The sequence below is a fragment of the Marmota flaviventris genome, chromosome 1, assembly GCF_047511675.1.
Source record: "Marmota flaviventris isolate mMarFla1 chromosome 1, mMarFla1.hap1, whole genome shotgun sequence".
Taxonomy (NCBI): Eukaryota; Metazoa; Chordata; class Mammalia; order Rodentia; family Sciuridae; genus Marmota; species Marmota flaviventris.
Genome location: NC_092498.1, coordinates 140,203,036 through 140,271,482, shown reverse-complemented (window position 1 = coordinate 140,271,482; position 68,447 = coordinate 140,203,036). Strand labels below are relative to the sequence as shown.

Genomic DNA, 68,447 nt, shown 5'->3' with positions numbered 1-68,447 from the left:
TGGTCCTGGTCACATACCCTTCTCCAGGCCTGGCCTTGCTGGGCCCTTCCCTCAAAGTATCTATTCTGCTTCCTTCCTCACTTCCCTTGGGTCAAATGTCCCCATATCGGAAAGGCCCTCTGGGGCTAGGGAGGGTGGTGCATACCTGTAATTCAGTAATGCAATGATAAAGCATTCCAGGTTTAATCCCCAATATCAAAAAAAGAGAGAGAAAAAAAAAAAAACACTAAAGTCACCTGACATGGCATACATTTGGTGGTCTGTATTTTTCCCTGTCCTCACCCATTAGAATGTGAGCCCCCTAAGGGCAGGATTTTGGGTGTTGGTTTCTCTCTCTCTCTTTTTGTATGGTCCCTCCAATATCCCTAGGGCCTAGAACATGGTCAGTGTTTAACAGATATTTGTCAAAAAAAGGAATAAAAGAGTAATACTACGTAGTAAGCCCCAACCAGGGATTGGCACAAAGCAAGTGTCCATAAGTGTCAGCTATTCACATCTACATCACCTCGGACAACAGGGCTCCAAGGGTCACTCTAACCTGTCCAGAAAAATCAGTCTTGAAGTGATTGGCCCAGCAGCCCAGAGGGGCCTGGGGTGGGTAGGGGCATCCAGGCCACAGAGGAGGGAGTTTCCCAGGTTGCTGTGTGGGAATCTGAGGAGTCAGGCTGCATCTTCAACGGCACAAAGGGCCAGGGCTGGCCAGGCCAAAATCCTGGTCAAATCCTAGCCTGAGCATCTCTAGCCAGCTCTGAGCTCCTCCTCAGCAAACTGGCCAGCACTGGGGATTAAATTTTGTATAATAATCCGATTTTCCCCTCTAAATTTGAAAGTAATGCATGCCCTATTAAATATTCAAACATCAAAGAAATGTGTAATTGAGAAAATGAAACATCTCTTTCCCCAACCTAGATAACTCCTTGTTAGCCATCTGGCACCCTGGATATTCAGCTAGGTGTTTTTTTTTTCCCCTAAGTGTACTTTAGCATATATCATTACTATTATTATTTACAAAAATGGTCATATACTTTATAAATCTTTTGTATGTCACTGTTTTTCCTTATTGGGGTATAATTTACATATAGTAAAATCTTCCATTTTTAGGTTGAGTTCTATAACTTTTGAAAAAATATCTATGGTTATATCAGAATTATAACTGATATAACCAACTGAGGTCCACAACAATTCCATTCAGCATCATCTTGACCCTCAAACATCCCTCCTTGCCCCTCTTGTAATCAATTCCTTCTTCCACCCCAGCTCCTATCAATGACTAATCTATTCTCTGTTTCTATAATTTGACTTTTCCATAATGTCATACCAATGGAATCATAAGGTACATATCCATTTGAATCTAGTTTCTTTCACTTAGCATAATGCATTTGAGGTTCATTCACATTGTTGCCATGAATCAGTGCTTTGATCCTTTTTAGAGCTCTATAGTATTCCATTGGTAGACATACCACAGTTTGTTTATCCATTCACCAGTTGAAGAACATTAGGGTTGTTTCCACTTTGGAGGCAATTACAGATAAACATTCACATACAGGTTTCGGTGTAAATAAAAGTTTTCAATTCTCCTGGGTAATTAGCCAAGATTGGAATGCTGGGTAAAGATGATAAGTGTATATTTTTTAGAAACTGCCCAAAGTGGATTTTCCATGCACCTTGCTTTTTTTTTCTTTACAACCTAAGAAATCTGTTATTACCCAATAATATGTGCTTATTCGTGAAATACTTTCCTAAGAGAAGGACAGAATGTATGGAACCCACCTCTTGTTCCCCAGTGGATCCTCTGTGTGCTCAGGAGGTGTGTTGGATGATTGAGCCCACATAGCCCTCCCCATGGATGGGCATGTAGATCCATGTTGTTAGCCTGCAAGTGACAGTGTTGGGTGAGCTACAGCTGGGATGTGTTCTGCTTTACCTCCCCTGTATTGGTGGGTCCTTGGTGCTCCACAGTTTTTCACTACTACAGTTGTGGCTTACTGAAGTGCTTGCATATTTATTTGCACACTTGTGTGAGTTTGTCATTAAAACAAATTCCCACCAATAGAACAACAGAGTCAAAAGATATGAAATATTTTTTTGGGGGGCGGTGCTGGGGATTGAATTCAGGGGCATTCAACCACTAGTCACATCTCCAGCCCTATTCTGTGTTTTATTTAGAGACAGGGACTCACTGAGTTGCTTAGCACCTCACTTTTGCCGAGGCTGGCTTTGAACTCGCAATCCTCCTGCCTCAGCCTCCCCATCCGCTAGGATTATAGGTGTGCAGTATTGCACTAGGCTAAAAGATTGCACTTTTTTAATTTTTATTTTTTAGTTGTTGGTAGACCTTTATTTATTTATTTTTAATTTATATGTGGTGCTGAGAATCGAACCCAGTGCCTCACACATGCCAGGCAAGTGCACTACCGCTGAGCCACAGCCCCAGCCCGGAAAGATTGCAATTTCAATAGATTTTTGCAAAAGGTGATGCCGATTTATACTTCCACTGAGAGTGGAGGAGATTCTTGCTTCACAAGATCCCTGCTTCCCCACAGCCCTGCCCATGCTGAGCATTGCCCATGGGGAGAACTATCAACTCTACATGCTGCGGGTCTTAGGGTCTGTGAGATTAGCCCTTCGGGATCTTTAGAGGTCATCCCCGGGGGCCATCTCCAGAGACTGGCCCAGGATCACCAATTTCTTGTTTTGCTTTTTTCCATCGTGAGCTGGGGGGAAGGGTGTAGGGGGTCTTGTGGACAGATTTGGATGGGAGCCTGGTTACTACCAGTAGACCTGCCTAGGTGACCCTGTGAGGGCTGTAAATGAGAACAAAAGGTAGTTGGGGCGGGGGGGGGGGGATGAAACTGAACAGGGGGAAGAAATGGAAGTGTTACAATTAGCTAATTGGGCCCAGTTCTTCTAGATGTAGCTCTGGCTCCCCCACTGCGCTCCCAGCGCTTCTCTACATCAAAGACCCCTGCACGCCTGGAGAATTGGAACCACTGTTTACGGAGTGCTTTGAAGATGTAAAGTACTGTTTAAATGCTAAGTATTATTATTATTACTTTAAATTTTAAATACCTTTTTTTTTTTTGGTGGGAATTTTTAATGGGTTTGCAATTCGCGTTTCATGTGGAAGCGAGCCTGCTGCCAGTCGTACTTGGATGAAGCCAGAAACCCAATGTACCTTTGGAACATGGAACCCGGCTCACCACCTTGTCCTTGTAAATTGTGTTTTCCAGGAAGATGAACACTGTCAATCAGAGGCTGTCAGTTTATGTAAGAACATGTCTCAGGATCTAATTGAAATACAGGATCTTTCCAGGCAGAGTTGATAGAGTTATCACATTACAGATTTTATTTGACTCTGCATCTCAATTCATTCCTTTGTATAGTTTCCAGATTTCTTCATAAAACAGAAATTAGACACAGTCTTGACATTAGAATTTCACGAAGAAGCAATCAAATCCAAATTACTTCGAAGAAGGAAAGGACCTATAAAAGTGACTAAACAAAATGAAAGGAATAAACTTTCTAGAAGGCCCTAGTTCATGAATTAATTTTGTTATTTGGTCCTTGGGACAAATCCAACTTAATTTAAGAGGTTGCCAGACACAGAATGCAAGGGAAAAAACTTTTGCATTTGTGGCTTAGAGAGAAATATTGTAAAGTCTGAAAGTTTTGTTTATTTTCTTTCTTTCTTTCTTTCTTTCTTTCTTTCTTTCTTTCTTTCTTTCTTTCTTTCTTTCTTTCTTTTCTTTTCTTTTCTTTTCTTTTCTTTTCTTTTCTCACAGAACTCAGACGCATAACCGGTCCTTGTCCCTTGTCTTATAACTGACTCGGTTGGTCAGTGTCCTTTTTCACATGTTCACCGTGTGCTAACAGATGCCTTTTGCAAGCATTGGTGGGGAATTTTTTAAATTAAAAAATCATCAAAGCCTAAATGAATTGCCTGACATAAAACTCCAATCCAAAATGGAACAGAGTCATTAGGCCTTTTCAATTTCCTATGGTAACCAAAGACCAAACTGTGTTTTAAAAACTGTTCTAGTAATGAGACTCACAAGAGGTATCAAGTTACTAAATGGCTTTTAGCCTCTTGAAACTGAAGTAAAGGAAAATCTCATTAATTTGAACTGTGCTAATAATGGAATTTGTTATAATTCAGCCTGGCCTAAGCTACAGTTTACCTTTGGATTACCTGGGAAGTCAAGTTTACCAGAGTATCCGTGTCAGAAGATCGTGCAGGGCACGTTTCGTGTCTTTCAGAGAATAAATTGCCTGAAAGCTTTTACACCTCACTCTTACCTAAATAAATTCCTGCCCAATCCAAATGAGTTTTAAATGTTGATTAGAGCAGAAGGGAAATAAATACTACTACTTGGAAATCCTTCCTTTGTCAAGTTCTCCTGCGTACTCCAAAGAAATAAAAGTTGGTTTTGTTGAAGGATTCTAAACAGCGCCTTTAATGCAGGCAGACCTCTCAACCCGCCCTTCATACCAATTGTTATGAATGAATGAGGTTTTATTGAAGCAGAAGCAAAGATTCTGTAATTACAACCACTAACAAAGGAATGAACTCCAAATAATGTTTTTCCCTCCACTTGCGTGTGGCAGGCGTCTGTTAAGCAATGTTCTGATTCCTTTTCACTGTGCTGGTAATCAGTAGGTTCTTGGGAGATGGTCATTTTTGCTTTAGGAAGACATGGCCTCATTGGCATCAATGGGCAAGTTAAAGATGGTCAAAGGAAAGGGGGAAATATGTGTAAATAAATGGATGACAGATGGATAAATGGGTGGATGGGTGAATAGATAATAAAGATGGATGGATGAATGGATGGATGGATGGATGGATAAATGGATGGATAGATGTATGGATGGATGGAAAATAGAGATGGGTGGATGAATGGATGGATGGATGCATAGATGGATGGAGAAATGGATGGATGGATGATTGAGAAATGGATGGATGGATGGACGGATGGATAAATGGATGGATGGATGGATGGATGGAGAAATGGATGAATGGATGGATGGAGAAATGGATAGATGGAGGATGGCTGAATAAATGAAAATAAACATGGAGGATGGATGGGCAGATAGAAGTATCCAAAGCAAAGAAACTGTGGACATGTTATGCAGGTGTCTGTAAGTGATTTTTTCTCCATTTCTGAAGTTCCATCCAATCATGGATAGTGGCAGGGCATCTTGAAAGACAGCTCTGAGGAAGCAGTGGCAGCAATGCTCTGTGGGGTGCTTCTCTTGGGAGCTCTCTAGGCTGTGGGGGCCTAAAGGGAGGAGCTCAAGCTGTATCCAATCCATTGGGGCTGGAGGGAGGAGCCCATGCAGACTCCGCCCAGTTGGTCTAATGCACTCAGCCTGGATGCTGGGAAAATGGCCGGCAGCTAGGCTGCCTGGAAAACACAGCTGACTTCATAGATTGGTTTGACTCTGTGATGCTTGAGCTTGGTTCTCCCACCACAGGGTCATTGAATGAATGTGATCTTATGGGTGCCCCAAGTCCCCAAATCTCTCCTCCCTACCAGGAGGAAATGCTTCAAATTCCTATCATTCTGTTTACTTTTTTTTTTAATTTATAAAGCTTTTTATTTTGCCAGATGATAAAAGTAATACCAAAAGTTAAGTCAAGAAGCCAAAATGAGACAGAAACATAAATTCTCCATAAAAGTTCACACAATATAGAAGACCATTAAAATGAAAATGACTGACAATCCCAGCATGCATCAGTGTCCACTGCTACCACATTAGTAAATATCTCAACAAGCAATAAAGGGCCAGGCCTGTCATCCCAGAGGCTTGGGACACTGAAGCAGGAGGATCTCGAGTTCAGTGCCAGCCTCAGCAACTTAGCTTAGGCCCTAAGCAATTCAGTGAGACCCTGTCTCTAAATAAAATACAAAATAGGGCTGGGGATGTGGCTCAGTGGTTGAGTGTCCCTGAGTTCAATCCCTGGTACAAAAAAAAAAAAAAAAAAAAAAGCAATAAGAGGGAGGTACCTACAGTGTATCAGGCTCATCCTCTGTCCTGAGGGAATTTGTAATCTACTGGAGGAAACAAATTAAATGGGTTATTACACGTGCAGTGAGTGCTTTGTGACTTGGTCTTTGCAAGTCACAAAGTGTGTGTGTGTGTGTGTGTGTGTGTGTGCGCGCGCGCTTGCGCTTGCGCTTGCCCTTGTACATCCCAGGGATAAAAATATCAGTAAATACTCCTCATTCTCTGTCTTTGCCTAACGCCTGGGCGGGCGCGGGACTCTTCCAAGACTGGAGAAAGCCAGGAGTGACAGCCCTGATTTGCATCCGGAAGGGCCTGCAGGCATCTGGGTGCAGCAGAGTGGGTTAAAAAGGGGTGGAAGGATCAAGGAGTGGCTGAGGAGGGGAAAGTAGCCCAGGCCAAGGTGGGGAGGAAGTGGGAAGCCGTGCTGGAGACTCCAGGGAACACAGCAGCTTCCTTTTTTCCAGGGTTCTGTGGTTTCAGGACTGGTGATTCTCTAGAAGGTGACACTCTGGGACGCCCCGGCCATAATTTGGCCAGTTACAGACTGATAACCAGGTAGAACTACTGCATTCTCTTTGGGTGGCTTTACAATGTACCGCTGTGTGGGTTTCCAAACTCAGTCCCTTGCCTTTAGATGTCGGTTGTTAGAAGTGCCTTTACTAAAATGTGAATGTTAAGGTGAACCTCCTTACCCAGAGGTCTTCTCCTCCTCCTCCTCCTCCTCCTTCTTCATCAGGGATTAAACCAGAGGCATTTTACCACTGAACTAAATCCCAAGCCTTTTAAAATTTTTATTTATTTATTTATTTAGATACTGGGCATTGAACTCAGGGGCACTCAATCACTGAGCCACATCCCCAGCCCTATTTTGTATTTTATTCAGAGACAGAGTCTCACTGAGTTGCTTAGGGCCTCGCTAAATTGCTGAGGCCAGCTTTGAACTTGCAATCCTCTTGTCTCAGCCTCTGGAGCTGCTGGAATTACAGGCATATGCTATCTCACCCAGTTTATTTCTTATTTTGAGACAGGGTCTTGCTGAGTTGCTTAGGGTCTCACTAAGTTGCTGAGGCTGCCTTTAACTCATGATCCTCCTGCCTCAGCCTCCAGAGCTGCTGGGATTGCAGGTATGCACCACCCCACCAGACTCAACAGCTTCCAGCTTCTCTTCTTCTTCTTCTTTTTTTAAGTCAATCATTCATTTATATATATATAAAACATCTCTATTGTTCTTTTAATATATACATGACAGTAGATGTATTTTGACTTATTATACATACAAGAAGTATGAGTTATTCTAATTAGGATCCCATTCTTGTGGTTGTTCATAATGTGGAATTATCCTGGTCATGTATTCATATATGAACATAGGAAAGTTATACCCAATTCACGCTACTGTCTTTCCTATTCCCATTTGCCCTCAACAGGTTCTCTTCTAAAGGAAATGAGTAGATAGGTAGAAGAATGAAAGATAGATGGAAAGAAGAAAGGACAGATAGATAGATAGATGGATACATTGTGTTATATCTACATATATGTTCTATAGAATAGAACACTACTCAGTATTCTAATAGAATACTACTCAGCAATGAAAAGGAAAGAAACATCAATATACATAACATGGATTGATAGAAGATTCATGACGCTGAGTGAGCTTGACTGAAGTAATTAAGAAGAGGATAGCCTTAAACTCATATCTCAGCTCTGATCCTTTTTAACACTGGCCTCAAGTAAGCAAATTCCTCTTTCTGTGACTCAGTTTTCTCACCCATAAAAATGGGGATAATAAGTATCACCTACAATAGTGTTTGCGAGGATTCGTGAAATAAAGGCACCAAGTACTTAACCCACTCGGAGGTACACACTGGGTGCTGAACAAAGTTTATTTTTTTGCACAGTAGTTAGAGGTTAAGAACTTGGGCTCTGGAGGCAGACCAACCCAGATTCAAATCCCAGGCAGTTAACCCTGAGCAAGTTCACGATTTCTAGGAGCTTCTACAATCTGGAGAGGATGCAAGTGCATTGGTGGGAAGCCAGGCAGGAGGCGGGGCCTACCCAAAGCAGATGATCCAGAGAGTTTGGTGCAGAGATGATTTGTCCAGGTTTGGGGAGGACCGAGGGAGATGGGTGGGGGCCAGCAAAGGGTGGGGCTGCAGGGGCTGGAAGGGTCGGGTGGATTCTAATCATCTAGAAGCAGGGAGTAAGGAGACAGTGAGCAGCAGGAGCTGTGGGGCTGAGGAGCAGCACGGCCCGCCAGGGCCATGCAGTAAAGATGAGCCCAGGGACAAACGTCCCAGCTCCTTCTCTTCCTCTGTGGCCCTTCTCTTCTTGGACAAACCTGCAGGAAGTCAGAGGACAGGAGAGTCACTGCTACAGTCCACCCAGGTGAGCCTCCTGGCCCAGGGCAGGGGAACAGGGTCAGGGCTGGGACCTGGCAGGGGACAGAGGACCACAAGGGGCAAAGAGACGAACTCCACTACCTACAGGCCCAACCTCCTGGGTTCAGTAGTGACCGAGCAACTGCTGAGCCGCGTGGATCAGCATTTAGCACACAGCAAGGCTGCTCTAAGCAGCAGCCCGTGGTTACCCAGGAACCCACCCCAGACTGGTTCTCAGGGTTGGTACCAGGCCAGCCTCGCCCCGCCTCTCAGTGCTGGGAACAGAACAGAGCTGATCTCCTCCATTCTGTGTTTACTTAGAGAAAACTTGGCTGCTGAGAGCAAGAAGAGGTTGACTGTGGTTTCCTACAACAGCTGGGGGTGGGGGGGAGGCGGGGAGAAAGGAGCTGGAACATATTAGGACTCCTGAAAGCCAAGAGACCCCAGAGCCCAGGAATCTGAGACGAGCAGGCACAGAGGACAGCGTTTGCCTGCCTGCTCTGCCAAGGGATTGTGGATGTGCAGGGCTGAGCACCACGTCCCGGGACCTCATCCCCAGGAGGCAGGGCCCTGGGGCAGCACCCAGCGCCCGCTGGGTGGAATGTGCCACTCTTGGAATCCACAGAGGCTCTCACTTTTTTCAAATTGGCCTGTAAATCTCCGTATAGTTTTCAGGGTTTAGGAATTTTATTTTATCTGGATTAAAGTCATGTTCTGCTTTGGCATCGGAAGGCGTTTATGACTGTTAAAACAAGAAATGAAAAATATAGACCTGGAATCAGTGTGGCTGTCTCTTGCCAGATACACAGGGGTTTGTCCCCCTGGGGGCCAGGCTGAATTTTTCTGTCCCTGTTCCCCTGACTGCTGGGGTAGCTCTTGATAAAGCCTGGGAGGGCCAAGTGTGAGCAGCAGGCGTAAGAGCCAGGGAGGGCCGGGCAGGAAGGAAACCTTTATCTCTGTTAGGTGAGCTTTTCCACTCCCCTGAGCCCTGTTAGCACACCCTCCTGAGCATTGTCTACAGGGCTTTCTCCTGGCACGTCACTTGGCTGCACGTGGTGTAGGGGGCAGAAGACTTAAGGCTTTTGATTCAGCAGGCCTGGGATGACTTTGAACTCCCCAAATGCAATTTTGGGCAAGGTTTAAATAACTGGGATTCCAATTGCGTTTGGCCTTGTTTACCAGATTCTCTATTCCCACTGTCTTTTAGAGCACACAGCCTCACACACTAACAGACACAACACACACACCACGTACATGTCACATACAAAACACACACCCACAACTGACACAACACACAATACCTACCACGCACAACACGCGTGCATACACAACACGGGTGCCACAAATACACCACACATACATATGCTCGCTTCTTTCTTAATAGCAAAAGGTACACAAGCTTCATGACAAACACTTGGAAGGCAAGAGAGAGCATTTGGAAAAGGAGCAGAGAGTGAAAAATCACCCAATCTCTGGGCAAAGATGGTTCTGGTATTTTCCTCCCTTCTCTCTATCATCAATATATATTTCTAAAATGTAGCACAGACTACATGCAGTTTTGTTTTCTGAATTTATACTTAAAGATGACAGCATTTTTACTTTTTTTGCAGATGTTACATTGTACTTACGATAATAACAATATGGACTCCCACTTAGTAAATGTGGAGGTTTTGGCCTTTGCACTCAGAGGGACCATTCAAAACTTACTTTAGCCCATTTTTAGCTGTTATTTAATCTTGTGAGAACCTGAGTCTCCTCATCTGTAAAATGAGGAAGATGAAGGTGTTGCTATGAGAATACGTTCTGTCAAACTGAGAGCAGCCTGGGAAACAGTGTGGTCCATAGTACATGCTCAATAAATTCCTGCTCACGGCTGGTGGCTTTCTTTCCAGGAGGGTGCCATATGCAGCATTTGCTCTAAATCAGAACTTTGGGCCCCACAGCATTTGTTTCATGGTAAGCAGCTAGATGATTTTTAAACTTCTTTCTTTCCCCAAGAACATTCGACAGAGTTGGCAGTCTGTAATATGCAAAAATCCACCCAGAAATGGAAGAGAGGGACATTTGCACAAGCTGGGTTGTGTCTACAGAATTAGAAGGCACAGTTGGACTAATTTTGGTGCCTAAAAATGGGAAACATTGGAAGCATGCTGCATGAGAAACGCAGGTTCTTGAAAGTGGCAAAAGGAACCCGCGGGACTGGTTGGATCTGGGACCCTCCAAGCTACAGACTGCGCAGCTAGAAGCCACCAGATCCGGGGGGGAAAGAGTTAAATGTCCCTGCAGACCTCAGGTTAGAAATGATCTGCTCACAGGGCCTCTCCATTGTCTGGTCCCCGCTCTTTCCTCTGTCTTGCCATAGATAATTTGGATCCTGTGGCCAGCGCTCTGGTATTTGGTCCTTTGGGATTTCTGAGAGGCCCGGCCCCTGTGACCGACCTCACGTGGGCAGGCTGCACACAACTCACTTTGTATCTGGGGAGCCGAGCGGGGGCCTGGCTCGCTTTCCCCGACGCCAATCAAGCCGGGCCTGAGAATTTACGAGATGAAGGGGAACCACTTTGAAGAAAAGCGCCCTTGTCTGGGGCCGCGCCATGGCTCTGTGGCGCGTGGGGAGGTGGGGAGGGGCGGGCACGCGAGAGGGGCCAGTGCCCTGGGGACGCAGGCGGGGAGAAAAGAATCCAAGAAGAGAAGTCGGGGTCAAAAGCCTTTCTGTGAACAGGAAAGAAAGCTGAGAAGGCTGCTCCCTGCCTGCAGGTGGATGATCACAATGGCCCTTCCCCAGGGTTGCCCACCACAGCCCCTGCCTGCAGTGCCCCCAGCCTCCTCCTCCAAGAGAGAAGATCCAGAGAGAGCCAGGAGGCTCAGGTCACTTCTAGAGCCTGGCACGGTGGTGCAAGCCAGTAATCCCAGCAGCTCCGGAGGCTGAGGCAGGAGGATCGGGAGTTCAAGGCCAGCCTCAGCAATTTAGCCAGGCCCTAAGCAACTCAGCTAGACCCTGTCTCTAAATAAAACATATAAATGGGATGAGGGTGTGGCTCAGTGGTTAAGCACCCTGAGTTCAATCCCTGGTATGCGTGTGAGGCACTGGGTTCGATTTTCAGCACCACATATAAATAAATAAAATAAAGATCCATCAACAATTTTAAAAAATGTATTTAAAAAAATCATTGCTAGAAGAATAAACACAGCCACTCATGACCTAAAAGCAATAATGACAATTATTAATAATCATAATAAATGGAAACATTTCCATTACTATTTCCATAATAATAACACCTCCACTGAAGCTGCACAGCTTCTCCCTGCACAATGGCTTCATGTCTCTGAGCCTCAGTTTCTCATCTGTGAAAGGGGGCTTGAGAATAGTAAGCCCTTGGGTGCCTCCCTGGGAAGAGGTGTACACCACACTGGGAGCAGCACCTGGTACCCAGTAAGTGCTGAGTAAGTGGGAGCTAGTGTTAATAGCAATCATATTTGGTTTCAAAAGAAGTATTCTGCTTTCACTAGAGCCAAGAATAAAGTCCGTGCCGCCAATCATTCTTTCATTCATTTGCTCAGGCAACAGCAAACATTTAACAGGGCCTACTGTGCGCTGGCTGCTTTCCAAGGGCAGGCAGATGACAGAAACCAACTCCTGTATGGTGCTCACTGTGTGTTACCCTTGCTTCTCTGAAGCCCTTTGTATGCATTAACTTACATGGCCCTCAAGACCCCACGGAGTGAGACAGGCACAGAGAAGTTGAACGTGGCTAAGTCACACAGCTTGTAAGATCAGTAGCTGGGATTCGAACTGGGATCCGCCCGCTTCTCAAGACTGTCTCTTCAGCCCCCTGCGAGTCCCAAACTAAGAAAGGACATGCTTCCGCCCTGCTAGGGCAGCCCTGTCCCATAGAAGGTTCTGTAATGACAAATAGCACAGATCTGTGCTGCCCACCATGATACCCACTGGTGGCTACTGAGGACTCAAAGTGTGGCGAGCATGTGTCACATCTGCATTAATTTCAGTACAGATTCAAATTGCCACACAGGACTAGTGCTACTGCACTGAACATCAGCCCTAGGAACTCGGGTGTTGTGCTGTGACTCTGCCCAGGGCCCAGGAACACAAGGAGAAGAACACAGTCTTAGGGTGGGCTGTGGCCTGGACGGGGTGGTGAGAGGCTTTCCAGAGAAAGTCATCTCGGAGCAGAGTCTTGGGGAAAGAGGGGTTGGCAGGAGGAGAGGTATTTTTAAATATGTACAAATATGCTGGATTTCACAACAGGCCCTGTACTTTGGTGGAGACTGAAACCTTTAATCAAGACCCACAGTCCTCTTTGAGCTCACCCCCGAAGGATTAAATAGTGCTGGATTCAGGAATGTGCCCACTGTTCATTTTGGCTGCAGGCAGCTTGGGTTTGGCTTTTCCCCATCACCTCTCTAAGGATGTGAAAATACCTGGAGAACAAATTTGGAAAATTCACTGGCTCATTGGAATGCTTTGTCAACATCACAGGAAGCCATATGTCTAAGAACTGTGAACCAGCTTCAGGCAGACAAAAGAGTGGTAATAATAATAAGGATAATGAGAATAATAATGAAAAGCAGTAACCACTTATTAAGATACTTACTTTGTGCCGGCCTCAGTGTTAAGTGCTTTTGTGTATTGATCGTCTCACACAATTCTACAATCCATTCTCTGCACGGCAGCCAGAGTGGCCTTTTTAAGACATAAACTCTAAATCAGATCATGCTAGTCTGTAGCTGAAACCCCTTAAGTGGTTTTGCACTATAGTTAGAATGAAATCAAAGAGTCTTGCCCTGACATGCAAGGCCTGGCCCTGCCTGGCCCTCCTGACCTGCTTCCACTCTCCACCTACTCACTGGGTTCCAGCCCCATAAGACCCCTTTCCTGTGTACATGCCTCGCTTTTGTCTGCCCCAGGGCCTTTGCACTTGTTCTTCCACTGAACAACCAACTCCAAATCTTAACCCTTCTACCAGAGTGAAAAGCTCCAGAGAACAAGGATCTTGTTTCTTGATCACTATTGCATCCCCAGCCCCTAGAACAGTAGATACTATCACCTGATTGAAAGAATTTCTACTCTATATAGTAGGCATTATCATCCTCATGTAACAGATGAAGAAACTGAAGGTCAGAGTGGTTAATTTTGCTCAAAGCCTATGAGTTTCTCAGTATAACTCCAAAGGACCTGTCCATTTGCTCCTTGTCAACTATACTGATGCTGTTCAGCCACCCAGGCAGGAGGAGGTGGAGTTTCCACCCTTTCGCTTTGCAAACAGCACAAATTTGCATCACTTAGTCCTTTAATGCCAGAATCTGTCTTTTTAATAAGAAATCTTGGTGGGCTAGGGTGGTGGCTCAGTGGTAGAGCACTTGCCTAGCATGTGTGAGGCCCTGGGTTCGATTCTCAGCACCATATATAAATAAATGAATAAAATAAAGGTCCATCAATGTCTAAAAACAAAACAAAACCCTGGCTTGCAAAAACTATTCTTCAACAAATGTCAGTGGTGTAGCCTACTATGTGGCTAATGGACTCTATGGCTTGCAACATTCCCCAATTTCTCCCTGGCTTTTATCTTGTGTTTTGCTTTGATTATAAAAATGAGTATTGTAGAAAGCCCAAAAAGTATAGGGGGGGGGGACCCCTTCTGACCTCACTATCCAGAGGCAACAACACAGCATTTTGGTGTCTTACTGCCAATCTTTCTTCCCATCGTCTCTAAGCACAGTGTTGGAATGATCTTTGTATATAATCATCCATTCTCCTTTTATCCCTTGGCATTATTTCTAAGAGTGTTCTCATGGTACTAAAAATTCTTCATAAGCGTTGAAGCTAATGGTTGCTTAATATTTTCTCCCTTGAATACACCCAGTTTACTCAACCAAATTTCTTTAGTTTGGGAATCCCCTTTTCTCATCTTGCAAGTCAGGAAGGCCAAAAAAAAAAAAAAAAAAAAAAAAAAGGCATTAAATGCAGAGACACCCATACAACCATGACTTAAATATCAAGAGATTTGTGGGCAGTTAAGTTTCTCTTTCATCAGAATGAAAGGCACATCTGTATTTCATCAGAATAATTATTGCTATTATTTTATCCTTCTCGAGATTTCATGTCACTTAATGACGGGTATATGTTCTGAGAAACGTATGGTTAAGTGACAGTCACTGTGTGGACGCCAAACACTGTTCTTCAACAAACGTCGATGGTATAGCCTACTACGTGGCTGCTGGACTCTATGGACTAGAGTGTCATCTGGTCCCTGGTGGACCCAGCCTCAAGGCGGAGTACACGACTATATGTGAAAATTGTGGATATTCCAATGCAAATCGTGAACGTGCCTAGATGTTTTCATCCATAGCACAGGTTCGAAGGCTTTGGGTGTTTACTCTGGGCAGCATCTTCGTGGATGTCCTTTCACCTCCACCTTCTGGGCCACCGACTCTTCCCAGGGTGCAGCTGCAGCCACTGTAGCTTCCAATGCAACCAGGAGGTGGGTGGAGGTCAGACTTCGAGGTTCAGGGGCTCCACTATGTGCCCTTGGACCAGCCGCTTCTGGTCTCAGCAACTGTGAAAGTCCAGTGAAGGCCGGAAGTGCTGTAAGGATGTCCTCACCATCCAAGGACCCTCACGAGGTTGACTGAGAGGCCAGCAGGGCCCAGGTGCTCCAGCCTGAGGCTTCGCGACTTGCTCTCATTATAAGATGACCCAGACTCTGGATTAGCAGACCTGCCTGTGACGAATTCAGGAGCACCTGACACAGTGGGCACGACCCGCCTCGCAAATGCGAGTCCCAGCTTCCCTTCCAACAGAACCCGCGTGTGGGCAGCCATTTTGCTCAGTCCTGATTCACTCCGGGACTCCAGGCAACCAGCTCGCTCAGCCCCAGCGGTGGGTCTCTATTGGTCCATGGGTGACCCCACCCCTTCTTGTGATTGGTTAATCAGAGGTCATGTGACTTGTTCTGGCCAATGAGACGCGTGGGGCGTGTTGGACAGATGGGGAAGAACTCCAGGCTGCAAACCAACTGTCCCTGAAAGAGATGGTGTGACTTCTTCCTCTGAATGTAGTTCCTTAGAGTGCTGTAGCCCCCTTGCTACCAGATCAGGGAAGAAGCCTAAAGGAGAGTGGAAAAGCAGAGAGGAGGATGGAGATGGTATTAATCATAACAGTAATAGCAACAAGCATCTGTTGAACATTTATTTAGGCTTGCTAGGTACTGAGTCTTCCAAGTGTATTACAGATGCTCCTCAGATACACCCATCCTGCATTAAAGATATCGATGGGGAGATCCGGGCTGACTGATCCGCGCGGCCCGCCCCGCGGCTACAGGCGGTGGGGCACCACCGAGAAGCGACCAGCAAGCAGGGAGAAATGTTGCTGCGGATTCTGTGGAATCCTGCCGGCTGAGCCCCCACTGAGCCCCGGGCTGAGTTCGGGATTTCAGACGGGAAGGAAGAGGTACAGTTCTATCCCCTACAATGGAAACTCTACTAAGGAAACCAGTGGCCACCATCTTGGAGAGCTGAAGCAACCACTGCCACTCTCCGACAGATTGCAACAATAAAACAGGTGTGTGTTACTCGTCTGAGCTCCCATACAGCGGGGAATTCGCATAAAATCTTTCCTAGGCTTTCGGGGGTGGGATTATCAGAGCAAGCCTGCATAAAGACACGGGGAAAACTAGAGACACCTGACCTTCAACTCCCCCTCCCATTAGCGGCCAAAATGAAACCTGTCTAGCCAGCGCTGGGGGAGGGGCAAGCAGAAAAAATCAAAACAATAGAGTGCTGGGGTTCCCAATAGACACCCTCCACACCCAACAAACGGCAGGCCCAGAGTATAGTTTGAACTGCCGAGAGGCATCACTCAGGGGAAATCTGGTCTAGCAGGAGAAACCAGGGGACTAGAGGCCAGGCCCTCGCGACTGGGCGGCTGGAGACCACATGCCCGCCGGTGACAGTCCACCCGCTGCCCGCGCCACTGGGCAGCTGAAGACCACCCGCCCGCCGGCGACTGACCGCACGACTGGGCAGCTAGAGATCACCCGCCCGCTGGCAACAGCCCTCCCGCTGCCCCTGCAACTGGGTGGCTGGAGACTTCACGCCCGCCGGCGACCGCACGCCCGCCGGCGACCGCCCGCCCGCCGGTGACCAACTGCGCGACTGGGCAGCTAGAGATCGCCCGCCTGCCGGCGACAGCCCCACCCACTGCCCGCGACTGGGCGGCTGGAGACCGCCCGCCCGCCAGCTACCGGGAGCTGAAACCAACCAGAGACAGTCCAGTCCCACCCCCCCCATTCGGACACCCCGGCAAGGAGCCTGGGGCCAGCCATAGCAGAGAGGTGACGTCACTGGAGCTCGGCCGTCGGAATTCCTTCCCAGCGGAATCCACTTTAGCAGGCATAGTCTACCAACACAAAGGAGAGACAACAGAGATATACAAAACCAAAACAAATCTATAGAAGAGAGCAGAAACACAGCAATCAAATAGAGCTGGAAAGTAACGTGAACATCATGAAAAAACAAGGGAAAAAAGGATTACAAACAATGCAGGACAACTTAATTCTACAGGAGGACCTAGAAGCATCAGAAACAGGGATAGGGAAAGAACTCAAGGCATACCTATCTCAGATGGAAAGGAATATTAGAGAAGACATGAGGCAGCAAGTCCAAGCAATAAAAGTATAATTTGAAAATGAATTAAACAAACAAATTCAAATGGCAAAGAACGAGCTTTACCAGGAGATAGAGATCTTAAAAAAAAATCAAACAGTAATCCTAGAAATGCAGGAAACTATAAACCAAATTAAAAACTCAAACGAGAATATTACAAATAGACTAGATCAAGTAGAAGTCAGAACATCAGATAATGAAGACAAAGTTTATCAACTTGAAAAGAATATAGTCAACACAGAAAAGATGCTTAAATCCCACGAGCAATCTATTCAAGAGATATGGGATGTCATAAAAAAAACCAAATTTGAGAGTCATCAGGATAGAAGAAGGCATAGAGATTCAAACCAAAGGAATGGACAACATATTAAATGAAATAATTCTAGAAAACTTCCCAGAGATGAAAGATGGAATGGATTGCCAAATCCTGGAAGCCTACAGGACCCCAAACATTCAAAACCGTAATAGACCAACTCCAAGACATATAATTATGAAGATAGCCAACATACAGAACAAGGAGAGAATATTAAAAGCTACGAGAGAAAGGAGGCAGATTACATTCAGGGGTAAACCAATTAGGTTAACGACTGATTTTTCATCACAGACTTTGAAAGCGAGAAGATCCTGGAACAATGTATTTCAAATGCTGAAAAATAATGGATTCCAATCAAGAATACTGTATCCAGCAAAATTAAGCTTCAGATTTGACAATGAAATTAAAATCTTTCACGATAAACAAAAGCTAAAAGAATTCGCAGCCAGAAAACCAGCACTGCAAAGCATTTTGAGCAAAATACTACAAGAAGAGGAATTGAAAAATAGTGCCCAAAACTAACAGCGGGAGGTATCTCAGTAAAGGGGGAGGAAAATAACCAAAAAGTAAAAACTAGCCAAACTAAAATAAATAAATAAATAAACATGACTGGAAGTACAAATCATATTTCAATTGTAACCTTAAATGTTAATGGCCTAAACTCACCAATTAAGAGACATAGGCTAGTAACCTGGATCAAAAAAACAAATCCAACAATATGCTGCCTTCAGGAGACTCATATGATAGGAAAAGACATACACAGGCTGAAGGTAAAGGGTTGGGAAAAATCATACCACTCACATGGCCCTCGGAAGCAAGCAGGAGTGGCCATACTCATATCGAATAAAATCAACTTCAAACCTAAGTTAATCAAAAGGGATAAAGAAGGATACTATATACTGTTAAAAGGAACCATCCACCAACAAGACATAACAATTATCAATTTATATGCACCAAACAATGGAGCTGTAATGTTCATAAAACAAACTCTCCTCAAGTTCAAGAGTCAAATAGACTACCACACAATAATTGTGGGTGACTTCAACACACCGCTCTCGCCATTAGACAGATCCTCTAGACAAAAACTGAATAAAGAAACTATAGAACTCAACAGCACAATCAATAACCTAGACTTAACCGACATATATAGAATATATCAACCATCATCAAGTGGATACATGCTCTTCTCAGCAATAGAAACAATAAGAGAGGTAAATAGAGAGCCTACATCCTGGGAACAAATTTTTACCCCTCACACTTCAGATAGAGCCCTAATATCCAGAATATACAAAGAACTCAAAAAATTAAACAATAAGAAAACAAATAACCCAATCAACAAGTGGGCCAAGGACCTGAACAGACACTTCACAGAGGAGGATATACAATCAATCAACAAGTACATGAAAAAATGCTCACCATCTCTAGCAGTCAGAGAAATGCAAATCAAAACCACCCTAAGATACCATCTCACTCCAGTAAGATTGGCAGCCATTATGAAGTCAAACAACAATAAGTATTGGCGAGGATGTGGGGAAAAGGGTACACTTGTACACTGCTGGTGGGTCTGCAAATTGGTGAGGCCAATTGGAAAGGAGTATGGAGATTCCTGGGAAAGCTGGGAATGGATCCACCATTTGACCCAGCTATCGCCCTTCTCGGACTATTCCCTGAGGATCTTAAAAGAGCGTACTACAGGGATACTGCCACATCAATGATCATAGTGGCACAATTCACAATAGCTAGACTGTGGAACCAACCTAGATGCCCTTCAATAGATGAATGGATAAAAAAAATGTGGCATCTATACACAATGGAGTATTATGCAGCACTAAAAAATGACAAAATCATAGAATTTGCAGGGAAATGGATGGCATTAGAGCAGATTATGCTAAGTGAAGCTAGCCAATCCTTAAAAATCAAATGCCAAATGTCTTCTTTGATATAAAGAGAGCAACTAAGAACAGAACAGGGAGGAAGAGCATGAGGAAAAGATTAACATTAAACAAAGACGAGTGGGGGGAGAGAAAGGGAGAGAGAAGGGAAAGCATATGGAAATGGTAGGAGACCCTCAATGTTACACAAAATTACATATAAGAGGTTGTGAGGGGAAAGCGGGGGGGGGGGGGAAACAAGGGAGAGAATTGAACAACAGCAGATGAGGTAGAGAGGGAAGATGGGAGGGGAGGGGAGGGGGGATAGTAGGGGATAGGAAAAGTAGCAGAATACAACAGTCACTAGTATGCCATTATGTAAAAATGTGAGTGTGTAACCGATGTGATTCTGCAATTTGTATTTGGGGTAAAAATGGGAGTTCATAACCCAATTGAGTCAAATGTATGAAAGATGATATATCATGAGCTTTGTAATGTTTTGAACAACCAATAAAAATATATATACTAAAAAAACAACAACAAAAATAAAATGAAAAAAAAAAAAAGATATCGATGACTTGAGGCCTGGGGTTGTGGCTCAGTGGTGGAGCGCTTGCCTAGCACGCATGAGGCACTGGGTTCAATACTCAGCACCATATTTAAAAAACGAATAAATAAAATAAAGGTATTGTGTCCATCTACAACTAAAAAAATTGAAAATTAAAAAAAATATATTGATGACTTGAAAATGCATTTGATACCCCAACCTACCAAAGAGCATAGCTTAGACCAGCCTGTCTTAAACACCCGTGGAATGTGTAAATTAGTCTACAGCTGGGCAAAGCCATCTCCCACCAAGTCTGTTTTATAATTAAGGGTGGAATAGCTCCTGTCATTAATTGAATACTGAAAGTAAAAAATAGAAAGGTGATATGGGTATACTTTCACACCATCAGCAGGTTAAAAAATCATAAGTCCAAATAAGAATAAAAAAACAACCATAACAAAAATAGGTGAGTTGAACCATGTTAGGCTGGGATCCTTTGCTTTTGCTTTAGTCAGGACCATGGCCCTCCCAGTTTTCGTGGCCCATAAGCTCAGAATGTTTTTCCATTTTTAAATGCTTGAATAAAAATCAAAAAGAATAATATTTCATGATATAGGAAAATCTGTATGAAAATCAACTTCCAATGTCTAAAATAAAGTTTTATTGGAATACAGCCATGCTCTTTCATTTACCTACTGCCCATGACTGCTTTCATACTGTTAAAGGCAAGGTGAAGCTGTGGGGCAGAGAACACATGGCCCCCAAAGCCTCAAATATTTACTTTCTGGCTCTTCATGAAGAAAGTTTGCCCACCTTTGCTTTGGCATTCACAAACCTGCAAGTTGTGTAGTTATGATCCTGTTTTTGATAGATGAGAAATGGAGACTCAGAGAAGGCAAGTAATTTGGCCAAAGTTACACAGCTAAAGCAGTGGACTTGAGATTTAATATCAAAGGATCTGGCTCTGGAGCCAGTGAGTTATGTTAACTATTTTGGAAAAGACCCTGGATTCCCAATTCTTGTGTTGAGCTCTTGAGTCAACCAGCCCTAAATGTGCCTCACCTTTAGGCTTCCATGACATTATCATTATTGAAGCCACTGTTTGTTTGTTTGTTTTTTAGAAAGAGACGTATTTTTTCTTTTCCTAGTTGTAGTTGGACACAATACCTTTATTTTATTTGTGTATTTTTTGTTCAACATGGTACCACTGAGCCACAATCCTGGCCCTGTAGAAGCCACTTGGAGACTGCATTTCTGTTCTTTTCAGGTGAAAGCATCCTAGCTGATGTCACAAGGAAACACATTAAAAAGATAAGAGCAGCTGGCTGTGGTGGCTGTGCCTATAATCCCAGCAACTTGGGAGGCTGAAGTGGGAGGATTGTAAGTTTGAGGCCAGTCTGGGCAATTTACCCAGAGCTTCTCTCAAAATAAAAAATAAAAAGGGCTGAGATATAGCTTAGTAGTAGAGTGCTCATGAGCGAGGCCCTGCATTCAATCCCCAGGACACAAAAGGAAAAAAAAAAATACCAACAACATAAGAGGAGGGGACTGGGAACATGACTCAGTGGTAGAGCACTTGCCTGGCATACTCAAGGACTTGGGTTTAATCCCCAGACTGTAGAGAGAAAAAGGAGAGGTCATCGCGGAGAGTAAGGCCAGCAAGCCCTCAGCTTCCTGGACCAACTGCCTTTTATCCTTGCTTAGAGAATAAAGTCTTTCTTTCTTCAGACATTTCCAGGGTCCACAAGGTCTTCCCTTTAAAAGGGATTAGGAAGGAAATCCTATTTTAGAATTGCTGCTGCTTTTGGCAATTTGCAATATTAGCCTGATGAGGAATTACACTTGCTAATAAAATATCTCAAGTTGGGTTGAGTCTCATTGTGGCAAGTGCCGTAGTCATAGCCTGTAGCAGCGACTTCTGGGCCCGCGCATCCCTCCCTTGGCTAGAGCCCATGTGGAAAATCAATTTCCTCTAAATGTTTGAAGAATGACACAGAAGGGACCTGATTTCTTTTCCCTCTGCTGGAGTCAATCTGGAGACACTGAGCCTATAAAATGAATGAAAATAGCTACGGTTGCAGGATGCTGGGGGCTGGGGCTAGGGGGGTGCCGAGCTAAGCAAAGCCCGATCGCAAGCTCTGAGTTCTGGCTGTTTTGTCCTGAGCCCAGAGGCAATATACGTTTGTGTCCCCAACTGATGCGCTACTAAAAAGTCACAGAACAGAAGGAATTTCACTTCAACCCAACAATCTCACTTCTAGGAATCTCTGCCACAGAAAAATTCCCACGATCATGCAACAATATATGAACAGGGTGTTCCTTGTAGCCTGGTTTATGATGGAGAAAAACTGGAGGGAAGATAATTATCTGACAAGAAGGGACTGGTTAAACCAATGGTGATCTACCCATGTTCTGTAGACATTAAGAAAAGAGATAAGGCTGTGGGTATTCAGATGGAAAGATTTTTTGATATGGTATTGAGAGGGAAAAAGCAAGTTGTAGACATATATATGAGTTCATTTTTGTAAAAAAGCAATAACAAAAACTTCATTCGTGATGGGCACATTCATACGCAGAGGTTTGTACATGAATAGAGAAAGGTCTCACAGGGTATACACCAGGTTGTAGATGGTGGTGGCTAAACCCAAGGGAAGGAACTATACAGATAATTGGGAAGATTTCCCTTCTATATTTAGATCTTTTTGTTGTTATGGTGTTTTTCTGTTGTTGTTGATACCTTTTTGTGGTTATTACGATGACGTAGGCAATGGAAAATAAATTAGCTTTTCGGTTTAGCCAGCTAGCACTGTGCTAGACACAACACCATTTTTTTTTTTTGGATATTAAGGATCAGGACTCAACTCCATAGCGCTGAAAATCCAATCTAGCCACAGATGCATGTCTGTTACACAGCCTCAGTGATCCATTATAGCTCTTTCTAATCAACAGTTGCCATAAAGGGACTTAATACTTAGTAACTACCTACCAAACCAAAACATCCTGTTGCCAAGGCCAGAGTTTAATGATTAACTTTAATTTTTTTTTTCTTTTGAACATTTGGAGATAATACACAAAACATAAAATGTACCATTGTAAAGTGTATGTTTCCCTGGTATTGAGTATGTTGACAATGCTAAACCACCATCTCCAGAACATTCCGGAACATTCTCAGTTGCCCCAAATGGAAACCTGATACCAATTAACTAGTTACTCTTCAGTCCTTTCTTCCTGTAGCCCCTGGAAATCACTAATCTGCTTTCCATCTGTATGGGTTTGCCTATTGCAGACATGTCTACATGTAAATGGAATCTCTCAGGCGTCACCTCTTACCACTGTTTTCTTTTACTGAGTGTAATGTCTTCAATGTAATGTGCTACATCCATGTTGTAGCACAAGCTGGGCGTAGTGGCACACACCTGTAATCCCAGCAGCTCAGGAGGCTGAGGCAGGAGGATCATGAATTCAAACCAGCCTCAGCAAAAGCAAGGCCCTAGGCAACTCAGTGAGACCCTGTCTCTAAATAAACTACAAAATAGGGCTGGGGATGGGGCTTAGTGGTCGAATGCCCCTGAGTTCAAAAAAATAAACAAACAAACAAAAAAAACCCAAACAAATAAAAAAATCTCATGTTGTAGCACCTGTCAGTGCTTCATTCTGTTTTATTACTGAATAATATTCTAAGGTGTGGGTATACCCGCAAATTGTTTATTCATTCATCAGGTGGTGAAAGCGTTGGATGTTTTTATCTTTTAGATATTATGAATAATGCTTCTATGAATATTCCTGAACACATTATTTTTGTTTGAACACCTGCTTTCAATTCTTTGGGGTAAAAATGTAGGAGAGAAACAACAGGTAATTTTTTGTGCTGGGGATGGACCCCAGGGCCTTGTGCGTGCGAGGCAAGCGCTCTACCGCTGAGCCACATCCTAGTTCGAAATTTAGTTTTGAAACCCCATAAGTCTGAATTCCTGACCAAGAGGACATTCCACAAGTAGGGAAGATCTTTCTCTGAGTGTCTCTATTTTGTCCCCTGAGTTTAGGCAGTTAGTTAATAGACAGATGCAGGTGATTGTTATATAATTTACTTATATAGATGATGATTTAAAAAAACCATCTCCAAAGATTTCACTTCTTTTAGAATATTCCAAATATTTCTATATTATGTGAGCACTTTGGGGAACTGTTATCCAAAATACATTAATTAAGTGATTCATTCAGGATTTCTCACGGAGGTTTCTCTGTCTATTGCACTTGTGGAAATCCAACCGTTGTGACTGATCCTGGCGCAATGAGCATCAATACTGAATCGGTCAAGGTCAGACCAGGTGAGCCGGGTTCTGACATGGGCTCTTGTTGAATGAGAGCTGAGAACAATCAGCCCATTTTAAGGTGGGCTCAACTTACTGTCTCAGTCAGCGTTTTCCTTGCTGAAAGATCTGACCAGGACCATTGGCGAGAAGGAAGAGCTTATTTGGGGGCTCATGGTTTCAGAGGTCTCAGCCCGTAGACAGCCGGCTCCATTCCTCAGGGCTTACCATGAGGCAGAGCATCATGGCGGAAGAGTGTGGCAGAGAGAAGCAGCTCCCATGATGATCAGGAGGTAGGGAGATGGGGGGAGAGGGAGAGAGAGACTGACTCTATTCGCCAGATACAAAATATATATCCCAAAGCCACGTCCCCAAAGCCCACCTCCTCCAGCCACACCTCACCTGCCTTCAGTCCCCACCCAGTTGATCCCATCAGGGGATCCATTTACTGATTGGGTTAAGACTCTCATAACCCAACCATTCCTGCTCTAAACCTTCTTGCGTTGTCTCACACCTGAGCTTCTGGGGGACACCTAATAGCTGAACCATGACATTTACCATCTTACAAACAGTCATTGAATTTCTTTGGGACCTGGGTTGAAGTCCCAATTGTGCCGTTGATCTCACTCACCTCGAGAAAGGTACCCGGCCCTTCTGAACCAACGACCTGTTGTAGTACTCACCTGGTGGTTGTTTCATGCATTCAGGAAACATTTATTGTACACCTATGGTATGCCACGTATTGTTCTGAGTGCTGACCAGGACAGATCAGAACCCCTGACCTTGTGAAGAGAGATGAACAGTAACCATCACAAATAATTGCAAGATAGTTAAATGGTGGAGGTCTCTGAGAACATCAATAACAAGAGGGCTGAGGGAAGGACCTAGTTTTATTTTTATTTATTTACTTGGTACTGAGGATTGAAACCCAGGGGTAAACTGAACCCACTTTCCCACTGAGCCCCATCCCCAGCCCTATTTACTTATTGATTTATTGAGAGACAGGGTCTTGCTGAGTTGTTGAGGCTGGCCTCCGAATTTGTGATCCTCCTGCTTTGGCCTCAGTCCCTGGCATTTACAAGTGTGCACCACGGCAGCTGACTCTGGAGGACTGGATTCTAAATGGTGTGGGCCGCAGAAGATCCTCTAGGGAGGTCACATTTGAACAGACTGAGGGACAAGGCATGTGGATACCTGGGGGAAGAGGAACAGGTAGTGCCACGGCCCTGAATCAGGACATTGTGCTGGATCTGTGGTACAGCAAGGAGACCGGTGTGACTGGGCTAGAGGAACAGTGGTAAAAGGAGCTAATCCTCCCGTGGGCCACAGTGAGGATTTTGGAGTTTCCTTGTAGCCAGACGGGGAGCCCTTGGAAGTATGGTCCTCAGCTGATTTAAGTATCAAGCCTTATTCAGTCTGCTGTGTGGAAAATAGTTCAGAGCCGAGTTGCGGTGGCACACACCTGTCATCCCAGCAGCTCGGGAGGCTGAGGCAGGAGGATCAGGAGTTCAAAGGCAGCCTCAGCAAAAGCGAGGTGCTAAGCAACTCTGTGAGACCCTGTCTCTGAATAAAATACCAAGGAGGGCTGGGGGTGTGGCTCAGTGGCTGAGTGCCCCTGAGTACTGGGCTTGGACCAGTGAGGTTGATGGCCGTGCGTGGGGTGGGGGTGGGGAAATGGTCGTGAGTACACTCTGCAGGTAGAGACCACACAGTATCCAATCAGGAGGATTAAATAAGATACTGAAGGCAAAGCTCTAGGCACAGAGTGCGTATGTCGGTAGGACAGAATAATGGCAGATGTGATCATCATGGTGGCTGCAGAGGGTCCCCAGCAGGTTTGATCTGGAGCCGGTAAGGAAAGTGAGCTCCAGGAAGTGTGGTTCACCATGAGTCATTCAAGGCCACCAAAGGCAACAAAGCACCTAACCACCCGAGCCACATCATTTAGACCCAAAGAAGAGAGACTTCAGGGCCGAGTTTTTCAGATATCTGTACAGAAAGCATCCAGAGTCAGGAGAACGCTGCTGTCTAGAGTCCCTGGCTTTGGGAGTGTTTACTGGCAATGTCATCGCAGCCCAGGTATTTATATTTGGGGGGTTTTCAAACTGATCTGCCAACTCCAGAATCCCTTGCAGGAGGAAGCAGCGGTGGCCAACAGACAGTTGGATTCCTTTCAATTCACCTTCTCTTCGCTCCAAACTCCAGAGACAAGAAAGAGGTCAGCCTGAGAATGCTAGTGAGGGATTCTTCCAAGGGAATGCCAGCTTCGCTCCTCCCTCCCCCGGCCACCGGGCCTCCCTGGAGCCTGCTGCCAAGCTCTTCCCATCGGACATCTGGCCTCAGCAGGGAGAAATGGAGACCGAGGCCCTGATTTTGGTTTTGACGTCAGCAAAGGGAAGCCTGATGAAATTAATCATCAGCACTAATGAAAATCCACCCACCACCTCGCTTTCTAGGCCTGACAGAGGGCCCACTCTCTTTTTGTCTTGTTTTGCTCTGGATTAAGTTTTGATATGATTTTTTTTAGAGTTAATTAGAAGATAATAACACCAGCAAGCTTGCGGCAAATTATTTGTATCTGTACTGAACACTCACTCCGTTTTCGCGAGCTAATATTTGGCTTGTCAAATGTGTTTATTAGTCATTGTAATTAATTGAGCCCAGGTACCTTTACTGGTGCCATAGGTAGAGTGACAGGAAGGTCCCCACCACCCTGCGTGAATCCCTAAAAAGAGAACTTTGGGTGGACAGGTCCTTCCTCAATCTTCTCTCTTTACCCAGCTTCTCTCTTCCCTACGGGCTCTTTTCTATGAAACCCTCCATCTCTTTCTGTCATGGCTCCTGACAGCTTTTGTACCACCAGGCCTGGCCTCCTTGTCCACGGGACCCCTTACTCAAAAAACTTAACACATTTCAGCGTGGAACTGCAGGTAGAGACCACACAGTATGAAATGAAAATGGCCATTTTTCTCATTTGCCTCATTTTTCTCATTGGAGCCAAGCTTGGGGACCTATGTGGCTGCTCAGGTTTATGACCTTGAAGCTGGTCCTGAGTGCCATGGATCACTTTTGTCCTCCCCGCCCCCACAAAGAGAACACCCCCTGCTCCAGAAGGTGGCCCATCCGTCTTCTACAGCTTGAAGAGTGCCTAGCAGTCAGGCATGGCAGCGCACGCCTATAATCCCAGCCACTTGGGAGGCTGAGGCAGGAGGATCGCAAGTTTGAGATGAGTTTCAGCAACTTAGCAAGACCCTGTCCAAAAATTTTAAAAGGATGTGGGGGTGTGGCTTGGTGGTAGAGTGGCCCTGCGTTCAGTCCCCAGTATCACAACACAAAAACTCCAGTACTCAGCGAAGAAAGTAGAGCTCCAGGAGTGACCAGAAGAACTTTTCAAATGCTAACTTGGAAGATGCCAAGTGTGAGCCATGCAACTCTCTACACCTATGGAGGGTGGTAGTGCATTTGCCAAAATCCATCCAACTATGGGCTTAAGAAGAAAGCATTAAATTGTGTCATTACACATCAAGTTAGAAAATGCCTAAAAATCCCAACATTGGACTGGGGATATAGCTCAGTGGTAGAGGGCTTGTCTATCATGTGTGAGGCCGTGGGTTCCATCCCCAGTACCCCCAAACCAAACCAAACCAAAACAACAACAACAACACAATAAATCCAGGCATCACCAATTAAAAATCCTACCAAACAACCAAATTAAAAAATAACAGAAACAAAAAACCAGCATCTCTGCCTTATCCTCAATATAAAGGCTGGTTGGTCACACACCACTCAAGGTCCTTTCCAGGGCCCTGCTTTGTGTTTTCCAGCCTCCCTCCCAATTCTTCTGTGGCTCCCTACTGTCCAGCCATGGGGAATAGGGAATGTTCAGAATGGCGCTGGGGAGGACATGGACAGAGTCCAGGGGGAGAGGGGTGGGTGGGCAGGGGGCATCTTGGTGGGTTCTGAGCACTACGTACCCCTCCATCCGGAAGCCATCCAGTAGTTTCCCTGGCACAGACAGTCACATTGGCACACACCTGCTGAGCAGGGCCCCACTGCCTCACAGGAGGGCCTCCCTGACCAACGCCTTCTGCCTTGAAATCTCAACTCAAAGGTCTTCTCCAGCCAACCTTGTTGACCTGCTTGGTCTCTTGGCCGTACCTCTGTAATAGCATTTGACACACTCTCCTAGGTGAATGGATGTGGTCTCAGTCTTCCCTGTCTCCTGAGGGCAGGGACCTTCACTTTCTGTCCTCCGAGTCCAGCAGGGTGCCTGGCACACACAAGCCCAGGTGCAACATATGCGTGAAGGGACTCTCCATTGTCTTTCCAGCACTGAGCACTGGCAGATGCGTAGGTATGGCTGGATGAAGGGACAGATGGGTGACGAGTGCATTTCCTCTTTGCCTTATTTTTATGGCACTGGGAATTCTTGGCATCTGGGTGTGGAGAGAGAACATGGCAGCCACAAAGATGGAGACTCTGGACTCGGGCAAGCTGCAGGAACCCAAGCTCTTGCCCGTGGTCAGGTTTGTGCCTGTGACTTGACCTCCCCCCAGCATCCGATCAGGTGGTTATGGACCTGCCTGTCGGGGTTGCTGAGAAGCTCAAAGGAGACACGGCCTGTGGAGTACTTAGATTCTGGCAGCTCTGACTGGAAGCAAAATTGAATCACGTTCACCGTGGAGCCTGAATCAGTGACAGTGGTCACCAGACGAAAAAGGGAAGAAGTCACCGCCCATTGACAGCTACCCTCACATAGGCACCTCTGGTTTTACCTCCTGTGATCTACCCAGTCTCCTGGGTCAGATGATGGCACAACACAAGTGAAAATGTCCCCCAGTCAGGAATACCACCCTGGAAACTCTGAAAGACAATGAAAATGGCCATTTTTCTCATTTGCCTCCAACTTCTGGTCTCTACACAGGAGGATACCAGTTATATCCACCAGACAGAGAGAGAGAAAGAGAGAGGACCCAAGGGGGAGGTGGTCCTCTAGCTCAGCAAGAAAACTAATTTGTTGATTGTCTTCCCAACCAAAAGGTTCAGCCTTCCTGGATGATCTGCCCAAGAATAATTCTTGGCTAACCATGACGTAAATGGGTCCCACGGCCTCCTCCATCCACCTCCCTCCAAGCCACGGCTTCCCAACCAAGTCCGAAATTTCCAGGCAAGGGCAATTTTACATCCTGCATAACAACTCCGAGTCCAGAAGCAGACAGGTTGACGTTCTAATCCTACCTGGAGCAGTTAGTTCCTGGCTGTGAGATCTTGGACAAGATTGGGAACTACCCAGAGTTTTCATTTCCTCTCCTGTCCAGAGAAGAAAGAAGAGTGTTGCTGGCGCTTGGTGGCACACACCTGTAATCCCAGCGACTCGGGAGGCTGAGGCACGAGGACCACAAGTTCAAGGCCAGCCTCAGCAACTTATGGAGGCCCTAAGCAACTTAGTGAGACCCTGTCTCTAAATAAAAATTCTAAAAATAGCTGGGGATATGGCTCAGTGGTAAAGTGCCTCGGCATTCAATTCCCAGTACCGCCCCCCTCATCCCCCCAAAATCAAATAGCAAGAAAAATAAGAGCAGTGTCCATGGTGAAGGGTATCTGTGAGGACATATGTGACAGTTTCTAAGTGGCAGAACTTGGTGGTGAGTTCATTAGGTGTTGGGTGCTCTTTTACTCCTAGTTTTCAAAAGAGGAAGTAGGGTGGTGAAAGTCGTAAGGCAATGAGACAGTGGGCCCTACAGACCTGCAAAACTGGGAAGACCCTGGTTGGATAAACCACCTGGTGTGTCACCGACATCATCTGGATTGGCCAGCTGAAAAGGGTCTCCTGCCCCCTCCCCAAAGATCCAGGGTCCAAGACCTAGAACCCAGGCATGTGATCTTATCTGGAAAAAGGAACTTTGCAAAGCTAATCAAGTTAAGTTAGAATCTGGGGATGGGATCATGTTGGATCAGGGTGGGCCCTTAATCCAATATCAAGAGTCCTTCTAAGAGAAGGACAGGGGACACACACACAGAAGGCCACAGGAAGATGGAGGTGGTGGGGAGAAGAGTGTAGCCACACGCCCAAGAAGCCAGTGACCACCAGAAATTGAAAGAGGCAAGCAAGGGTCCTTCTGAGAGTCTTCAAAGCCGACGCCTTGGCTTCAGACCTCTGCCCTCAGAAACTGTGACAAAATACGTTTCTGTGGTTTTAAGCCACCCAGGGTGTTATGATTTGTTTGTAGCAGCCCCAGAAAAACTCCCATAACCTGTGGCATTTTTGATGAGGAATATATCAACCCGCTGACCCTGGGAAGCTCTGAGGATGAGGAGATCATTCTACAAGATTCCCGCCTTGAGCTAATTTGGTAGAGGCCAGGGTGGACTCGTGAAGAGCAGACAAACTGGGGTTCACATTGCAACTTCCTCTTCAATAGCTGTGTGATCTTGGGCCCATGACTCAACCTCTCTGAGCTTCGGTTTCTCTGTATGAAAAGCAGTAAACCATACTTCCCTCGGAAGACAGTGGGATGATTCAGAGGACATTTGATGGGCCCAGTTTGCAGGAATTGCTTAAGTGATGGCTGCCAAGGTGGCCAAACCTTTGGGGCAAATCCATCTATCACCTCATGCCACGTGGTAAGCTGCTACCGTGGGCTTGTGGCATATCCCTGGATCCGAGGAGCCAAAAAGTCAAATGGCCTGAGTAGGTTGAATGGGCGGCTGTGGCCGGGTGTGGTGGCACAGGCCTGTAATTCCAGCGACTTGCGAGGCTGAGGCAGGAGGATCCCAAGTTCGAGGCCAGCCTCAGCAACTCAGCAAGACTCCACCTCAAAATACAATCAAAAAGGGCTGGGGATTTTATAGCTCAGTGGTACAGCAATCCTGATTCAATCCCGGATCCCTGCCCACCCCTCAAAATAAAAATCTGTGGCCACGGCCTGATTAGCACGGTTCTTTTCCTTTGAAGGAAAGTCCTGGCTCTCCTGAGTGCTTTGTGAAATCATCAGCCATCTGGGCTGGCACTTTATTGTTCCTTGGGAAGCCAAAGGGGACAGAACACCTTGAAACTCAGCCCCACGCTCCCAAGGCATCCTGTGTGTCTGCTTCGAACTTAACACGAGGCAGCGACTTAGAGACAAGCAGGGCCGAGCCCACAGCGGCTCCTTCTCCCACTTCCTGAGCCCGAGAGAGCTCAGTGGCCTCCACCACCCATGACCCTCCTACTGACTGGCTAGAAGGGGCACATCCTTTCCACTCAGTTAAAAGGACATTCTTCCAATGAGAGCAGGTCATATTTCAAACTGCATTGCCAAAGGTATCAGGAGCCAGTAAAAGGGGGCATTTAACACCGTATTTATTTTGACTGGCAAAACAGGTCATGGCTGTAAAAGAAACAGCTCTTGGGAGTGAGGCAGGCTCGCCGACTCTGGGCTCAGTCTTTCTACCCACACACACACTGTTTAAAGCATTCCGGAGCCGCTGCCAACTTTCCTGGCAGGGCTCTTATTTCTTTACATGTATGTTACATTCCATCTGTTTAACGTGCTCTCTGTGCCATTCGTGAATTCTGGCAGGGCCTGGCAAGGTGGCATGGCGTGCTCAGGCCTGTTCTAGGCCAGAGGGGACCTGGGGCAGAGGGGGGGGGGGTGGGGACAGAGGAAGGAGTCCTGCTTGCCTTTGGCTCCGGGGACCTGGAGTTGCAAAGACCCAAGGGGGACTTGTACTGCATTTTTTTTTTTTCCAGATGCGGTTGGGTCATGTGTGCATTTCATTTGGCCCAGAGATATTTTGGGGTACAGATTTCTGAGACACAGCCAGGAAAAAAAAAGAAAGAAAAGAAAAGAAAAAAAGAGAAAGATAACATTAGGAAAACGTATGCTCATGAATCTGAGGTTGGCCCGGAAACATTCCAAGGCCTTGAATGCCCACACCTGGATCGGATGGTCCCAGCGCCCTCCAGGAAAACCGAACACGATCTTCACATTAGTCTCAAGAACCATTAAGGGCTAGGTCGGTGGAGCCGGGGCAGCGTGCTGGGACTTGGATCCAATTTCATCCACTTGGAAGACAGGAAGGCCAGGTTTTATGCCCTGCCAAAACATCTGGTGAATTCAGTTAAAAAAAAAAATGCACCCAGTCCAGGAGGGGAGAAAACAGAACCCTCTAGAAACTGTTGGTGGGTATTGGATGACAGAAACAGGGCTCCTGGTTGAGTAGAGATCTGCAGGATGGGGCCGTTAGAGAAAGGAAGATGATGGGGTTAAAGATGGAAAGGTTCAGCTGGGTCTGGTAGCCCACATCTCGGGAGGTTTAGGCAGGAGGATCGTGAGTTCAAAGCCAGCCTCAGCAACTTAGCAGGGCCCTAAGTGACTCAGAGAGATCCTGTCTCTAAATAAAACCTCGTAAAGGGCGGGGAGGGGCTGGGGCTGGGGCTCAGGGGTAGAGCACTTGCCTAGCATGTGTGAGGCCCTGGGTTCGATCCTCAGCACCACATAAAAATAAATAAATAAAATAAAGGTATCGTGTCCATCTACAATTAAGAAAAAAAAAAAAAAAAGACTGGATGTGGCTCACTGGTTAAGCACCCCTGAGTTCAATCCCAGGTACCCTTCCCCTCCCCGCAAAACGAAAGTTTCACACTTTAAGAAAAAGTTGAGTGCACCTTTCTTGAATTCAGCCAGCGGTACAGACAGAATCTGCCTGCTCAGAAGTGCAGTTACTCACCTGCATCCCAAGGGATGGCACAGGGCACAGGACCCCTAATGAGAACCAGCCGCGGGTGGAATAAATGGAGTGGGAATTGTGTAATCCCAGTTGGCCCGTTGTAGGAACAGGGAGGAGGAAGGAGCACGAGGAACAGGCTTCACATGTGATTCAGGAGGTCCTGGAGCCCGTCCTGACCCTCTGGGTTGGAATTTCTGACTCTCTACTTCGCCTTGACTCAGAATAGGAAACCGTATCCTGACCGCGCGGTTCTTTTTATAGAATCGACTTTCTTGCCAACTTCCTCCAGAGCGCAAGATCATCCTTCATGGTCTCTAAACAATACGCCAATCATCAGATGGAAGTGGGTGGGTGGGGGGGTGCACTGTCCTGTTTGCACCAAACATAACCCAGGCCCAGAGCAGAAGACAAACAACGAGGCCCGGCTTTGGCTTCCCCACGGGGCCTGGTAAATACAACATGTTCTTACAGGTTGGGAAACCGTCTGGCTCATCTTTGTACTTTCTCTCTCTCCCACTTCTTCTAACTTGGATCTCGTAGTTCTGCCTCGACGTGGGCCAAGTTCACATTTGCCAGTTGCCGGCTGGATAATGGATGATTTGTGAGATTAGTAATGGGCCAGGGATGAGGAGAAGGCAGCCAGGCATGGACTCTGGCGTAAAATGACTTCCCTTGGTCCTGATTTCCCTGCGCAGCCCCGACGGGGCCATCCACGTGCCCATGGGAATCCGGCAGGTGAGAACAAGATGACTTAATTCTCTTCCGTTCAGTGGCCTCGCTTGCGCTGGCAAAGAAAGCTAGGGAGACCCCCTTGCCCTGGTCATCCGTCAGCGGAGGTCATTTCTTGCTTGCGAGGTACACTGGAGCGTGCAGGCCCAAAGGGGACGTTAATAGAAGGCAAAGTGTTTGGTCGTCCCCTCATTAAAAATGGATTTTTGTTTTCAGTGCTTTAAGGACAGGAACGGCGAAGTTGGAAACTGTGCTTGTAATTGGGAGCAGGTCCTCCTGCCAGATCCGAACAGCTTTAGGGAGATCCAGTTTTAGGTTTACAGTACTACATTCTGGCTCACTGAAAGTGCATCTAAATGTTGCCAGAAAGTGTCATAAACTACAAAAATTTGTACAAAAATATATTGACATAATGACTCTGTAGCCTTAAGTCAGAGGGTTGGGGGAGCAGATTGTCCCCATCAGCGTCATTCTCTTGGGTGACCTGGGACAATTATCATGTGTGGGATTCCAACCCCGGTTGGACCAGTTTGCTTAGCTGCTTAGAACATGATGTTAAAGGGCCGAGGAAGCAGCGTCACCCTGTCCCATGACCACAGATGGCCTCTCTACCTGGGCCATGCCAGATGAGAGCTTAGGGATCCAACCCAGCCCTACCATTTCCATCTGCTGCTAGGATCAAGTCCCACGTGGCTGGCCGACGGGCCTCTGGGTTCTGGGTGTTTCTCGCTGGGTCTCTGAGACCCTCCGATGGACCACGCTCACTCCTGCATCTGAGTCCTACTCTTCCTCTGCCAGGATCTCCCTTCCCCGACTACCTTCCTATCTGGCATTCGATTTACAGACAGATTTTTCACAGAAGCCTTGGCTGACCCCGGGGACTGGCTTCCATGGTAGCATTTATCAAAATTGTCACTTACAACTTGTGTTTCATGTCAGATGCGACCGGCACTTCTCACATTGTAATGTGCCCGTGAGTCCCGGGGGGAGCTTGTGTTAAGATGCAAGTTCAGATCAGGGCCCGAGACGCTGCATTTCTCAAACAAGTTCCCCGGTGACGCTGATGCCGCTGGTCCACGGGCCACCCTCTGAGGAGCCACAGCACAGACCTTTCTCCATTAGGGTTTTGTGGAAGAACAATCGGGAAATGTGTTGAGCTACTGTTTTCTCAATAATCCTAAGGAGCGTGCTTCCCGGGAACCATGAACTGGAAGTTCATCCGTTCTACACCTTGTCTGCTTTAGGACAGGCTCTCTCAACCGCCCCACGGCTCACAATCCACCTGGGTCATTCTTTGAGGTAGGGGATTATCCTGTGCATTACAGGATGTGTACCCATCCTGGTCCTCCCTTCATCAACTAGATGCCAGGACCACATCCTCTAGTTGTGACAACCAAGAATGTCTGCAGACCTTGTCCCAGTCCCCTGGGGGCACAACATTGTCCCCTGGTAAGAATCACTGCCTCAGGAATGTCTCTGGCAGGACTGGCTTGAGAAGGGTTGGGAGCCTCAAGGAAAGTGTCTTGTTCATGACTGTAAACCCATTAACAAGCACAGTTCTCTGCGTTTGGCAGAACCTCCTCCGCATGTGCTTGTGGATTGACTGAATAAATGAATGAGTGAATGAATGAATGAAAATGAGTGACAGTGAATTCCAAAACCATGTTTGGCTGGTGGGTGAGTAGAATTCCCTCCACACAGCCCCTCTGCCCCACTCCCCCCGCCAACACACACAAAAAAATAAACAGCAAAACTTAGGGGGCTTGTTGTCACCCAAGGCAAAATTTTTCTAAATGTAGCATTTTTCAGAGTAAATATCCCTGGGGGTGGGGAGGGGGAGTGAAGAAAGATTCTCACTTGAGATCTTTTTTTTTTTTTAAATGTCTCCAATGACTAAAATTGTCTTACAGTAAGTGCCCAGAGAATTGCATTTGCTTAAAGAAAAAGAAAGAAAGAAAGAAAAACCTGCTGTTTTTAGTCTCAAGTATAGAAAGGACTTGAAAATCATATACATCCCTCTACCCCCACCTTACTGGGAAAATGATAAAATGATAGAATTAATTTTGGTCCTGTATTGTCAAACTCCACCTCCGACAGAGACCTCAGAGGCAAAATGACATGGGGGACCTATGGGGGGAAAAGTTCGTAAGTAATAAAATTGGAAATTCATTCAAGGAGGAAAACCAGCCGCTGTAGGGCTTTTGGTTTGTTTTGCTTGCGAAGGGGTCTTATTGTTTTAATGTCTCCTCCAAAACTCATGTTGCAATTTAATTGCCAAATTAAAGAAAAAAAAAGAAATTTATTTGCCACTGTGACAGGACTGGCAGGTGGAGTTGTAAGAGATTTACTCTCACAAATGCATTAATGCTATTATCTCAAAAGTAGTTTATTTATTGCCAAAGTGGTGGTTTTTTGTTGTTGTTGTTTTAATTAAACAGAACCCTGTCTCCTCACCCTGTGATGCACGATGACATGCTATGACACGGAGGCCCTAGCTAGATACTGTTGCCCTATTCTTGGACTTCCAAGCCTCCAGACTGTAAAAAGGAAATCTCTGTTCTCTATGAATTACCTAGCCTCAGGTATTCTGTTATAGCAACAGAAAACAGCCTCAGACAGGAAGTATCTTACATAGTTTCAATGAGAAAATCACAAATAGATGAACATAAAATCCACATCTTGCTGAAAAATCATGGACTTGGGTTCTCTTTAAAAGAAGGCCAATTCACTGGATTTGCTTATTTCTATACAAACAAGCAAACTTCAGCAACTCAGAGGCAAATTTCCAAATTTCTGAGTAGAAAGCAAACTGACTTCTTCCTCTTCTCTTTCAAATATTTGGGTAAATGGGCAGGTTGAATTCTAAGTTACTGGGGCAATTGATTGGCATTTGGAACACTGAGGCCATTTGTGCAAAAGAATAATGACCTTATGATGCTCCTCTAAGCATATCCTTCTTAGCCTAATAGAGGTAGCAAATCATGTTTATTTTGTGTGCCTACTTTGCAATTAGTTGGCAGTGGCTGTATATACAATTTGGGGGAAAGATTGTGAATCCAAGTCTGAGCTCTGTGTGGGAAGGGCCGAATGCCGCAATTGACTGGTTTTGTCTGCCAGGAAAAGGGGAGTGGAGAGAGGAGAAGGGGCCGTAGGTTTATGGTTCCTGAAACTTGGGAAAGTCGTCTCCGCTATTAAAGGTGTCCTAGCAAAAGAATGCCAAGGAGACTATTCACACCTGAACATAGAATGTCTCACTCCATTTCATATAGACAAATTGGCATTTTGAAAAAAGGCTCCCAAAACAGATGTGGAACAGAAGCACATGATTAAGGGGAAATTTCCCTTTCTTCTCTGGACATATCTGAATAGGATGCCGGGTGACTCCCTCTCAGGGTCCATATGGCTGGAACACGCTATGTCCTTGCATCAGGTGACACTACATTTGACTTTGTTTCTGTGATAACAGGTTTATTTTTAATTTTTTCATTTGTCCTTTTTAGTTATACATGACTGTAGCATATGTTTTGAAATATCATACATACAGGGAGTATCACTTCCCATTCTTGTGGTTGTACGTGATGTGGAGTTTCACTGGTCTTGTATTCATATATGAGCATAGGAAAGTAATGTCTGACTCATTCTACTGTCTTTCCTGTTCCCCCCTCCCTTCCCTTTCCCTTTGTCTAATCCAGTGAACTTCTATTCTTCCCAACCTTCTCTCGTTGTGTGTTAGCATGTGCATATCAGAGAGAACATTGGGCCTTTGGGTTTTGGGGATTCGCTCATTTCACTTAGCATGATAGTTTCAAGTTCCCTTCACTTAGCAGCAAATGCCATAATTTTATTCTTCTTTACGGTTGAGTAACACTCCGTTGTGTATATGTGCCACATTTTCTTTATCCATTCATCGTTGAAGGGCACCTAGGTTGGTTCCATAGCTTGGCTACTGTGAGTTGAGCTGCTATAAACATTGATATATAGCTGCATCACTGTAGTATGCTGATTTTAAGTCTATTGGTTATATGATGAGGAGTGGGATAACCGAGTCAAATGGTGGTTCTGTTCCTAGTTTTCAGGAATCTCCATACTGCTTTCCAGAATGGTTGCACCAATTTGCTGTCCCACCAGCAGTATGAGTGTGCCTTTCCCCCACATCCTCGCCAACTCTTGTTGTTACTTGTATTCTTGATAAGTGCCATTCTGACTGGAGTGAGATGGAATCTCAGTATAGTTTTCATTTGCATTTCTGTAATTACTAGAGATGTTGAACATATTTTCATATATTTGTTGATCGGTTGTATTTCTTTTTCGGTGAAGTGTCCGTTCGGTTCTTTAGCCCATTTGTTGACTGGGTTATTTGTTTTTGTGATGTTGAGTTTTCAGAGTTCTTTATATATCCTGGAGATCCATGCTCTATCTGAGGTGCAGGTAGTAAAGATTTTCTTCCATTCTGTGGGCTCTCTCTTCACGTTCTTGATTGTTTCCTTTGCAGTGAAGAAACGTTTTACTTTGATGCCATCGCATTTATTGATTCTTGATTTTACTTCTTCTGCTTTAGGAGTCTCATTGAGGAAGTCAGTTCCTCAGCTGACATGATGGGGAGTTGAGCCTACTTTTTCTTCTAGTAGGCCCGGGGTCTCTGGTCTAATGCCTAGGCCCTTGATCCACTTTGAGTAGAGTTTTGGTGACACCAGATGTTGCCAGGACAACACCCCCCCCCCCCAAGGAATAAAAGTGTTTTTTTTTTTTTTCCATAAGACTTATTAAATACAAACAGTCATCCTGATTCAATCTGCTTGCTGCCTATAGTATTTAAATAAATGGGAATTCAAAAATAGAAAAGAAAAAGTCAAGTTTAGGATCTTCAAGACACTGATGAAAGATTAACAATGAAGAAGAAAATAACAGTGGCCAACTCTGAAAAAAATGTTTAGGGTGTGTGTGTGTGTGTGTGTGTGTGTGTGTGATAGTTGAATTCAGGGTCTCCCACATGCTAGGCAAGCACTCTGCCACACAGCTATATCCCCAACCCTTTTTAAAATTTTTTTTTTGTTTTGAGAATCACTAAGGTGCTGAGGGTCTCCCTATGTTTCCCAGGCTGGCCTCGAGTTTGCGGTCCTCCTGCTTCAGCCTCCCTAGTCGCTGGAATGACAGGCGTGTGCCACTGCGCCCAGCAAGAAACACCCTTAACTGAAAAAAAAGCACATTTCACAAATTGACTCTTAACATTCAGTATTAGTCTCTATTACCAAACGAAGGGGAAGAATGATGAAAGAGACAAATTCACGTTTGAATAGAATCCAAATGACTTAAGAATTATTTGGATTCAAGTATTTCAGTTGGACCAGGACTGACATTACGGTGACGTGATACAGGAGGGGTTGAAATGGAATAGAAACACTTCTTTCATCTACAAGCAATTTTCTTGCCTTTGTGGTCCTCAAGAGTCTCTGAGTAAGTGCCAATCGCTCCCTCCCCGGGCTTGGGTCTCATGAACTCCTATTTCAGATCCAGCCTGTTTGGTTGGGGGACAAATAGAGTCTGTGTTCTGGAGAGTTCCTTTGTCAACATCGCGTAGCTGCTAGGGAAGGTTTTCCACAGAGTTGAAAAGTCATGAATTTTAAACTCCAATTAGAGAGTTTGGGTACAAGGGCTGGGGTTGTGACTCCGCAGTAGAGGGTTTGCCTAGCACTTGTGAGACCCTGGGTTCGATCCTCAGCACCACATAAAAAAATAGATAAATAAAATAAAAGGAATTGTGTCCAACTACAACTAAAAAAATAAATGTTTAAAGAAAGAAAGAAAGAAAGTTTGGGCACGAGTGACACAGCAGACCACATCTGAACTTGGTGCTGTTTTCAGACCTCCTTCCAGCTCCCTTAAGATACCCCTGGGAGACCCATCGAAGATGAGTCAGTGAAACAGGAAGTGCTGGCCTGGAGACACAGGAAACAGGTGGCCCACATCTTCTCCACCGTCTTTCAAAAACAAAGTGTATGTGGCGGGGCCCCATCATGCAAGATTTAACCTCAAACCTACAAATATCTAAGAAGTGTACCCTGAGCTGAGGGCTCTTACACACATCTCATGAAGCCTGGTGACAATCTGAAATGTCCCAGCACTATCTCTCATCCTCAAATGTGGATTTGATAGTCACCTTAGAGCAGGGTTTCCTGACCTCCGCCCTCTGTGCTTTAGGCTGGATGATTCTTTGCTCTTGGGTCCTGTATTGTGCATTGTAGCTTATTTAACGGATCACTAGATACCAGTTGCACACCTTACAACCAAACTGTGTCTAGACATTGCTAAATGTCCTCTGGGGTGGGAGAGGGGAGTGGGATTGCCCCCTGTTGAAACTTATTTTTTTTAAATTTTCTTTTGGGGGTTCTTTTGGGGATTGAACCCAGAGGCACTTAACCACTGAGCCACATCCCCAGCCCTTTTTTTGGTTTTATTTTGAGACAGGGTCTTACTAAGTTGCTTAGGGCCTTGCTAAATTGCTGGGGCAGGCCTCCAACTTATGATCCTCCTGCTTCAGCCTCCTGAGTCGCTGGGATTACAGGTGTGCACCATCATGCCAAACTGAAACTCACTTCTTTAGAGGAAAAAAAAAATATTTGCATTACCAGGCAGCTATGGCTAAACATTCCTTTGATTCTCTCCTACTGTCTGACTCAAAGTTTATTGAATCTCGTGTTCTGTATACAATACCATACATACCTTACTTGATGAGCAGGCAATCTTCTCTTTTTACAGTACTGGGGATTGAACTCAGGGTCTCATGTGTGCTAGGCAAACACTCCACCAATGAGCTATACTCCCAGCCCTTTATTGATTTTCTTATTTTTTATTTTTGAGGGAGTGTCTTCCTAAATGGCCCAGGCTGGCCTCAAACTTGCAATCCTCCTACCTCAGCCTCCCAAGTAGCTGGGATTACAGACATGTATCATCACACCTGGCTCCAGACAGGGAATTTTTAAGGGAATTTGATCCTGCCCGGTTTTGTCTTACCTGCTGTCCTGAGAATCCCGCCTCTCCTTTAATTTAATACCAGTGGCCTCCTTAAAGAATCTTTAGTGGTCACAAACATCTCACCTGCACAAAATCTCTTGTGCCCAACCTTTTCTTCCGAGGCCAATGGTAATTACTGCCCTTACTGACCCTCCCACGGTGCCATGGGTCTTATTATTGTCCCATTTCACAGAGAGATTCTGAGCCTCACCCAGGTTAGATAACTTGCCTTCTGTCACACAGCTCGTAAGTGGTGGTGCCCATCAGAGGCCACGTGTTACCTCTCCTCAACAGAAAACAGGCCCAGCAAGCACTCGATAGCCATTAGCTACTATTTACTAGTGGAAAACAAATCTGTCTCATTTGGTCAGGAGCCGTTATTCAGGATTACTGCCCTGGACCATAACAGACAACGGTATCAGCCAATCTTTCCACACCGCGGCCAGGAAGGACACAGACACCCGGGATGTATATAAAGCTGAATTGTGTTTCTCTTCCAAAGTATGAAACAGGAGCTGCCGAAACGGGCGTGAACTAACTGTCAACCCAAAGTGATGATTTTTATTCGGGCTGACGAAAGAGACTGGAGGGCTGGCAGGTACCCTAAAATAATCACGGTCCCGCGTGCTGCGTGGCGGTGTCACGGTGCGTTTGCAACCGAGCCCCTTGAGGTCAGGACTTCACCCATTGTCACGAGACCTCGGGAATGTGCCGCATTTGTGGAGTGGGTGAACGCATTTTTTCAACCCAACACTGATGCCAACTTAAGTTCCATTTTCTCAGTCACTGTGGATGGTGATCACTTTGAGACCCTCTTTTTTATTGGAAGAGACCAAATCGAAGGGAGTTGAAATGACTGGTCCAAGGTCACCTCCTAGTTATCCGTGAGGCCAGGCTCCTACTTCAAATCCCAGATCTCAGGCTTTTCCACCAAGGGCTTCCCCAGGGAAAGTGGGTTGGGAATCTCAGGTGGAGACTTGACCTTGATGTCTGCCATCTCTATACTGTTTTCATGTTCAGCAGAATGAAATATGGACAAATTGCCTTTGCTAAGCCTTCCACCTTCACGGACTGAGTCCCGTGTGCTCGAGAAGAGCACCCAGGATGTCATGAGGGCAGGCAGTTCCCATTGGAGGCTGGGGAGCGTGTCCCTCTAGGGCGAGGAACTGGGGAGGCTGATTCCTCTTGTCTCAGGAATCACTGGTCTCTTTGCATGTGTGGTCCTTTGCTGCCCTGAACAGAAGTCCGTTATTTAGAAATACTTTTAAATGCTTAAAGGTTGGACTTTCTCTGATAATTTTACCCCTAAAAACAAGAAAACAGCTTCATAATATTCTCAACCAAAGAAGAATATGGGATAGCGGACGGGGTAGGGCCGACTGCATTGAGAGATCGTCTGAGGATGAGGGCTGCGATTGCTTGCTGAGGGATTCCGAGAATAATCTGGAGTATGCGACCATCACCAAACACGCTGATTTTTGATCTCAAGCTAATCATGAAAGGTACTGGAGGAACATCAAAGCCAGAAATTATAAAGCCAGATCCAAATTGCATAAAATTAAGACAACTTGGGTATTTTTTTTTTTTTTTGAGTGTTAGACATTGTTCTGGAAGGTTCATAGAAGCAAATGCGTTTCATCATCATGACACACCTAGCAGGTAGGTAGGTACTAGCAGGATCATTCCCATTCCACAGATGAAGAAACCGAGGCACAGAGAGATCCAGGGACTTGCTGGGAAACCTGGCTAGAAAGTGACCAGACCTGGATTTGAACCCAGGTAGATGGGGTCCCCGACACTAAGGCTCATTTCTATCTCACCAACCAGCGAGTGACCCAAGCCGACTTGGATTAGGGTTGCTCATTTTCCATCTTCCATAAACGTGGCTTGGTCGTGTCAACTACTAGGGGTTCATTTCAACTTGAATCCAGCTGTCCATGGTGGCCTATCCATCACACACTGTGACAAAGGGAAAAGAGCAACTACCCCGAGTCCAGCATTTAGAGGCCATCTACAGCTTGGTCAACACACCCCAAAGGGCAGATTCAGGGTGATGATGTGGAATCTGCCGAGCACCCTATGCACGAACCATAACAGTATCCGGTCCCTTTTAAACATAGCGCCCCTTTGCAAAGTGTGGTTACTGTTTCTGTTGGGGTGAAAGAAGGAACACATAAGGAGTTAAAGGTTTTATTGAGAATTCTATTCACGGGACCAGGGGCAGGGTGCAGGGTCATCTTTGCCCTAATCCTCACAAGGCCCAACTACGCGTTCGAGAGCCCGGGCAAGGCTCGGCCGACTTCCTCAAGGTGACTGTTTTCAAGCAAAGCTGACCACTGCTTTGTTAGGGTTGCTTTAACGAGCTCATTACAAAAGGCCCCTTTAGGTGTTCTCCAAGTTCAGTCTTGGAGGAGTTCTACTTAAGAAACACTTTAGCACCTGAAATACTATAAACACTATTGATTCTGAGAACAAACCATGGAATTAATGCTTCTGCCACTTCAGACCCATCTCCCAGGACTTCTTCAGTTGTAAGCAACAGAAAATCCAGGTAGCTGGGCCGTGGGCACTGTAGCGTATACCTGTAATCCTGGCGACTCGGGAGGCTGAGGCAGGAGGATCGCAATTTTGAGGCCAGACTCAGTAATATAGTGAGACCCAGTCTCAAACAATAAAAAGGGCTGGGGATGTAGCTAAGTGGTAAAAGACTCCTGGGTTCAATCCCCAGTACCCCAAACAAACGAACCCACTCACCCAAACAAACCAGAAATTGACCCACTAAAATTGACTCAAAAGGATTGCTGGCATTGGACCTCCCTGTGCTAAAACAATGTCACCAGGTGTCTGACTTTGTCCATTTCTTGGCTCTTTGTCCTTTGTATTTGTGCATCCTCAGGCAGGCTTTCTCCAGACGCGGTAAAAGCTGTTTCTAGTGACGGTCACCTTACACTCTATCAGGCAGAAGCTCAGGGAAAAAAAAAAAAAAAAAAAAAAGACTACCTACTTCTCAATAGTAGCAGCAAAAATCCCGGGATTAAGATTCTCGGCCTCTCATTGGCTTAGTGTGGGTCACATGTCCATTCCTGAGCCAATCCTGGTAGACAAAATAATACCGGACTCATCAGTCGACACAGGCTCACATCTACTTTTTTATTTTCCCACTTTTTTTTTTTTATGGGCAAATTACAGTTGGTGGGAGTTGTCACGTGTGCGTCCACGCCTGTCACTTAACAATACAATTTGGCCAATACGATTCCCCACTATCCACCCCCCCACACACACCTTTCTTCTTTTTCTTCTTTTCCTCTCTGGCTTCCACATGAAAGAAAGTCTATGACCCTTGACCTTCTGAGTTTGGTTATCTGGCTTAACAAAATGTTTTCAAGTGCCATCTATTTCCCTGCAAATGACAAGATTTCATTTTTCTTTATGGCAAAACAAAATTCCATTGGGTTTATACAATGCATTTTTTAATCCATTCATCTATTGAGGGACACCTAGGCGGGCTCCATAGTTTGGCTATTGTGAACTGTGCTGCTCCAATAGGGGCACGCATCACATGGACCTTTGAGACCAAGGCCTGGGCACTTGACCTACTTGACCCATGGAGAGGGGGCAGTTTTCTAGAGAAAAATCTAGGTTCTGGTGCTAGGTGATGGGGGAGACAGGGCAGGAGCAGAGATGCTAGGCAGACAAACCCAATGAATGTTCCTGAAATTTCCCTCGAAACTATTTCCAGAAAGCAAGGTGTTACTAATAGAGGGATCTCGTGTGGTTTACAAGCATAACTTAGATGTTTGCTTAGATATCTGAGGTTTAAAACATGGCCTGTTCTGGCTACAACATTTTGGAAATATTTTCTGCAAATTGTGTTTACCCACATGGCTTTAAGTTTTTTGGGTCTTTTTTTTAAAAATTTCTTTCTTTTATTAAAAAAAAATTTTTTTTTAACTTCTTGGAACAAATTCTTAAGAAAAGAGGAAGAGAAATGCCACAAAATGATTTGAAACAGACAGATGACTCTGCGAGCAGACGGAGATGGCAAATTAGCACCCAGTTGACATTCCTTCTGTCCTGGTGACATTTCTGATGTTGAATAATATTCTCAGGGTTCCTCTCTAACCTATTATGCCTTTTCTTTTTTATGGTAATGACTTTGTTCCTAATTACAAAAGCAATACCTGCCTAATTCACAAAGAATTGAATGCATAGAGAAAGTGCATACAAAGAGCACACACATGTATGTACAAGAGTGTTGCCTGCCAGGAGAGCTAGGAACGTCTACTTAGTGACAGTCATGTCTTAGATGCTATCCAGATGCTGTCCTAGCCCCGTTTCACAGAGGGGGAAGCTGAGGCTTGTAACATTCAAACCAATAGGTGCTGGAGCTAAGAATTGAACTCGAGTGTCTCTGGTCTCAAGGCCCTTTCTCTCAGTAGCCTTACTAGTCCTCTATTCAACCTTATCATTTAAAGATTTCCAAAATTAATTTTCCAAAGATGTGTAGGATACACACATCCTACACATGTTTAATGTTTAATACCTGCCTTTTAATAGGTTCTATTTTCTCACATCATTTAATATGTTTCTAAGTTTTTTTGGGGGGTGGTAACTGTACTGAATCATATGGATATGTCATTATGTACTGAGCTCATCCCCAATTGTTGGACATCTAGGTTGTTTCTGGTTTTTCAGTATTGTATTAACACTACGGTGACTCACCTGGGGGGAACATTTTCCATATATCTCTATTTATGGCCTTAGTGTATAAATTCCTACCCAGAACTGCTGGATCAAAGGGCTTGAGGGTGTGTGTGTGTGTGTATGTGTGTGTGTGTGTGTGTGTTTCACATCTATTGCCAAATTGTCCTTCAGAAGGGACATGTGTAATCCTATAGCAATGTCCGGATTCCCACTTCCCCTTTCTTTCCCATGAGGCCTCTTGATCAGAGATTGCTGCTCATGAGCTAATTGTACCTCCTTCCGCCTGCAATGGGGGCATGGCGACCCTTTCAAAATATAAACCATTTAGTAGAATCCAAACGGTTTAATACAAATGCAGTGGTCAAAAACATTTGCTCAGTAATAATTTACATCTCGACCCTTGTCACCATCAGGATTAGGAGGGTTTGTCAGCATGTCCCCTCCCTAGGAGCTAGAATCGATGGCCTAGGTATTGGAGGAGAGTCGCACGGTCAGCATCACTGGCTACTGTCCAGGGCTAGCAGGAGAGACGAGTTCACTTCAGTGGGAATGATGACACAGCTGGCCTCACCTATGACTCCAAGTGGCTCTGTTGACATGGTGCCTATCACGCCCGCCTCCCTAGGTATGGCAACCACCCACCCTGCCTTGTCCCTGCTTTGGGGACCCACCATCAGCTGCTTCAGGAGCCAGGTGGGCCCCGAAGGGACGGGCCTATGGCCTGTGACATAATCAGACTGAAACCCCAAGAGAATCAGGCCTCTTTAGGAATTGGAACTTGGAGAACTGGAGCTGGGAAGGAGGGCAGGGAACAGAGCCTGTGGGTGGGAAGGGGAGCCTCGGGGGACCCTGCAGTCCCCGGTCCCCGGGCTCCATGTGGAGCTCGGGTTTGGCCCGCAGTCCTGGTTCCTGCATATCTGTTGAATGAACAGATGTCACGGCAGAGGACCTCGCCGTCCTCCTCTGTCCAGGTGTCTCCTGGTGGCAGCTCCCATTCCTTCACGCACCTGCCTAGGACAGGATTCTACCCGGGGCCATTCCGGATGTGATCCTAAAATGTCCTCTAGCAGGAGGGAGGCAGATCCCCAGGGAACACGGCAGGACGGATCTGCCCCGTGTGCACGGAGCCTCCAGCCCCAGAAGTGTGACAGAGCAGAGCCTCAGCCCGGGAGTGTCCACCAGGCCCTGACGTCCTGCTCTGCTGCTCCTTGCCCGGGACAGGACATGCCTGTCCTTGATTGACAGCACCAGTTCTGCCACCCAGGGTCCTCCTCCCGGCTCCTCTCCGGGGCAATCCTACAAAGCCCACCCTCAATGCCGCCTCTCCCGGGCGCTTTCTCCAGAACCTTCCTATGTTGGTTTCTTCAGAGTCTTGGTCAGGACTACGGTTCCCTTCCTGGCTTGGATATGTGGCGCAGTCCCTCCTCCTTACCATGAGGGTCCCCAGAGGAGGCTCTGTCTTTCTGGGTCATGGCTGCATCCTCAGGCCCTACAACTGAGCCTGACCGTTATGAGACATGATGGGGACTGGGAGAACTTGTGTGGACTGACCAAGCCCTGGAGTGTCCCCTGAACAGGGCGAGGGAAGGATTCCACCCGAGTTTGACCTTGGAGTGGCGGTCACAGGCTGAGTCACCCACCCCAGGTGAAGAGTCAAGAGTTGCAGGTGTGTTATTGTTGCAGGCTTTACCACCTCACCTCTTTTTTTTTTTAATTGATACTGGGGATTGAACCCAGGGGCCCTCGACCACTGAGCCCCATCCCCAGCCCTATTTTGTATTTTATTTAGAGTCAGGGGCTCACTGAGCTACTTAGCACCTCCCCGATGCTGAGGCTGGCTTTGACCTCGCCATCCTCCTGCCTCAGCCTCCCGAGCTGCTGAGATGACAGGTGTGTGCCCCTAGAACCAGCTTACCTCTTCTTTAATTCTACAGCTACCCTGACAATCTCCTAACAAATCCTTCCCCTGTCTAAATGAATCTGTTCCTGCTCCTTGTCTTCACAGGACCCCAAGGAGATCCGGATCATCAGGAGTCATTCATCTGCTCATTTGCAGAGGAGGAAACTGAGACAGGGACCTGCCTGTGCCCCAGCCCCAGCATCACCCTGGAGTACTTTGCCTGATTGACAGCCGGCTCAGAACAAGAGGAAGCCCTTCTGCTTCTTCTATTTTCAAATCCCTCACTCCCTTTTTGACAACCTGACCTCCCAGGAGTGCTAGATTCTTCCTGGCTCTATCAAAAGCCATCTGATGCTCTGGGTCTAATTTCCTTTATCCCTTAGTGGTTCTCATTTACTTTGGACATGCTGCCAGATTTAAGCCAGCCATAGCCCCAGGATGGTTTCTTTACCTGCCATCTGTCAGGATTCCTGACTTAAATATTTACTGAGCACCTACTACGTGCATGGCTCTGTTCTACAAGGCTGGGATACATCAGATCCCTGGCCACACCACGCTCAATGGTCATGCAAGTGGAGATCAACTGTAAGTCACAAAGCAAAAGCAACTAGGAAATGATCTCTGTGTGAGAAGACTGGAAGAAGAAAAGAGCCAGGCAGAAGATGAGAAAGGAGAGCAGTGGGCAATTGTCAGTTAATCAGGGGCAGATTGGAGGAAAGAACTGGGTGAGCAGAGGGTGTGTCACATAGCTAGGCGGAGAACTCTTGTTCCCAGCATGGGGACTGTCAAAATGCCAAGGCCCTCCTGCGGGTTTTGGAATTCCACAAACTTAGGTCCTAATCTCTTAATTCACTGCCTTCTGTCTGTGTGAGTTTGGAAAAGTGACTTAACCTCTCTGAGCCTGGGCTTCCTATTGGAGGAATGGGGATACAAATGAGACAATACCCATAAAGCAGGCAGAAAGAACAGAGCTGCTTCTCCGTAACTGGCATTAAATACGGGCCCTGCCCAATTCCAGAGATTTGGGAGGTCACTCACTGCAGGCAAGTCCGAGGTGGCAGTAGGTGGTCCAGGGCAAGAGCCTGGGCCCCAGCTCTGTCATTTGGTAGCCCGGTGACCTTGGGCCAGTTTACGTAACCTCAGTCCCCTGGCTTTCAAGTGGAATAATAATAGCAATGACATCAGAGAACCACTGTGAGAAAGAAATGAGCGCGTCCTGGACCGTGCCGGCAGGTGGGCCGGCCTCTGCAGAGGCACTTGTGAATGGCAGCTATTTTTTTGGCTGCAACCCTGGGGAGAGAGGCCTTCTTTTCTCGGTAGGAAAGCTAAGCTGCTAGAATGTGAGTGCAGAGCTGTCAGCGGTCAGCTGCCGGAGACCCTGCCTGGAAGGCAGGCGGCCCAAAGAGGCAAAGTGGAGGTGGACAGGGAGGAACTCTGGGTGCTTTTATTATTATTTTTAATTGCAATTAAAAACTTCCTACCCTGGCGTGGCACCAGAGGCACATTTAACGTATGCAAATCCACCTCTAGAAAGGAGGAGTGAGTGCCCTCTGAGGCAGGAGCCAAGGGTCAGGCAGAAGACATGAGGGCCATCCCAAAGAGTGAGACTGAACTTGTCCCTCGGGGGCTCCCGTAGCCCGGGCAGGCAGCACACCAAGCCTCCCTTCTCTGCAAGGAGGGTTCCCAGGCTTACCCAAGGCTCAGGACCAGGAGGCCCTTATGAGCCCCTCCAGCGCGACAACCTACACAGACAGTGAAAAGCCACTCTGGGTTCTTACACGTTTTTTTTTTTTAAAAAACCATTTGGTTCTTATAAATTGCACCAGTGCTAAAAAATTAGTCATATGTCTCTGCGTGGGAGTCTTGTTTATTCAATCTATGGGCAATTCCAGTTGTGCTTTGACGACGCAGAGTCCTGCCACGCTCCCTGAGCCCAAGCCCCCTCCCCAGCACCTCGGCAGCTCGCGGGTCTCTGGAGCAGCTCTTGGGAGGTGTCCTGCAGCCCACCGGGCTGGCCTGAGCTCCCTTCCACAGACCACAACAGGATCCCCAAAGGCCACCCTCTTCCTCTGGTGCTTAGGACGAGTGACACACGGATCCGTGGATTTCCTGCTTTCTGCATGACTAAGTGCCACTTTCTAGGAACCTACTAAGCGAGTTGCTACAATCTACTAGTCATAACTAAAATTAGTACGTTACTAGGGTTTACCAAGCACCCGTCGGCGGCAGCGTTCCTGGAAGCCTGGCTCCCGGGTGACATTTGCCAGCACTCACTATAAAAGTCCTCAACTGCGCCCGCCCGTCAGGAAATGGGAGCTGGTGGCTGTCAAAGGAGTGGAGGGCCTTTGACCTTGCCTAAGAAGCTGAAGGTCAAAAGCATTCAAGAGCCACTCTTCTAGGACTTGAAAATTCCCAAATTTCCTCTCTGGGGTGCTTTGATGCCGGCTCAGTATTCCTGCGGTTTTTCCATCTGCTGCTATTGCTCATCCTGACTCTGAGCTGCCCACAGAGCACCCTACAGACCACTCAGGTACCTGAAGAACAGGAAGATTCCAGCGCAGCCCTCCCAAGGCCCAGCTTCACTTGATAAACCTTCCTGGGACTCACGGATTATCAGGCACGAGTTGGACCTGGGACATTCAGCAGCCATGGAGACTCTCCTCCTCCCATCTGCACGGAGCTCACAACCTGGTGTCAGAGAAAGACACCACATAAGTCAACAGCAAAGCACCCATAAAATTCTAGGTGCTCAAAAAGATCAGCAAGGTCGTGAAGGAGTGAGGAGCTGGGGAGGCCCTGTGTTAGCACGGTGGTTGGAGAAGAGGGACCAGCCAGGGTCCTGGGGTCGTGAGCAACAGAAAACGATGCCGGAAACGTAGGAGATGATCTCCATGTGCAGAAGCAGGGGAAAGACTGGTCAAGGTGAAGGAAGGACAGGAATCAGGGGACCTCTAGGGGCCTCGGGAGCGTGAATGAGCCGAGTGTCTCGAATGTCTCATGGACAGGGTTTATCAAAGCCGGCCTTGTCCTATCTCTGGTTCATTTGGGTCAAGGGCCCATTCCTTTGGGATAGAAGGAGAGGTGGGCCCTGGATAGATGCTTGGTCTAAAACAGTCAGTGTCCCATGCTTCGTAAGCCAGATGATACATCTGTTCCCAAGTGCCATCCAGCAGGGGGGACAGCTGCCCACCCACAGGTCTCCGAGAGCCTGTCTCCATCCAGCCCCGGGACGCCTCTCATTTCTCACTCCCGGTTCTTGTCGTTTCCAGGATGCATCTTGGTTCTTCATCTTCTTCTTGGCCTTGGTACTGAGAGGTTCGGTCTTCATCGTCCAGCCTGGGCGAGCCTAGGAGGACCCCTGTTCCTTGCAATCTGAGACGTTCAAACTAGAGCATCTGTCTCAATATCTGCGTCAGGCGGTGGAGGCCGTAGGCATGCTGTTACCTGGACAAGAGCTGCCCACCAGTCCCAAGCTGGTCTTTCGGGAGAAGGTTTGGCTCTTTTCGCAGTGGGGTCCAGGTGGACCCTGCAGGGAGGAGCTAAGGAAGGCTGGCGGAGTGGAGACCGAGACTCGGCACCGGAGGCTGACAGAGACGTTGGAGGCAGCTGGCTCTTCCAGAACTCTAAGCCAGGATCCTGGGGTCCCTGCTCAGCCTTGCCTACACATTCTGATAGGCCGCAACCACAATTATTGTTATTATTTTTAATTTGAAGGTCCATGCTTGGGGCAAGCGTAAGGATGCAGGCACTTTTCTGTTTACCATGCTCGCCCCCACTCCCTATTGTGCACCCAATGGCTTCCTTCAGGTAGTCCCTTTCTAATACTCTAACCCTGTAGCCACTGGAGTCTGTCATCTGTGGGATGTGAACACCTGGATGAGACTGGGTTAGAAAGGCTTCATCCTTCAGTTCAAACTGGATCTCCCCCGTGCCGTCCTTCTGCCAAGCCCTGTCTCCTTAGCTCTGAGGCGTTGGCTTCCGTGTGCCATCTTAGCGCATCGAATGTGCAAAACACAAAGTTCTGCGCAAACTCGCGCTGGAAGTAAAAATCAAGGTCTCACATGGCGTCGGACGGACTCATCCAGGGACGGGAAGCTCACGCATCTCACCTGTTGCTGGAGTCGAGGGAGAAGACGAATCCCGGAGGTGTTTTTAGAAGGGAACGTTCTCTGGGTGAGATCATTGTCACCTCTTGGAACCATCTGACTTCCCAGGGCAGACAACCCAAAGAGTCTGGCTGAACAGAAGAAGGTGGAAGACAGCGCACTGTGGTGCTTTGGGGTGGGACAGGCTCTTCCCCCAGCAGTGCCCAGGGCAAGGGCCATGTGTCTAGACCTTGAAAGAGACACTGGGGCGGCCGTCCTCAGCTCAGCCCCGACTTCCAACTGCATTGTCTGCTCTCATTACCGGAACCCGCAGGATTCATTCCTTGACCTACTTTCCAGTCCGTTTTGCTGCCGCAGAGTGATAAGGCCTCACTGGGCTTCTCTCTGCCAAACGAAGGCAGCAGAACTCCGAGGGGTGATGTGCAAACTTGCACTTGAACCAAAGGGGCCCCTCTCCTTTGCAGCCAGGGAAAGGGGTTCAGGTTGGCTTCTTATCAGCCAATTCTTATTTTTTAGTATATTTTTATTAGTTGTTGATGAATTTTTTAAAATTTATTTGTACATGGTGCTGAGAATCGAACCCAGGGCGTCACACATGCTAGGCAAGCGCTCTACCACTGAGCCACCACCCCAGCCCATTTTTCAGCCATTTCTAACGTGAAGATTCTCAAGAATTATTCAACAAAAAGCAGTCAAATGCAAGAAAAAAAAAAATCCCCTGCTTTGAGATCAGAGATGAAAATGAGAACAAGATATCGTCTTTGTACCTGCTAAATTAGCATAAAATTTAAACTGGTTCCACCAAGTGCTGGTGAGACCATAAGAAACCGGTAGGTTCAGCAGTGGCTGGTCGGGGTAATTTTATAATATAGCTATATACGTGTCGATATGTGGGATCATTAACAACGTTGCTGTTCATTGATCCAGGCATCTCATTCCTGGGAAATTATCCAAAGGAAATTGCTCAAAAGAAAGAAAAAGCTGTATATATGAGGGCCTTCCCTGCAGCCAAGATGACCCCTCTCCCGGCAAATCCCCAGAACAAACGTAGCCAGAAGCCTGGTTTTTGGATGGTCAGAAAGTTAAGAAATTTTTTAAAAGATCATTAAAATAAACAAAATTGTGTCAATTCCTCCCCCCCCCCACCCCCCCACCCCCAGCAAGAGGAAACTCAATGAAGAGCATAAAACAACACGGGGCTATGTTACAATCCACTGAGTTTTGCAGAACACAGCGGTGAGCAGTCACTGTGATCTCAACCATGGAAAACTATGTCTTAGGCCCACTGACAGGAAGAGAAGGCAAAAATGAAACTGTTGTTTGGGATTGATTTGAAATGATTTATTTTCTTTAAAAGAACTTTTTCTTGGGCTGGGGATAGTATAGTTCAGTGGCATGCACGAGGCCCTCAGTTTTATCCCCAGCACTTCAAAGAAAAAAACAAAAACCAGAATTCCTTCTTTTTCAAAAATAGCCCAGATGCTCATGGGCAGGGAGTTTATGATATAAATGTGGTCTCCTCTGGATGGAATACTATGCAGCCATTAAAAATTTCTGAGATGGAAAGATGCTCGTGATATTGTCCAGTGAAAAGACACTGGACAGAGCAGCACAGCCGTCACGATCACCTTACATAAACTGAACACTGCTCCATCCACATGGAGATCATCTGAGAAGGGCAGATACCAAGTTCCTTCACAGTGATCATCTGTGGGCGATGGGATTGGGGTGAATTTTATTTTCTGTTTCTTTTTTGATGCTTTTTATTTTTCTCAGTGAGTATTACATTTGTTTATTTATTTATTTACTTTTGGACGTGCTGGGAATGGAACCTGGGACTTTGCCCATGCGAGGCAAGCACTCGACCATTGAGTTTCACCCCTAGCCTGTTGTTATTAGAATCAGAAAAAAAAAGTGTTTTCATAAAAAAACTTTTGTGATATCATCAAACTTTTTTTTATAATATTAAAGAAAATGTGTCATTTAGAAGGCAGGCTTCGCTGTCCCCTCTAGCCACTGGCCTGACTTTTCCCACTGCCTGCACCTTCTGTGATAGTTCACCAGCTCGGACTCTCAATCCAAGCCCTGGGTCTAGGATATGAAGACTCAGGCCGATCCCATAATCATGCCATGAGAAGTTGAGACATAGTATAATTTTTTTTTTTTAAATAAGCCTTAGAGACCAGTGTCTGGCTCATAGTAAGTGCTCCTAAAACCTAGCTTAACATAATACAAGTAACCAAATTTAAAAGTTAAAAAAAAGAAAAAGAGGAAGGAGACATTTGTTTTGGGTACCAAATTTAAGGTGGTGTCAAAAAAATTCAGTAATCACAATAAATATATTCGTGCCATATTTTTTAAAAAATTCAACATTAATGGGGGCGGGAATCCATGATGAGCAAAATATTAAATTTTTAAATAAAGACAGGGTCAGTGTTAACTGGTTTTTCTTTCTTTCTCCCCAGTCTCCAGTGTGGGTTGGCACTGTTACTGACTCTCCCCACCCTCTTTTTCTTTTATTTTTTTTTTTTTGTCAGGGTGGGTTGAAACCCAGGGCCCAGCATATGCAAGAGAAGTGTCCTACCCTGAGCCGCCATCCTGGTCCTCTGTCAACTTAAAATGTTGATATTTTGTTCTTCATGAGCTTTTGCCTTTTGGGGGGCAGGGTGCTGGGGATTGAACTCAGGGGCATTTGACCACGGAGCCACACCCCCAGCCCTATTTTGTATTTTATTTAGAGACAGGGTCTCACTGAGTTGCTTAGCACCTCCCTTTTGCTGAGGCTGGCTTTGAACCCGCGATCCTCCTGCCTCAGCCTCCTGAGCCTCTGGGCCTGGCAAGAATAACATTTTTATTGCATGACAATTACATCAATTCAGCTGACCTGAGTTGAATCACGGAAGTACTTAACACGGACCCTGCTAGATCAGGTTCAAGTTGAAGGAGTCAACTCGCCTCTCTGAAGCCCTCTCCCCTGGTGGGGCCCTGGGTATCTGGGGCCTGCAGAGAGCTTATCAGGCAGCTTCAGCCACTTAGATCCCAAGTCCCAACCAAGCGCTCGGGGTGTTTGGAGGAAGTGTGAGCTCAGCTCCCAGCACAGAGGCTCACCTTGGGGTGCCTGTGTTTCTGAGGATGGGGTCGCTGAGCCAGCTGGCTCCGTGGCACTCGGCGACCCCACTTCTGTCCCATCTCCGGGGCTGTTCCCCGCTTCTTGCTCCCAGTTCTCAGCAGAGTTTCTAACGAGGGCCCAGGCAGCCGCCATCCATCAGCTTATCTGCTTCATGACCGCGGGACAGGGCTGTAAAACTGCAGATAGCCCGACCCTCCGGACAGGAGGCCCGCAGCCTTATCAGACGCCAGCTGCAATCATTAACCACGCGGGCACATAAAGACAAACAGTGGCCAGCAGAGGCCTCCGAGGTGACCCAAAGACCCTGACTCAACGAGAGCCTGGCGGCTGTGCTCTCTGCTTACCTGAAATCCCCAGGCTCCTGTTCCCTCCACCCCCCACCATTAGCCTCCAGGTCTCCATTCAGCCTCATCCTGGAAACCCCTTTCTCTCCAACCCCCGCCTCTCTGGCCCAAGTCTTTCACGGAGCCTCCCAATTCTCCTGCTTTGATCTGTGGTGTCAGATGCCTAAAAGGTAAAACACCCCCATCAGAGGGTTTTGGGAGGATTGGATGAGATAGAGTACACCAAGGACCTGACTTGGGGGTGGACCCAATGAGGATGCTTGGTTGCTGTTACTGTCCCATCAGTAGATGTGTTAGATAGCTGGGCCTGAATTCGCAGGCATGTCCTTGTTCCTGGGAGCTCAGATCCTCTCTAGGTCAAATTTTAACACTCAAAATGCAACAAGCGGCTCGCCCTGCTTAAATGGTCCATGATCCATCCATTCAGCCACCAGTGAGGGGCCTCTGAACCGTGCTCACTAATCCGAGCTCGTCTGCAAGCATGGGAGGCATTGACGTTTCAAACAATAAGAAAGAATGGACTCGCAGAAGCCACGAGAGGGGTCCAAGCGCTGTTCTCCACAGTGGGGATGACACAGGGCACAAGAATGACAGAGAACCGTTCTCGGAGAACTTGCAGTGGAGAGCAGCCAGGCACCAACCACAGGGGGCTTGCAGAAAGCTGAGTCCTTCCAGGGGAGAGGCGCAGCCCCAAAGGTTCCCAAGCAAGGAACAGCTTGTGTTCCCCGGAATGGCAAAGGGAGCGGCCCTGAGGCTCAGCAGGGACAGGGCAGCCACGTTCTCCTACAAAGGGACAACGCAGATGATCCTTTAAGGTGCCCCTACACCAGCAGCTCATTCTTAAATGTAATTTGAAAGGCTCGCTGGGCTCTCAGCTTTTGTCCTAAACCCACAAAGCTGACTCCGAGGAGCCTCTGAGCCACAGGGGCTGCGAAACATGGGTTCATTGGAGTTTTGGGGCTTCAGCTTCAGCATCCAAAAAACGGAAATGGCAAAGAGAAAACTCACAGGGGCGCCACCTGGATAAACACACACACACACAGAATGAGATCACAGCTGGCATTTCCTCTGCCATGATCCTCATGCCTTGAATTAGGAAAGTGGTGGCTGGAGCCATGGCAGCCACTGTGTGATCTTGAGCAAGTTGTCCAAAGAATCTCAGAGACAGTGATCCTGAGACGACTGAGCTTCCCAGCCAATATTAGAATGTCTGGCGAAAAGATAGACCTTTATGTGTTAAGAACATGATGCATCTAAGCAAATCTGGCCATGAGACCTAAGCAGAGGGCTTCAGCTTTCTTCTGCAGTGAGATCACAGCTGTCTTTTCCTCTGCCATGTTTCTCATGCCTTGAACTTGGAAAGCGGTGGAATGGTTTTGTTTACAGACTGGCAAATGTCGTCTTGGCCAGTTGAGCATGGCCAGTCACAGGTAGTTCAGAGGCAAGAGCGTCAAGCCAAAGCACCACGCCATGGGAATTAGGGGCCTGGGCTCCGGTTATCAGGCAGCTTCGGCAATTTAGATCCCAAGTCCTGGCACTGAGGCAGGGGCTGGAACACAGGAGATCCGAGACCCCCATGCTGAGCCAGAAACACACCGGTGGATGAGTGTGTAGGAGGGGGCTGTGCCCCCTGTGCCCTTGCAGGCTGGGGCATGTTGAGGTCGGAGGCCTGAGTCTCCATCTGAGGGCAAACTCCCTGCCCCTGGCTCAGATATGGGGTTCCCCTGGTGCCGCCTACCCTGTCCCTCTGCTTCCTCAACAGGTTGTGACACCGTGTTCCTCTGATTATTTCACACGAGATCTTAATTTTTACAACTTCTCCTTTGTCTACCAGCTGCTCAGGATGAGGTCAAATGCTAACAGGTCAGGAGAATTGAAACCCCCAAAGCTGTACCCCCTTTCTTGTTGCCCACCCGCTCCATGAAGAGCCATTTGCTGAGCAAGTGGCCGAGAGAGTGAGTCCTACCCCTACTACCCCTCCCTTCCCATCTGTGCTAATCCCGAATAATTCCTATTTGACTTTGGAATACATTCGGTAATTTGGATTCTGTAAATTTACCTTCCTAAATCTGTTCTTCTTTGACTAACACAGAAAATTAATTTGCACTGTCTGAATGACGGAGGATGGGGGAGGTTTGCTAGGCGGTGGGATCACCCGGCAGATAATGCACACATTGGTAATCAAGAGCTGTCTTTACCGGGAGGGCCAACTAGACTGATTATTGAAGGCTGTGTGTGTGTGAGCACCCCTGGTATCTGGATTCATCATTAGTCAATCCATGAAACTAGTTCTGATAAAGACCCTCATCTACCTCTCTCTCTTGGTCTAGATGTTCCAACCTGCCCTGCTCTCTGTTTAGAGAGCCACAGTTTGGGGCTTCATAGACTCGACCATGAGTTATACCGGGTCCTGCTCAGACTGCAGAACTTCAGTGCTGGGGCCCAGACTCTTAGCTTGTATCCCAGATATGGGATATATAGCATTACCCTCCTGCTTCTTCCATGCATATAAGGATGAATGAATGAATCATTGGATGAATGAATGGATGGATGAATGAATAAATGACTGGCTGAATGAATGAATGGATGGATAGATGAGTGAGTGAACAGATAAATGAATGAATGAATGAATGATTGGATGGATGAAAAAATGCTTCTTATAATAGGTTCCTAGTCTTGAATCTCAGTTCTCTGGAGATAACGACCGTTTGTTTGTTTGGGGATTTTCTGCATCACTGGGGACCATATCCAGGGCCTCTTGCCTACTAGGCAAGTGCCCTACCACTGGGCCGCACCCCCTCCCCATTGCTATTTATTGACTCAGATTCCATTCACACACCTGATCTGCACGGATTGGCCTTTCTGTTTGGTTTGGGTCTGGGGTTCCATTGGATCTCACTAGTGGGCTCTTTTTCCCCCTGGAAAGGATCCCAAGCTCCTAATCCAGTTGGGGATTCTTGGCCCTCTGTGCGTGGGCCCGGGATAGCTGCTTCCTGGTCTCGCTCCAATGTTTAGACATTGATGGGGCCTGGCCTGGCCACGTGCCTTTAAACTGGCAGGCCTCACCCCAGCCACATGGCCGTCATTCAACACAAATGAGCCACCGACACTGGCAATTCCTCCACAGCCTTTGTCCTGGACCATCCACTCTGACCTTGCTGGCCTGGCATCGGTCCTAACACCTGCTACAAGTCTTGGCTCTGACCCCCACGTTAACCTCCAGCTTGATTTCATGATTGCACACCCTTGGCTGTGACCTCATAGTCCCCTCCAGGACGTCAGGGCCACTTGATTTCCTAACTACCCTGTGTCGATGAGCTCCCACCCTCGGCTCACCTGGCCTGGTCTAGGTCCTCTAGCCAGAGCATCTCGTATCTCTCTCTCTCTCTCTCTCTCTCTCTCTCTCTCTCTCTCTCGTCCCTTGGGAACCAGAGCAGGATTTCACTACCTGGGGATCTGCTCGGTGCCAACGGGCACCAAGTAGACACCCAGGGAACTTTCTCCCCAGAGTTCCTTACTCGGGAAACTGGATCCCCTTCCTCTTAGGGGTGGGAAGAGGTGATGAGGGCCCAGGATGCCTCCCCTGCCTTTACCAACCACGCGGCCATGTGAGCAGGGCTGATCACCAAGCTCTGGAAGACCCACCGGGCACCGGGGCTGGCAGCTGCCATGCCGAGGGTGGCTCTCTGGAGGGAGCACCATCACACCAACCTGGAACTGTCGCTCCTTGGGGAGCAGAGTGCTTCTGCCCAGAGGGAGAGCTGGAAGGATGCTGCCCACGTGGGAAGGACTCCCAAAGACCTGCCTCATGCAAACAAAACCAAACAAAAAAACAGAAACAACAGAAAAACTCAGAAGGAAGTTGTTGTGTCCATGAGACAAGGTGACCAACGGGGACACCGAGACTAAAGAAGCCAGGGCGGAGGCGGCGCCAGAGTAAAGAGGAAGAGAAAAATAAATGAAATAAAATAAAGCTTGCCCCCCCCCCATACCTGTTCTCAGCTGCCACTCAGAATGTTCCAGAAGCATGAACTCCTGTGAACCCTGGTGGACAGGGAGTCGACGGGGGTAAGTGGTTCAAATGATAGAATTTATTCAGAAAGCAGTTATTTAATTACCTGGGGAAAGGGGTCATAGCCAGGAAAGCTGGGTTGGGAAGTGGTGGAGGGGTCTGGTGGATGAATCCAGAAGATTCCTGGGGTAACCGGACTTCACTGCTTCATGCAAATGGAGCCTGAAGTCCTCCAGAAAGGGCTTCCGGCCTCTCCCTGCCTGGGCCTCCCCTCAGCTGCTGTGCTTTCCTGAAGATGGCATTTACTGGCCTCTTCCGCTCCCGGAGCCAGGAGAGAAACTGGCTTATCACTACAGGAAGGTCCAGAGGCGCAGACCCTGTTGTTACACTCTCATTACGCTGTTCTTGTCACACGGGGCTTGTTACGCTTGTCACAGTCTTCATTTCCTGGTGAAAACCTTTTGTGTTTGGCCTGGTTCTGGGAGCAGGGGCTAAAATGGGATTTAACGCAGAAGGGTTTGCTGGGGGAAGGTCTAAGCAAGAGGCAGGGGGAAGGCCAGGAGGTCATGGGACCCCACCTGAAGGGGAGAGGGGAGGAAGGCTGGGTAGGAGCGTCCCGGACACTGCAAGACCCTGGGCGAGTCCTCAGGCTCCAGACCCTGTCAGAGCAGACCCCCGTCTTCCAGGCCCTGTCACATTTCCTACCTTGTTGTCCCTGTAGGGCTCAGTCACAGGCTGAGAGCACAGACCGGGGAGACAGCACCTGGAGCCTTTAGTCAGTTACATGTTGTATTAGAATTCTCCAGAAAAAGATCCAATTCGATACAGTAACCCCCCTTTATCTGCAGGAGATACTTCCCAAGCCTCCCTCTCCGTGGGTGCCTGAAACCACGGGTAGCACTAAACTCCATGTCTTCCATGAGTCTTTTTTTCTATGCAAATGTACCTATGAAAAAGTTTCATTCATGAATTAGGCACAGTAAGAGGTTAAGACTTACAATGAAACAGAACAATCACAGCAATATATCATAATAAAAGTTATTAAAACTTACAAACTTCTGGAATTTTCTATTGAAAATTACACATCGACTGTGCGTCACTGAAACTTCAGAAAGTAAAACTATGGATGGGAGAAGGAGAAACTATTTTATATATATGTAGGTGTGTAAAAAGGGATTTACGTAGGGTGTGATGGCATATCCCTGTAATCCCAGTGATTCCGGAGGCTGAGGCAGGAGGATCTCAAGTTCAAACGCAGCCTTAGCCACGTATTGATGTCCTAAGCAACTCAGTGAGATCCTGTCTCTAATAAAATATTAAAAAGGGCTGGGGATATGGCTCAGTGATTAAGCACCCCTGGGTTCAATCCCTGGTACCAAACAAACAAAAAATTCAACCACACACCCGCACTGCAGTAGGAGGCCTACCTTGTCACAGTGGGTCAGCTCTCTTCCTACTAAGGGACGCTCCAGTTTCTAGTCAAATCCCTGCGCATACAGATGAGGGCTTTCTGTACAGCTTTTAGTTTCAGGGAGGCAACTGAAGAGATAAAGTATGTTTTCTAAAATAAGGCAGAGTTTCTCAAGGGTAGTCCCCTTTGGGCAGAAATGTATGGACATCTATCATGATTTCTCTATTTCTGCCCAAATCTGTTTAATCAAATCTTGTGAGACCAGAGCTCTAATAGAGCTAGAGGCCATATTTACAGTTAGCACCAAGGTAAAGGGAAGCTTGGTTGCGGGGATTCACACCTTAAACCCCCATTAAATAAGTGAAATTTGACTCTACGGTATTCTAATATCATAATCTCCTTGTGCTTTTCTTTCTTGTAATAACTACACTTACCCCTTTGCTTCAAATTTGATTTTCCAAACCTTTCTATCAGCTAAAAAACAAACAAACGAAAAACGTTATGATATTCTTGCAAAACTGCTTCAGAGAAAGCAGTGAGGTTACTCAATTGTTTCCCCCTGCTAACTGGAGGATCTTAAATTATGCATGTTGTTTTGCACACATTTGCATGTTCAGTTCATATGCCTGAGCTCTCCGTCTACGAGATAAAAATCAAGCATAAAAATTCAAGTAACCTGGGCCTCATTTCTCTTTACTCAAATTTCAGGGTTGAGTCTGAGTTAAAGCACAGGTCATTAAATCACTTGGGAAGTGCACGGGTGTGCCAGAAAGGTCAAGACAGGAAAAATGGGGTCAGGGACCCATCCCTGCCTTCCGCCCTTTCTGCCTGGCCAACGCTTTCCTCTCCCATGCCCGGCTGGATTTCGCAACCTCCACGAGGCCCCTTTCCCGGCAGGAACTGGCTGCCCCATTCCTATCCTTCAATCTAGCTGGGCAGGAAGGCCAGAAGTGGAGCTTGTCCTCTGCCCGCCGTGGGTAACCTTGAACATAAAGAAAGCCCCACGGTACAGATGGCCCTGAAATTTGAACCAGCGAGACCGCAATATGCAGATGAGCAAGTCGGAACCGCGCGTCCATTGGCTGGCTGCCGGCCTGACGTCACAATGGCCCAGCCCCCGATCGCTGCCAGGAGTGTAGGGGCAAGTTTCTGCACAAGTTGAAAAAGCGTGTGTGTGTGTGTGTGTGTGTGTGTGTGTGTGTGTGTGTGTGTGTTGTTTTAATCAGCTGGTGCTGGTTTCCTGCATTTCCTGTGTTAGAGGAAAAAAAAAAAAAAAAGAAAAGAAAAAGTGTCCCTGCGCAGGAGCCCTGACTAACTCAGGGCGGAGGAGGATTCCGTCCTGTCTGGTGGCCCTGTCCCTTTTCTTAGAGTTAACCACTGCTTTAAACAAAAATGACAGAAAGGGAAGTCGTGAATTCCAAGGGAACCCTGTGGGGACCTCCCGGACCACTTCAGCTTAGTAGTTTCCAGGAACCCCACTCCCTCCCAGGCTGACCCAAACTCTGTGATTCAGCTGAGGTCTTTGGGACTGTGAGGTGGAGCCCCCAACCTAAAGAAATGCAGGCTTGGGATTTTCCCTTGGCCAGGTTCAAGGCAGACAGAATGAAGTTTCCGGACCGTGGACTTCTGACAATTGCCCCCACCATGCAAAGTCCCCAGTTCTGATATTTCCGAAGAGTTGGAGTGTGTTAGAGCTCAGAGAGCAAGCTCTGGAGATAACAATACAGAGAACCCCGAGCCCAACACACCCTGAAAGCTTGTCTTTCCCACACAGTTGCTCAGGAAGTGTCTGGAAACTCCATGACACAGCCCATGTGGCCTCTGAAAGCCACTGGGATTTTTTTTCTAATATCTCTCGCCACAGGGAATCTCTTCTCCCCAGACAGAGATGTGTGCCGGCTGAAGCACTGATGAGTGGGGATCATTCTATGTTGTTCCAGTTTGCCTCCTATGAATACCATCCCATTTTTCCTTTGGGCAAAATTGTCCTACTTTTTTTTTGTACTGAGGATTGAACCCAGGGGCACTTAACCACGGAGCCACATCCCCAGCCCTTTTTTGTATTTTATTTAGAGACAGGGTTTCACTGAGTTGCTTAGCGCCTCACTAAGTTGCTGAGGCTGGCTTTGAACTTGGGATCCTCCTGCCTCAGCCTTCTGAGCCACTGGGATGACAGGTGTGCATCATCTGCCTGACCCCACTCTCATTTTGAGTCTTGGTTTGGAGAGGGACCCCCTGACCCCAACTCTAGAGGAAGGCATGTGTCTCAGGTGCAGCCAGTTTGTGTATCCCATCCTCCTGGCTACTCAATGGGTGGATCAGGACTGAGCACGTCATACACAATGGTCCAATGACAGTCAGCCCTGGGCCTTTGATGACACTTCTTTGAAAACAGATACTTTTATTTCTCACTGGAACTGCTTCGTTGCTGGGAAGTAACCACAGGGTTAAGGGTGACGACTCTCTTTGCCTCTACAGAGAGGCTGCCCAACAAGGAAGTCAAAGAGGAAAGTCCACAGGGGAAAGCTGAACTAATGGAGAGCACCTGGATCCATGGGTACCTAAAACCAGACCCCAGCACATTTTAGTTGATAGGACCAATAAATCTCCATTTTGCTATAAATCTGGTTGAGATGGGTTTCTGTTAAGTCAGTAAAATAGTCCTCACTTCTACATTTCACCTGGGGCCAAACCTTAGTCTGGAGGAGAGAGTGAAGGCTCTCCTGGGCCCCTCCCTCTGTTGCATTTACTGGTTTCTTCTGCTCCTTTAATGGACATGGGCAAGGGGGAAGGTTGGTGTGGGAGCTTATGTGTGGCAGGCGATGGCTTGTGGATCAAATGAAGCCGACTGGGGTCAGATGGACATAAGCGACCGTGTCCCTTTCTGAGCTCCAGTCTCCTCATCTATACCACAGGGACAATGACAGTCCCTCCCTCTTTGGGTTGTGTGGAGGTTTTGTGCAGTGTCTAGCACATAATATATGCTTAAGAAATAGTGGCCATTAGCCAGTCCTAGGTCTTTGTGGTACAAGAGACAGGGTTTGCTCCAGGCCTCCCGTGCAGGAAAGGGAGAGGAAGGCTCTGAAGCTTGCACGGGTGGGTCATCGCCAAGAGCTCTGGGCCCCTGTTGTCACTGCTAGCCACAAGCACCTGCCGAGTGAGCAGCCTGCACCTGCCACCCGTCACTCCAAGAAGGAGTGCCAAGCCAGCCAGAGCAGGTGGCTTCTATTCTAGGCCAGATCCTGGCTGAGTGCAGAGCCTGTGAGCTCACCCACCTGTTCTGAAACCCCAGCTGAGCTCCAGCCTCTGCCTGTCCCACCTCCCACCCCCAACTTCCTTCCTGGAGCAACGGTTGATCTGGTGCCTTCTGTGACCCCCACATTGTCCTAGGAACCCCACAGGGACACAAAGGAAATGCTTGCACTAGGGGGTTCATCGCCGGCTGTTCAGAGCTAGTCCTGCACAACACCGTGTCTGCTTACCTTTCAGCCTTGCCAACCCTGAGGATTGTTTGAAACACACCCGTGTTACAGGGGAGTGAGCTGAGAGCGGTGGCCACTCAAGGTAGCAGAGGTCAGATCCCAATCCTGGTGTGTTCTTCAAGGCGGGTATTATTTCCTCTAATGTGTTGCTTTTAGTGAAATAATGGTACGTTTAAAAACATAATGCACAATTGCACTCTTCACTTTTTATCCCAGAGAAAGAAAAAGCTATGTTTGCACAAGATAAATAAACAAATAACATACATGGACAGTTGGTGGCTTTGTTCATCATTGCCAAATAATCCACAAATCCCTCTGTTGGAAGATGGGTAACTACATGTCTACACCGTGGAATATTATGCAGCCGAAAGAAATGAACTATTGATCTAGGCAACAACTTGGATGTATCTCCAGGGCACCATGCTGAAAAGCCAATCTCAAAAGATCACATCTGGGATAATTCCATTTCTGTAACATTTTGAAAATAAACTGGAGAATTGATTAATGGTTGCCAGGGGTTGGGGGAGGGCAGTTGTATTATTAAAGGGTAGCAAGAGGGGTCTGTGTGGCAATGGAACAGTTCTCTATTCCATTTGTGTGTCGGGGTGGGTGGGTGGTGGTACTGGGGATTGATCCCAGGGGTGCTCTACCACTGAGCTACCCAGGACACCCCTACCTTTTTATATGAAACTTCTTGTGAATCCATAACCATTCCCCAAAATGCTTTGAGTAACAGCAATAATGTATCACCTAGCACTTGGTAAGAGCTCAGTAAATAGTAGCTAGAAATTCCACCATGATTCCCGCTGTCAGGTAGCATGGTACCTGGAGGAGGGAGGCAGGGGTATTAACAACTGATTCAAATATGGAAGGTATTACAGAACTGTGCAGTAGAAACATACTCAGAGTCACAGATGTAATTAAAACTTTTTGGTAGTCACATTAAAAAAGGTAAAGGAAGCCGGGGGCGGTGGCACATGCCTGTCATCCCAGCAGCTCAGGAGGCTGAGGCAGGAGGATCACCAGTTCAAAGCCAGCCTCAGCAATGGCGAGGTGCTAAGCAACTCAGTGAGACCCTGTCTCTAAATAAAATATAAAATAGGGCTGGGGATATGGCTTAGTGCTTGAGTGCCCCTGGGTTCAATCTCTGGTTCCACCTCCCCCCCAAAAAATAAGGTAAAGGAAACAGGTGGAATTAATTTTAACAAGCTACTTTACCCAGAACACCCCAAATATTATCATTTCGACATATAATTCCTATAAAACATGTGTCAGTGTGACATTTTACACTTTTGTGGTTGTTCCTGTATTACGTTTGAAACCCCTGATATAGCCCATCTCCATTCAGATGGCAAATTTTTATTGAAAAGACTTGATCTGTATTTAAATCTCTTCAAAGTTATGGTTGAAAAAGTCGACTTGTGCACCAAGTTGTCTCAAACATACTAAAAGTTTTCCAATAATTGAATGCAGTATTTGTTGTTGTTTTTTAAAATTTAAATAAAATTTAAAATTCAGTCCCACAAGCCACATTTCTGAGCTCAGCAGCCACATTTGACTAATTGTGCTGAGCGAGGCAAGGAGACACTGGCGCTCGCCCGACAGAAGTTTCCAGGGCAGTCTTTAGGGGAGTGGAGGCATTTGAGCCAGTCCTCAAAGGATCCGTGTGATTTTAACAGGGAGGGAATGTATGTCAAACACACGGAGCCTCCTGGACAAAACGAGTCAGATCCTGCTGATTGCCACCCAACAGCCTTCCTCCCTTTTCCTTAGCAACTAAACTTTAATTTTTATTAGGAGTGGCAGCAGGCCAACTAAAACCAACATTTCCCAGTTTCCTTTGCAGATACTGTTGACAAGCCACTTCTTATCAATGGGTAAGTCATTGGGTGGGGCTTCCAAGGAAAGCAACTGAAATGAGACTCACTCAGCTGAGACACTAGGGTGCCCTCCTCTCTTTCTCTTTCTTCTTGCCTGAAATGAAGACGTGATGGTTGGAGTGGCGGCAGTGATTCTGTGATCATGATGATGGAAACCACACTCTAAGGAGAGTGGAGCAGCAAGACTGAGTGAACCTGCAACCAACGTCAGTGATTTGGGGGGACATAGAGTGCTAGACTTAGGCTTCTTTTCAAATGAGAAGAAAATATGAATCTCTAAGCCAGGTGTGGTGGTGCGTGCCTGTAATCCCAGCGGCTCAGGAGGCTGAGGCAGGAGGATCCTGAGTTCAAAGCCAGCCTCTCTGCAACCTAGCAGGCCAGGCCCTAAGCAACTTAGGGAGACCCTGTCTCTAAATGAAAACCAAAAAAAGGGCTGGAGATGTGGTTCAGTGTCTAAGCACCTCTGAATTCACTCTCTAGAAAAGGAAGGAAGGAAGGAAGGAAGGAAGGAAGGAAGGAAGGAAGGAAGGAAGGAAGGAAGGAAGGAAGAAAGAAAGGGAAAATATGAATCTCTGGGAAAAAACGCAAAAAAGAAAAAGAACCTCTATTTAGTTTGAACCCTGGTTATTTCAAGTCTCTGTTACTTGAGTCAAGCATAAGTCTTAACCTACAGGAGCCACGAAACCTCAGAAGAAGAGCAAATAGTTTGACGTGCGGCGCATCTGATGGGCATCCTGGGAAATGATTTGTGTCTTGTTTATTTGTTGAACACTGTTGGCAGTGGGATTAGAATCCATGCAACCCATCATTGCCATAACATTTTACAGATGAGAAAACTGAGGCCCAGAGAGGGTAAGCAACTTGGTGAAGTTTGCAGAGTAAACAGGTGGTGGATCTGGGATTGCAGTTCAGGCTGTTCGACCAGAGGGCTGCTGTCTCCAACCTAAGAGCTGGGAGAAGGAATTTGCAGTGGCTTCAGACCCCTGCCCCTTGGCCCGGATGGTCAGGTGGCGCTTGCTCCAGCGCTCCGGCCCCGCGGGTCTCCGAACACCAAGCCCAGCCAACCTGCTTAGACTCGCCCCACCAACGTGACTGCACCCTGACTCGGGCGGTGCATCTAGGACTCGATGGCCCCTTGTGGTGTGCTAGCTGGCCTCCTGGGGGTGGCCTCTTGTCCACTCACCATACGGACACCCTAGCATTGGTGCCAGCTCCCTGGTTGACGCCCAAGCTGGCTGACATCCCCAGGACAGGCCGGGCTGAGCCGGCCTGAGCGGCCACTGCTCGGGTGGGGCGTGGGTAGCCCTGCTGCCATCCCCCTGGCATCGATTCTGATTGGCCCCTGGTCGTGCTTGGCTGGTTATTGGAGATTTTTAACATCTTCCTTGTAGGGCTACAAGCTCTGGGTCTCAGCAGTTGGGTGGTCATGGGTAAGCCACTGTCCTCAGGGTTTTAAAGGGCTCATGTGTAAAATGGGAATGGAGCACTAATCTCCCCAGGTCCCTGAGAAGGTAAATCAGACGACGTCTGTGGGAACCAATGCAGTCCCTTGACTGTGCTTGGCAGCTGGAAGTGGCCATCATCTTACAGGTGTGTGCCACTGTACCCAGCTATTTTTCTCTCATATATATCATATCTTTATTTTATTTATTTGTATGTGGTGCTGAGAATGGAACCCAGTGCCTCATGCATCCTCGGCAAGTGCTCTACCACTGAGCCACAACCCCAGCCCAAGAAGGGATTTTATTCCCATTTCATAGAGGAGAATACTAAGGCCTTGGATCCGTCAGCTTTCTGTCACTGTAGCAAAGTCCCTGAGGCAATTAACTTATAAAGAGAAAAGGTTGGTTTTGGCCTAAAGTTTTCAAGATCCCTATCCATGATTGGGAGGACCCATTGTTCTTTGGCCTCTGGTAGCCATTCCAGCTGGTAAGGATGGGGAGTAGGGAGTGAATCAAAAAGGAAGAAGGGGGGTTGGGGTCCTACAGTTCCCTCCAGGGTGCAGCCCAGTGACCTAAAGACCTCCCAACAGGCTCCCTACCTCCTAGAGGTTCCTCCACCTCCCCAGAGCACTGCCCTGTCCACAGAGCCTTCAACATCCGGGCCTCTGGGGGCTACTCAACATTGAAACCAAAGCAGAGGAGGAGGCAGCTGGCTCTGGGGCCACGCAGCTGGGAGTCTGCAGGGCCAGAGTTCAGATCCACGGCTTCCTGTCATAGAGGTCTCTTTTCAGTTCCTTAAAAAATGCCAGGCACTTGCTCCATGCGCCACGCCCCAGCCTGCAACCTTCTCTGCCTCCTGGCTGGCCCTTCCTGTCCTGCAGAACTTGCTTTAATGTCACCCTCGGGGAGGCTTCCCGACCCCCGCCTTCAGCGTCATTTCCCGCTCATCTAGTTACTTGTTGCTGTTGCAAGTCGCCATCGCTTATTCCCTTTCTGTTGGCTCCCTTTATCTGGACAAGAGCTCTCCTTTTTCAAAGAGCTCCCATTTCAGTGGAGAAGAAAGACACTGATGTCAGAAACAAATAGTTATCCAGGTAAGTGCTGAGAAGAAAAATCGAACACGGAAATGGGCTAGAAAGTGACAGTCGGAGGAAGGGAAGGGTTGGGGAGGCGGGATGGTCAGGAGGGCCTGCCTGCCTGGGAGGGGATGTTTTTCATGAGATCTGAGAGTTGAGAAGGAAGAGTTCCATAAAAACCCAAGGAAAGGGGGCTCCAGGCAGAAGGAAGAGCATATGCAAAGGTCCTGGGGTACAGATGAGTTTGGGGTGTTGATGGGATAGAAGGAAAGCCTAATGGCTGGAGCACGGTGGTCCAGGAGATGAGACAGACAGGCAAGAAAGAGACAAGGTCAGGGACCACATTACATAATGCCTTCGAGGCTGAGCTAAGGGATCAGTTCATTGATTATAGGTTATCTTCC

At 47.0% G+C, this 68,447-nt stretch overlaps 2 long non-coding RNA genes across 2 annotated transcripts; both read right to left on the bottom strand.

The window, feature by feature from the left end:
- Window positions 1-7,854: 7,854 nt before the first annotated feature.
- On the bottom strand, window positions 7,855-33,036 carry LOC139706991 (uncharacterized). Its single transcript, XR_011708640.1, has 2 exons — window positions 32,817-33,036; window positions 7,855-8,341 (listed from the first exon to the last, which is right to left on the bottom strand). It is a non-coding gene; the product is annotated as an uncharacterized lncRNA (long non-coding RNA).
- Window positions 33,037-43,844: 10,808 nt separating this feature from the next.
- LOC139706992 (uncharacterized) lies at window positions 43,845-59,188 on the bottom strand. Its single transcript, XR_011708641.1, has 3 exons — window positions 58,859-59,188; window positions 49,695-49,848; window positions 43,845-43,956 (listed from the first exon to the last, which is right to left on the bottom strand). It is a non-coding gene; the product is annotated as an uncharacterized lncRNA (long non-coding RNA).
- Between the last annotated feature and the right edge of the window lie 9,259 nt (window positions 59,189-68,447).